Below are 72089 nucleotides of genomic sequence, written 5' to 3'. Positions count from 1 at the left end.
ATTTTAACAAATAATATGGGGGTCATAAAGCTTGACTAAAAAGGCAAATGAAATTTTTAATTTTAATTAAAATAAAACTAAAAGATTCATCACAATCATATTAAATAGATAAAATCTGTTTACATGTCAATGAGTTTAATACATACTGATTTTTGACCAACACATGTTAGTATCCCTTAGAGTAATGACCTGTTGGTAAAAGATGTTGCAAAATAATACATACAAATATCACAGATAAATAGTAGTCATTGAACTATACAACCAGGTTAAAATAGTCAATTTCTTCAAACAACCTTGGTTCGTCCAATGTTCTAGACTGGGACTCGGTTTGTATAGTCAATGATTTCATTGATTTAACATCCAGAATATGGATTTTCACAATACAACAAACACGAAAACAAACAAGCATTAATCAACATAATAATATATTATATAAATTTAATACAAAAATATTCATAACAAGTTTTATCTTTAAAAAAAAGGTATCTGACACATTCAGATGCGAGTTATGAGTTTAAAACAAATCATGACTCTTTATCAGTTTATTTTATTTCATAGTTACCATTTGAATATATGCGCAGTGTATTGGTAGTTCAAAATTGTCATGTAAGCCTTCCCACAACAATATAAGAATAGCTTTATGTCCCATAGTAGAATTAGGGTTTGTTGAGTTATGTGTCCCTGTTATTGTATTGTATGCCCTTAATGCAACATTTATGGCCATCTTATTATTTTGGAGTTTTACTTCTAAATTAAGATGGAAATTTTACAGGTCTGGGATAACATAAACATACAACTTTTACTACAAAAGATGGTAATTTCAACAATAAATGTCTCTTCCTTAATGCTCGAAGTAGAAATATTTAAAAATCACAACCTTATACAAACTTTGAAGAGCTAAAAATGGACCAAATGTAAAAACCTAACCCAAACAAAAAGGAGCTATGCATGAGGGAGATACATTTCTTAACTTAAAATCATCAGATTTATAACAGCAAACTTTAAAAAAAATGGGGGGGGGGGAATGTACACTATCTTACATTTTTCCTTTAAGAACTTATTACAAACTCTTAAGAGTTTAGTACATTTGTTGCTGAAGTGTAATTCATCTTCCACTTCAGATTTACATACATGTAAAGGTAACAATTAGTTTTCAATTTTCTTTTTTAAAAAATATGTGAGACATTCCTGTCTTCTATTATATACTAGTCAATCTAGCAAGTCTATCTTGAAGTATGGTCTCACTAACTATCCACAACTTTTCAGCTAATTGTTCATCCATAGATTCTTTTGATGGCTGGCAGGGACAACAATTATTAAAGTACATTCCACCAATCTCCTCAACATCTGGATGAGTAGCACAGTAAACTGTAGTCGCTGCCCCTTGTTGCTGAAATATAAATGTGTTCTTGTTAAATCACTTGGAAGATAAAAATACCTCTCATGGCAGCATTTTGTTTGCACCTGTCCTAAGTCAGGAACCTGATGTTCAGTGTGTTGATGTGGTTTATAAGTGTTTCTAATTTTATTATATGGATTAGACTGTTGGTTTTCCTGTATTAATGTTTCAGGGCTCTGTGTAAAAAAACTAATTTGACCTACAATGATATGCTTTTACAAATTGTAACTTTGATGGAGAATTGTCTCATTGATACTCATGCTACATCTTCTTAAATTCAGCCCTCATGGAAATGTTTACCTGAAAATTGTCTGTACATAATCTGGAATTTTGCAGTTTTTACTGGTTTTAAGAATTATTTCATCCTGCGAACATAAATGGACCAAGGTATCTACACTAGATAAATTATACAGAACTATATGTTACAGAAACATATGTGTATATAAATATTTAAATATTTGCACATATGTTCATAAATAGTATAATTAGAATGTCATGTCATATCATAAGTTATAAGGTTAAATTTCATCTTATCTAGTATCATTTCACTTGAACTTTTATTTGTTGTTTTTTTTTCTTGAATGAAATACCAATATTTTAGATTAAATTTCCTTTTATGAACTGATTAACACTGATTGTTTTTCTTTGCACCTTTTCTAATTCAACTGGTCAAAATTAAAAAAAACAACAACAGGGGTTGGTTGAGTACACCAAAAAACAGCATCACTGATGATTTTAATTTCTTTGCACCTTTTGATGGTGAGGTGTAGATTGCAGATCTTTGGTAACTTGATTGTATCTGTTTTTTTGGTCTTTTAATAATATAATATCTTCAATTACATTAATGGCACCTATTTCAACGGGCAAACTGCACATTGCGACAATAAAGTGATCCTAGAACCCAAAATATTTGATAATCCAAAATTTTATTAAAGAAAATAAACTAGAGGCTCTAAAAAGCCTGTGTCCCTCACCTTGGTCTATGTGAATATTAAACAAAGGACAAAGATGGATTCATGACAAAATTGTGTTTTGGTGACGGTGATGTGTTTGTACTGAACATTCTTGCTGCTTACAATTATCTCTATCTATAATGAACTTGGCCCAGTAGTTTCAGTGGAAAATGTTAGTAAAAATTTACCAACTTTATGAAAATATTTGAAAATTGACTATAAAGGATAATAACTCCTTAGGGGGTCAGTTGACCATTTTGGTCATGTTGACTTATTTTTAGGTCTTACTTTGCTGTACATTATTGCTGTATACAGTTTATCTCTATCTATAATAATCTCTATCTATAATAATATTCAAGATAATAACAAAAAACAGCAAAATTTCCTTAAAATTACCAATTCAGGGGCAGCAACCTAACAACGGGTTGTCCGATTCATCTGAAAATTTCAGGGCAGATAGATCTTGAATGCTTTGGTTTTTGAGTTATAAGCCAAAAACTGCATTTTACCCCTATGTTCTATTTGTAGCCATGGCGGCCATCTTGGTTGGTTGGCCGGGACACTGGACACATTTTTAAACTAGATACCCTAAAGATGATTGTAGCCAAGTTTGGATTAATTTGGCCCAGTAGTTTCAGAGAAGAAGATTTTTGTAAGATTATTAAGATTTACGAAAAATTGTTAAAAATTGACTATAAAGGGCAATAACTCTTAAAGGGGTCAACTGACCATTTTGGTCATGTTGACTTATTTGTAAATCTTACTTTGCTAAAGATTATTGCTGTTACAGTTTATCTCTATCTATAATAATATTTAAGATAATAACAAAAAAACAGCAAAATTTCCTTAAAATTACCAATTCAGGGGCAGCAACCCAACAACGGGTTGTCCAATTCATCTGAAAAATTCAGGGCAGATAGATCTTGACCTGATAAACAATTTTACGCCTGTCAGATTTGCTCTAAATGCTTTGGTTTCAGAGATATAAGCCAAAATCTACATTTTACCCCTATGTTCTATTTTTAGCCATGGTGGTCATCTTGGTTGTTTGTCCGGGTCACCGGACACATTTTTTAAACTAGTTACCCCAATGATGATTTTGGCCAAGTTTGGTTAAATTTGACCCAATAGTTTCAGAGGAGAAGATTTTTGTAAAAGTTAACAGACAACGCCGGACAACAACGATGGACGATGGACGCAAAGTGATGAGAAAAGTTCACTTGGCCCTTCGGGCCAGGTGAGCTAAAAACTGATAAACCAAAAATCTGGGAAATAATTCTGAGTTAATGACACATCTCTGGTAATGTATGACAGAATTTTGATCTCAAAATGTCTTCATTGTTGTTTTTTCATTCTTATGGTCTTCAGTCTTATTGAAAACCACAAATATTTGCATCTCCTACAACTGAACAAAATGAAGCTTCTATTTCATCTTATTAATGCTATTTACAGGTATTTTAAAATCATCAGACCATCAGATAAAACGTATTGTATTACCCTTTGAAGGAATCATAAAAACATAAAATTGAGAATGGAAATGGGGAATGTGTCAAAGAGACAACAACCCAACCATAGAGCAGACAACAGCAGAAGGTCACCAACAGGTCTTCAATGCAACGAGAAATTCTCGCATCCAGAGGCGTCCTTCAGCTAACATATTTACAAGTTTGAAACATTTTGAAACATTTTAAGTGCAGAAATTATTAGTCAAAATATCCAATTTATATTTTGAAAAAGGAGAAGAGACATGTTGCAGTTTAATTTTTTTCTCATTTAAGGTATCATTCAGTGCAGTAAGTCTTTCTATATGTCACTGCTGGTATATGCAACAGTTTTATTTTATCAGTGAAATCAAGTGAAAACTTTATTTGTTCAAATTTGATTTCAGTAACATCTGCTTCTACTGAAGAAAACAAGATTAAAACAATAAGTAATTTACAATTTGTTCAACAATTAGTATCTTATACATGAATAAACATAGGCTTACATGAAGGAAAGGGAAGCAACTCATCACATATGAAAATTTATCAGAAAAAAAGATCACAGAAAAATGCACAAAATAGCGACAACTGTGTATAATTAGTGCATTGTACCTTACTTTTTATCAGTTCATAAGATAAACATAAAAATAAGCATACAGCCGATCTGTATATAATGGTCAACCATATAACCAGAAAAATCTAACCTAACAGGAGAGGTTACCTTAGATTTTCGATTCAAAATGCATTACCCGCCTTTGGTGGTTCTACAGCATGAAAAAAGGTGAACAGGTTTAACTGTAAAACATTTGTACAGTACATGTAATACCATTCATGTGTCTTGGTTTTGCATGTGTCTTAGAGTATATATTAAGTTTACCTTTGATTTTGTAAATGGTCTGACTATGAAGAATACAACTCGATATAGCCACCAGTTCCTCTGTAAATTAGTACTAATACAACTTCCTGGATGTAAGCTATTACTGGTTACTTTTTTGCCGGCCAAAAGTTTGTTTAGATGTAGAGAGAATAAATTGTTGCACAATTTTGATATATTATAAGCATTCATGTCACTATATTTGTCTTTTGGTAATGATAAGGAATCTTCTGTTACATCCTCAATCATGTGGATTTTTGGAAATCTACAAGTAAAGTAAAACATTTCAAAAATAAAGGTGAGAAAAGAATATGTGTCTGAATGCACCTACCGCTTTTAACTTTTCTAGTTGAGCTTTTTTCAAGTTAAAAAGGGGTATAACTCTACAAAGGTATGACTCTCTGCCAAAACTTGAATTCTGTATGCAAGTTTTGATTCTTAGCATTATGAAGAAGTTTCACAAAATTTGCATGAGGCAAACTTAAGTTAGAGTTTTGAGAGACAAACATAAGGACAATCAATGACAACATTTAATAACCCCATTTACTACAGCGTGGGAATAACAATATATATATGTGGTCCAGTCAGACATACCCATTGACTACGGCGTGGGAATAACAATATATATGTGGTCCAGTCAGACATACCCATTGACTACGGCGTGGGAATAACAATATATATATGTGGTCCAGTCAGACATACCCATTGACTACGGCGTGGGAATAACAATATATATGTGGTCCAGTCAGACATACCCATTGACTACGGCGTGGGAATAACAATATATATGTGGTCCAGTCAGACATACCCATTGACTACGGCGTGGGAATAACAATATATATGTGGTCCAGTCAGACATACCCATTGACTACGGCTTGGGAATAACAATATATATATGTGGTCCAGTCAGACATACCCATTGACTACGGCGTGAGAATAACAATATATATGTGGTCCAGTCAGACATACCCATTGACTACGGCGTGGGAATAACAATATATATGTGGTCCAGTCAGACATACCCATTGACTACGGCGTGGGAATAACAATATATATGTGGTCCAGTCAGACATACCCATTGACTACGGCTTGGGAATAACAATATATATATGTGGTCCAGTCAGACATACCCATTGACTACGGCGTGGGAATAACAATATATATGTGGTCCAGACAGACATACCCATTGACTACGGCGTGGGAATAACAATATATATGTGGTCCAGTCAGACATACCCATTGACTACGGCGTGAGAATAACAATATATATGTGGTCCAGTCAGACATATTTTTTAAATGAGTTTTCATTTTTTAGATGTTATTATCTTTGCACAATGTTACCTCATCTTGAAGTCTTAAAATAAAAATAAATATGTGATGCTTAATTTTCTTAGTCTGTACAATAAGTGTCCTCATTTTTAAAACACAGTAGACTGTAACAAGGAACAAGGAAAATATATCAGATATTATCAGAAAAATAATTCATGGAGCAAAATAACACTTCAGATCAACTACAGCTCGTTATCTCACCAATGTAGAATTAGACCAATCATGTGTTAATTATACAGGATGTTTATAAATTTCTCACTACTACCATTTAGCATTTATACAACTAATGTGTCCATTTATGCAATTAATATTACCATTTCTATAATTCTTACTCTATTTATCCCTTTCCTGACCTGTTGATTATTTTTATTTAATCAACTTGTGGTTTGTTTGATCTCAGTTCTTTATTGGTCAAAATTTGATTATGACGTCAAATTTTTCGCTTTCCACAAAAATTCCTATTGTGACGTCACAAAAAAAGGCCACCATGCCTGATAACGTCCCGTAGAAAGAACACATCTTTTTACAGAGCGATTGAAAAAAGAAGGATTAAAATTGTCTGCAATTCGCCTTAAAATCTTTAGAGAAACAGATTCCACCACCAAATCTCGTGCAACATGATATTTATCCACTTATATTTTAAATATTTAAAACTGCTTGGCAAGCCTTGCGTTATAAATTTGAAACTTTAACTGTCTCGAGTTGAAAAATATTTTATCACACTCGATGCAGTGTTAGAATCTATATTTATACAACTAGCTTTTCCATTTATACACCTAATTTTACCATTAAACACCAAATTTTACTATTTATACAACAAATTTTACCATTTATACCACACATTTTTACCATTTATACAACAAAAATTTTGTAACAGTTCAGCAGAACCCATTGTCTCGGCTACTCTTTCTGTTAATCGCAGGCTCAACAAAAATGAGGAAATAAATCAATAAAATATTCCTGTTGATATTATCTTTAATTTGTAAGAAGGTTCTGTCCAAATTTGGTAAAAATCCAGGATAGTTTATGAATCTAATAAATGTTTAAAAACTAACTGCAGACTAAATGTAATGTTAACTGGACGAAAACTGAATTTCCTTCTAGATGCTAGCTTTTGATCATAAACAAGCTTCTGTCCAAGTTTGTACAAATCAAAAATAGTATAAGAAAGTTAAATTTTGAAACGTTTAACTACAGAGTGAATGTGTTGTTTGAAAATCTAAGTCCATTTAATAGTAAAATAAGAAAAAATATATATTTTTTTTACGAAATTTCCTTCTATATACTAGCTTTTGATCATTAACAAGCTTTTGTCCAAGTTTGGCACAAATCCAAAATAGTATAAGAAAGTTATTAAAATTTTAAAAAGTTTAACCACAAAGTGAATGTGTTGTTTCCTGGCAGAAAATGTGAGTCCATTTAAAAGTAAAATATGGAAAAATGGATTTAATTTTTTTTCAAAATTACTTCTGGATACTATCTTATGATCATAAAAAAGCTTCTGTCCAAGTTTGGTACCAACCCAGGATAGTTTAAGAAAGTTATTAAAATTTTAAAAACTTCAACCACAGAGTGAATGTAATATTTCCTGGCAGAAAAACTAAGTCCATTTAAAAGTAAAATACGGAAAAAGTGGAATTTCATTTTTACAAAATTACTTCTGGATACCATCTTATGATCATAAACAAGCTTCTGTCCAAGTTTGGTAGAAATCCAGGATAGTTTAAGAAAGTTATTAAAATTTTAAAAACTTTAACCACAGAGTGAATATTTGTGAACGCCGCTGACGACGACGATGGAATGTAGGATCGCTTAGTCTCGCTTTTTCGACTCAAGTTGAAGGCTCGACAATAACAATGATAAATCCACCTATTGGACTCACCTATGTGATTCTGATGACAGTACTACCACACGACTAGGAGCTGATGATACTAGAAGATCATACAACAATTTGGTCAGGTAAAAATGAGAGAGGTGATTGACTTGGAATGTCATTTCAAGGTCGTTCTCTGTCACTACATAGGGTAAGCCAAACACTCCAGCATTCAGGATTAACATGTGCAGGGGCCTGAAAGAAAATATATTTTACAATTAAGTTCCCATCTTCAATACATGTCATCAGCTGTTGTTGTAGATTTTTCTACACATATAAAATATCCGTAAATTTCTGAAAATCTGCTTTACTTAATACCGGTACTTGCATTACATTGCAAGGAGCAGGGGCAGATCCAGCCATTCTAAAAGGGGGATTCCCACCAAGGATAAAGGGCGGCTCCAACCATATGATCATCCAAAAAAAAGGGTGGGGTGTTCCAACCCCTGGAACAGCAACTGACAAGGCTGGTAAAACACTAGTTATGAATATACTTTCTTCATGACCTTTTCTATTTTAAACTTAAGACTTTTATTCTTATGCTATTACGTTTTGCATTTCTCAAAAATATCTCAATCTTCAGTTCTAGTGTTCCCCAATATTATATTCAATTATATTCAGATAAATTTGAGTTTCAACATAAAATAAAATGTTGAGAAATCAAATTTGGAGATCTTTCCATAATTTGTCCTAATCTCCAGATTTTTCTACTTCCAACTACACTATATCATTGGCCACTTCAAAGCATTTCATCTCTGTACCTTAGGGCTGCTTAATTATGGCAGCTACATTAGGACAGGTATGAGTAGATTTTATTGTTTTCTGTCATGCAATTTTATTTTTTGGTTAATGATAACAGAAATTCCACTCTCCTGCTAACAATTCCTAAATTAACTATAAAGGTATTTTAAGTGACCACAGATAACCATGCCTGAATTTCATGATTTTGTTAAGTGGTCATAACATGCTACTAAAATAATCTGATCAATTTCTAAAAGGATTTTCCATTTATCCCCTAGAAACCAACAAATTTTGAATTTTCCCACCAGTCAAATACCAATATACCTGGAAATGTAAAAGTGGAAATGGCAAACACTAAATCCAAAATATTCCATTTCAATTTCATTTAATGTCAAAAAGCTCTTTCAATTATCTTGAAATAAAAAAAAATAATATTTCAACAAGTTATTTTGTACAGCCTCCAACAATAAGCACAACCAATTCGGTTCTGTAAAGTAAGCTAAAAAAATCCCTAAGCATAACAAAATGTTAAACAGTTTAAAAGAGAAAACAGCCAGCCCAATTTCTGCTGATAGCAAATCAGGCAAACAGTAGACTATTACAATGTTTTGGTGACTTTACATTGCCTAAGGGGGCTTGCAGGTATAAATATTTTTTTTAAACATAGGATTCAGCTATATTTTTCTATAAATTAACTTTATCATATACTTAATAGAAAAATGAAATAAAAAAATGAGGTCACCATTCATTTAAGCTCACAATCTGCTTCTGAAAGGAGCATACAATTTTTGTTAATGTCCTTTTTTTCTGTTGAACTAATAGGAGAAAAAGAGGTAATATCGAAATAAAATAAGAACTAAATAACAGATATCGCTTAAATATTACAATTATTCAGTTTATGTACAGCTTGTTTGAAAACAATAATAAAAAATATAGGTCACTGATAAGTTAAAAAAACATATTTCTATTTTAATGCCCAAAAATGGCATTTTTGCACCAAAGGGAGATAATTAGGAGCTTTTCAATGATGTAAACATTTTAAAAGTCATCTGTGGCCAACCAGTATCGATTTGTTTGGGTGATTTTTGTACCATATCATAAAGTAATAACTAATAGCTTAATAAATAAAATTTGTCATGAAAAAAACAAATGTTTAATTTTTTGCTAAAATTTTTGTACCCGCTAGCCTCCTTAATATCAAATTATCTGAGAAGACTTTCATGGATTGCATTTGTCTAAACATCCTTTTCCTTTTGATCTTTTTAGAAAATGGTCAGTTTGTTATTGATTGGAAAAGTATGGGGGGAGGTATTCAGAGTGGACAGCCTATTTTACTTTGGCTTGTATTGAAAATTAGCTCCTGTACAGGTGGCATTCCTGTATTAATGTTGGCCTTTTTTGTATAGAAAACAAAACTCATATAGTTGGCAGCCCAATATTATTTTGGCCTTGCTTGTATCTAAGACAAAAATCCTAGAGTGGACAGCCCTGTATTAATTTTGGCCTTGCTTATATTAAAAACTAAACTCCTACTGAGTGGACAGACCTGTTTTATTTTGGCCATGCTTGTATTGAAAACTTAACTCCTAGAGTGGACAGCCCTGTTTTACTTTGGCCTTTGTTGTATTAAAAGCAAAACTCCTTTTGTATCAATTTTTGCCTTGCTTGTATTGAAAAACAAAACACCCAGAGGCCGATTTAGAGGGTTTTTCAGGGGGCCCGAGCCCCCCTTTTGAGAGAAAAATTTGATGGATTATATAGGGAATCACTGAAGCATGACTGGAGCAGGCCCCATCTTAAGCAGTCAGTGGGCCCCCTCTTATGAAAATTTCTGGATCCGCCACTGACTCCTACTGAGTGGACAGCCCTGTATAATTTTTGGACCTGCTAGTATGGAAATAACAAACAAGGAAAACACCACTTAAAATTGTTTCTAGGCTAGTCTACAAACACATTTTACATTAAACGCAAATGATATTTTTGATGTACTCAAAATTATATGACAACCATTCATTTTTTACTGAAATTGTGAATTACATAATTTTATAATTGAATGTAATATTTCCAATTTATACTACAAGTAACAACTAGTATTTCATTCAAAACTAACACAAGTTTTCTAAATAGGTTTGTTATATGAACTGTGAAAAACATCAGAATTATGTAATTCAAGGACAGCATAGGTTTACATTGGTTTACTTTAAATTGATTCAATTCTCCTATATACACATAAAAATGACATATCATATTAGAAACAGATTCTCAGAATGAGAAGTATAGATATTATCACACAGAATTTGTATTTCATACTTGATTTAAGAAAAGCCACAGATTGTCAAACAAAATTATAGTCACCAATTCATTTTGAAAATTTTGCACAGTAGTATGAATAATTTCCCAGATGGCTTCTTCCTGTGAATAAATTATGTATTTTTTAGTCTAGACAAAAACAGAAAAGGGGGTTAATTGTCCACTCTGTCGAATGCAATAAACACTAAGATGACAAGCAGCTGTTGAAGAACTTAAAAATTCAAGATTGTTATTAGTGATTTCTTATGAAAAAATAATGCATTGTTAAGGAGAGTTGATATAGTTTCACATTGAATTGTCTTTTTTTCATTTTGAGATATATTGTAGATCAAGGCTAGAAATTTGAAAACCCATATAAAAGAGGGTAACCTGGTAGTTTTTGAGAAAAAATGGGCTAAAAATTTATCTTTTTAATTTTTATGTAATTTTCTGAAAGCTTTTGTATTTTCAAAATCCATTATATTTGGCAATAACAAATACAATTAGTTTGAACTAAAAGCTCTGATTAATGTGCAGTATGGATTAAATTTTCATATATTGCTAAAAAATGTTCAAATTCGCTAACTTCTATTGAGCAGAGTAATAGGTTTCTTGTCAAGTTTGTTATATTTAATATCAGTTAACTTTCATAGTACATTAAAAAATAAATTTAAAGTCAAAGTCACCATGCAAAGTCAAGAGAAAACTGAAAATTATTCCTTCATATTTCATGGGAAATTCACTATCAAAGGTCAGAAAAGTTTAACAATGTCTTCCATCAATTAAAAAAGGCATCAATTCTGATAAAAAAAAAACAAATATTTGCTTCCTGTTTCATTCAAAAATGACAAAACAATTATTATTTTTAACTCATTAGATTGGTGATTTGTGCATTGTTATAGTGTCAGATTTTAAATCTCGTGATAAGATTCTGTTGTTATGACATCTATAACTAGAGGGTCCAAGGACCCTGTGTCGCTCACCTGATATTTTTATTTACAATTGTTGCATGATAAATGCAACTGTTGTACTGTCGTTTAGTTTCAGAGATATAATACTAAAAAGTGCATTTGAAACCTATGTTTTATTTCAGCCATGTGGGCAGGCAGGGTCATCATACACAGTGGTCCCTGGATATCCTAGTGGTGATTTAAACCAAGTTTGTTTAAATTCAACAGTTGTTTCAGGGGAGAATTTTTGTAAAATTTATCTAACAAGAAATGCAAAGTAATGAGAAAGTTGTGAAGTAGTTTTGTTGTTGTGCAACCCCCCCCCCCCCCCCACTTTGCCAAAAAAAACCAAAAAGGTAATAAAAAATTATCATATAAGGGCAATCTATCCTATTAATGATTTCTGCAAAATTCAGTAGATTGTGCAAGGGTTGTATAGCCAGCTGAGGTCGTTAAAAACTCTCTTTCTTTTGTTGTTGCAGATAGATCTTGACCTGATAAGCAATTTTACCACATGTCAGATTTGCTCTAAATGCTTTGGTTTATGAGTGATAAGCCAAAAACTGCATTTTACCCCTATGTTCTATTTTTAGCCATGGCGGCCATCTTGATTGGTTGGCCGGGTCACCGGACACAATTTTTAAACTACATACCCCAATGATGATTGTGGCCAAGTTTGGTTTAATTTGGTACAGTAGTTTCAGAGGAGAAGATTTTTGTAAAAGATAACTAAGATTTACGAAAAATAGTTAAAAATTGACTATAAAGGGTAATAACTCCTAAAGAGGTCAACAGACCATTTTGGTCATGTTGACTTATTTGTAGATCTTACTTAGCTGAACATTTTTGCTGTTTACAGTTTATCTCTATCTATAATAATATTCAAGATAATAACCAAAAACAGCAAAATTTCCTTAAAATTAACAATTCAGGGGCAGCAACCTATCAACGAGTTGTCCGATTCATCTCAAAATTTCAGGGCAGATAGATCTTGACCTGATAAACAATTTTACTACATGTCAGATTTGCTCTAAATGCTTCGGTTTTTGAGTAATAAGCCAAAAACTGCATTTTACCCCTATGTTCTATTTTTAGCCATGGCGGCCATCTTGGTTGGTTGGCCGGATCACCGGACACAATTTTTAAACTAGATACCCCAATGATGATTGTGGCCAAGTTTGGTTTAATTTGGTCCAGTAGTTTCAGAGGAGAAGATTTTTGTAAAAGATAATTAAGATTTACGAAAAATGGTTAAAAATTGACTATAAAGGGCAATAACTTCTAAAGGGGTCAACAGACCATTTTGGTCATGTTGACTTATTTGTAGATCTTACTTTGTTGAACATTTTTGCTGTTCACAGTTTATCTCTATCTATAATAATATTCAAGATAATAACCAAAAACAGCAAAATTTTCTCAAAATTACCAATTCAGGGGCAGCAACCTATCAACGGGTTGTCCGATTCATCTGAAAATTTCAGGGCAGATAGATCTTGACCTGATAAACAATTTTACCACATGTCAGATTTGCTCTAAATGCTTTGGTTTTTGAGTTATAAGCCAAAAACTGCATTTTACCCCTATGTTCTATTTTTAGCCATGGCGGCCATCTTGGTTGGTGTGGCGGGTCACCGGACACAATTTTTAAACAAGATACCCCAATGATGATTATGGCCAAGTTTGGTTTAATTTGGTCCAGTAGTTTCAGAGGAGAAGATTTTTGTAAAAGTTAACGGCGGACGACGACGACGACGACGACGACGACGGACGACGGACGACGGACGACGGACGCCGGACGCCAAGTGATGAGAAAAGCTCACTTGGCCCTTCGGGCCAGGTGAGCTAATAAAAGTAGTACAATGTTTCTAGGAACAGGACATAATTAATACGTTTTAAAAGTCTCTTGTATCTTTGGATATAGATTCTATCTTCTATCCTGAAAATTTAACCTGACCAATGGACCTGATATTGAGGTCAATGACTTAAGACCAAATAATACAACTATAATGTACTATTAATTCAGAAATTATTGCATGTATTTATTAGTGAGATTTTGTCATTTTAGACTAAAATGCAATTTTAATTTTTGTGAAATGAGAAAAATTCTGTTTAGTTCATATGAAAAATTTCAAAATGTGAGTTTAAATTTAATTATTGCAATTATAACCCAGTCACAATAATAAAAACATCATAATAATTTCTTAATTTACAGTATTGTTAATAAGGACCAAGCCTAGTCAGTGGCGGATTCAGAACTTTTCCTAAGGGGGGCCTGCTGACTGACCTATGGGGGGGCCCACTCCAGTCATGCTTCAATGATTCCTTATATAATCAACCAAATTTCTCCCACCAAAAGGGGCCCAGGGCCCCCCTTGGGCCCCCCACTGGATCCACCTATGCTAGTACTAAGAACTTAACCTGACCTCTGGAGCATGAAATTGAGGTCAATGCTGACTGACATTGACTGACTTACACAAACCACCCCAATAAATATTTAAATTTTTTAAATATAATTGCATTTTTAATAAGGTTTTTATATCATTGGCAAATTGTTATCATAACTGCCAGAAAAATATTTCCCATGTCTGTTCTTCAATGACCATCAGGGAGACAATACAGAGTTTTGTAAGAGCCTGTGTTTTTAATGTTGACAAATGCTTTTGCACAAATTTATATAAAATAAAGTATAATGCTTTTGAAAGACCAAATCAATCCAGAAAACCCTTTAAGAAACAACCTTCACAAAGCATTTAGGCAGCAATAACCTTAAACTTGTCTGACCCTGATGCTCCACATGAACAGCTTATGTCAATTTAAACTATTTCAGTAAAAAAAAATCCAGACAAAAGCCATTTTAAACCTCATTTAGAAAAGAGCCAGGCACAGGTTTGCCTCACACATTTTTGGTCTTGGGATGGAATGCATATGATTCCAAATAATACTGCTAAAAATTAACATTAAAATAAATGTATAGGTCATCTCTTATGCAAATTCATTTAGAAAATAAAAGAGGATTGTGTCTAAGGACATAAATGACCCTGTTCAAGCTTTGCAATTTTTCAAAAAAAAAATGGTCACAACTCTAAAGCGCTAAATGGCTCACTATCCAAATTCAAACTGTGTCTGTATACTAGTATTGTGGTTCTTAGCTTTGACTTTAATAAAATATCAATGAGACAAGTCACATACTTACGTTAGTCTTAGAGCCAAGTTATAAAGGGGAACTTCTCTAAAAATGACACACTGCCCAAATTTCAAACTCTGTTTGTAAGTTTTAGTTCTCAGCGTTGTGTTTGCATTTTATGAAATATGGATGAGTAAAACTTGCAATTTCTAGAATATAAAGGGATATAACTTTAAAACAGTGACTCACTGTCCAGTTTTAACTCTTTTTGCAAGATGTTGGTTCAAGCATTGTGTACGAGTTTCATAAAATTTGGATTAAGAAAATCTAAGTGAAACAAAACTGGGAAAGAAGGATGGAAGGTCAAAGATGCAAACAGCGGGGCATTAAAATGATAGATTATCCCTATTTTTGTGTCTTGGGTCTAGGTTGTAGTATTTGAACAGATAACGTTAAAATCTAGTCCTTCATGAATGTACTCCTTTGCAAAACTCGCAAAACAAGGGAGTATGTTGGATAAATACAATCTTTTGCCTTTACAACTTGACTGCCAAATTCAGAAAAGTGATTCACACTCAAAATCTTTATATTTTTATCTACTGATCTCCTTAAGATTTTGCAACAGTTCTTCAGTGATTAGGAAATATGACAGTTGTTTTCCATTCTTTTGATGTATTGAGCTTTTGATTATGCCGTTTGATGAGGGAATTTACGTTATGAATTTTTCTTGGAGTTCCATATTTTTGTTATTTTACTATTACAGACAATTTTATACATTCCTTACAAAATGGATGCCCTTTTAAAAGGGTCTTCTTGCTTGATAAGTGAGTTCCGGTTAATTCTGGTTATTTCTATATACAAAACAACCTTGGGGTTAAACATAGAGCTGTGGGAAATACAGTCAAACCTGTTTTAAGAGACAACTTAAGGGAGAGCAAAAAAGTGGTCTCTTAAGACAGGTGTTACTTTAATGCAGGTTCAATTTGTATAACATGTACTACAGAGGGATCTAAAATTGGTTGTCTTTAACACAGATTTTTGCTTAATACAGGTGGTCTATTTAACAGGTTTGACAGTGAATATTTATGTACGGTACACAAACATACCAGTATGTACCAATTTTTAAGTTTGAGTGTAAGCAGACACAGAGATGACTTGCTTTGTTTCAGAATACCTTAGTTGTTGCGATAGTTTTTAGGTCATTAGTACTACATGATCACTGTTTAATTATAAGCCTGAAAGTCCATTTTGATAGTAATGTCTATTTTATAATTGTAGTTACCTCCCTTAGTACAGGCAAAAATCATTAAATGAATCTGTAAAAAAATATCTTTCTGGATATTGTTCACACAACATTCTAATTGCTTGTAATCATTGCTTTAAGTAGAATGTAAAGATATCTGTTTACTGCTCTTTGGTCTGGTTTTCGTTTCTTTGACACATTCAATGTTTCCATTCTCAATTTTCTCTGTTTGATTAACATTGATTAACCCTTTCCTCCATAATGACGCCTTTTGACGCCACCCCCTTTACTACATAATGACGCCTTTTGACGCCTTTGTAGTACCTCAAGTGAAACGCTTTGACTACAAAATGTTTGCATCAGACCTAATAAAATTTGTATCCAATATGAAAAGGATATTCATAAGAATATCTGACTTCAATTTATTTGATGAAATATTTGTTTTTTGCAATGCATGAATTCTTTAAACCTGAGGATTTTATTTTATAGAAAAAATCCTATGCCAATCAAGCATGTAAAAAAAATATTCCATGGAGGAAAGGGTTAAAGGATTTAAGTTGTACTGGCCAACTACTGGGTGCTCAAAAGAAATTTGGAGGGATTTTGGCTGCCCATCAGTAGCTGTGAGATAAGACCTATATAACATGTTTCTACTGGAAGGACCTTAACAGTTCTATTTAGGAGAAATGGCAAAGACAAATGGACAAACTTGTCTCTTGTTAACAAACATGTTAAAATCTAGATCATGCAAAATAACACATAATCTTCGCTAGCCAAGGGTTACAATCTGGCCAGCTCCTCTTTGACCTTGGCAGATTTAGACAGTATTTGTGAATAAAGCCTAGTGCTATCTAACGACAGATTGATAGAAATCACATCCACTATGATCAAATCATAATTGACCAATGACAGCACTTGTACTCTTTAGTTCAAAGGTGTACAGTGTTTGCAAATTTCCTAAAGCAGAAACACATATATACGTTGACATTCCAGCATCTGCAAAAGGATAATACACAAGGGGTAAAAAAGTGTTGCACAATCTTCACATTGCAATTGTTTATTTACATTTTCTATATAAGCATGTGACCATCTTAAAGGACTGGTTACAACTTGAAATCTTTTCTTCATAGATCAAAATTCTGACTTAATCTGCCATGAGTGAAAAGTAGCAGGTTGAATCCTATTCTTTGGCTAATAAAGATGGATTACATATATCATCTTGACATGTTGATATCCTAAATGCATGTATGGTTGTAAAACCACCTGCTGGGTGTTTAACATAACTTATTGAACCTTCTATTCAAAAGTGACCATATTTCTTACAGAATTCTTGATTTACCACATTTGTAAGTGATATATGGAATTCTGTTTCAAAAGGATTTAACTTTTTTTATATGGAGAAGAATAACAGTTTATATCCATAAATCACTTCTATATAGATTCTTATTATAATATTGCTTGTGTGTTTTTCTAAGTAATGTGATAGATGCCATGTGATACATCATATATGACTTGTAATAAATATAATTGTGAAAACCAATTTGTCTATAGATACACAGCTACTTTTGCATAGGTACTATTAATGTACCAAAAATATGTAGTACTGGAAATCTACTTTTAATATTCAGTACTATTTTGCTACTTTAAAATTCTTGTAATATTTAGGTAGTATTTGATTTGTACTTAAAATTTAAGTACTACAAGTTTTAGACTGATCGTTACACTTTCTGCATTTTGAAAGTTTGTCTATTTCAAATCTGTAAAAGTTATAATTTCCCAACATGGAATATTGTTGGTATTATTATGCAAAAGTAGCTGTGTAGAAAACAAATCGAAGTAGAAGGTACATTTTAATCCTGTAAATTTATAAAAAGTTATAATAGCACAATGTTTTCTTTGCATAAATAAATTAGAATTTGACTCCTTTGAGCTAAACTTGCTAGTTCAAAAAAAAAATTATAAGTTAAACTGCATTTTTCAATCTAAGTTGACCTAATTTAGGTGCAGCTGTTGTCCCCCTCCCCCCAAGAAAATCAAGCAAGATAAACCATATTAAGATACAACAAATATGCTTTTAGGTAAATAAATGGGAAATATGTTGTTTTTTTTCCACAAAATTCATAAATATTTACAAATGCATATTACCTTACATTTTTTTTTCTGAAGAGGGTGGACTTCCATGATGAGAGATATGTATGAGGCTCCCACAGGGTACCCCCCTCAGGTCGCAAGGTCGCTTTTAAATTCGTCAAGAGGTCGTGTTTAAGGGAAATGTACAGGTCGCAGGTAATTTTTTCCCAACACAGAGAACGGAAGTCGGTCGGAGGTCGTTTTTTCCAAATTTTACAGGTTGCGGGTCGTTTTTAGAAGGCCCTCAGGTCGGAAGTTGCCTCTAAAAAGCCCAGAGGTCGCAGGTTGTTTTTGACCCTGCAGGAGCCTCATGTATCCAATACATGATAATCCACTTATAAATGCAATGAAGGCGGTTCCAGTAAATAATACACTTTGGGGTGAGGATGCATATTTTATACATTTTCCAACAATGTATAATATAAACAAAAGAATGTTAAAATACTCTGCTACTCTTGAAACTTTATCAAAGTCATATATTTCAATTCCCCCCAATTTGTCATTTCTGCAATCTATACTACTAAAGGATGAGACTGATTTCATTGAGCTGCAACTTCTCTGAAATCATACAAAGTCGGAAATATTTGAGATATGATGTATAACTGAAGTGTTTTGAACTTCCTAAAGTTATCTTTGAAAGAATCTTTTTTCCACAGAAAATACCTATTTTTGAGAAAATATCCAAATTTGGAGACTGTTATCAACTGTGCCTTATTCGGTTTCGCACATTATCAGCTGACATACTGCCTGCAAAATTTAAAAAAACACTTTGTTTCAACACTTGCCCAATTGCGCCATGATATCACAGGCATCTTTTAGTAGTCATAAAACTATTAGCTTATAATCTTACCATGCTCTTCTTTTATACTCTTCAGCAAACTGTTTGACACTTCTCAATGATGCAAGATCTAAGTGTAGTATTTCTATGGTAGCTTTAGGTCTGTCTTTCAAAATATTACTCTTACACTTCTCAGCTTTTTCAGTATTTCTACATGCCATTATAATTGTAGCACCATGAAATGCTAATGATTTTGCTGTTTCATAACCTAAAGAAGAAAAGTGGAGAATTTTGAGAAATAGAATCATTGCCAGTGTGTTTACAGATAAATTTGTGTGGAAAATATAGGTAAAGACCACAAATGAAAATAACTTGTTTTCATTGTTAATTCAAAATAACATCATGCCCTGAAGGATAGTATAGAAACTCTGTAACTTTGATGAATGGGGCATAATGGTATATTGGGGCATAATGGTATATAAATATATATAAATACAAACTAAGTAGTTGAATTTTCAGACTTCAGGTGCTGTAAAGATAATTTCTATTTTACTGAGTAGCAAGAATTTTTTTTTACTATTTTGATTGAAATGCCAACTGACGAAAAGAAATTACTAAAAATGCTTACCAATGCCGTCGCTAGCACCTGTTATAATGGCATATTTGCCAGTTAAATCTCTTCCATTCAAAATTTGTAATGCTGAACTATTTCCATCAAATTTCTGTCTAAAATCCTTAGGTGAAGTTTTCAATGGTTCTGCAAAAGCTAGTCTAGGGTCTGTAAAGCAGGTTTTCTTGTTGATATGACTAAAAATCATTACAAATGTTAATACATTATTTACAATTTGAAAAAAAAGAAAAAACTGACTGCCAAATTTGTAGAATCTGTATAATGCATAACAATTATACTTCCAATATATCATTTTGTCATATTAATTAAGTGATATCATAAAATCTTTATGAGACCTAGATGATGCCCTACACCTTATACTGGTGTTAAAACTTAAAACTGTATTTAAAGTTATAAAGATGTTTACAATAATTTTCAATTATTATGTTTGTATATTCTACAAAAAATTAATCATTTATTGGTGATTCTTAAATTCTGCTACATTAATTAACTTATAATAATATTCTAACAATTACTAAACATAATAAAGATAATCATTTAAAAAATTAGTTAGGCAAGGGGAGTAACTCTAAATAATTTACATGTTAGCAAGTGTTTGAAATACACATATGCATTCCCTTGGCTCAGGTGACAGAATTAAGTTTAGATTGTAAGTTCCCAATCTGTCACAGATTTATTGCTAAAATTTTGTCTTTAAAATTGCACTGTCAAGAACATCACATGATATGCATAATGACAGCAAGATAACAATACATGTCAATTTTTTTAGCCGTGGAATTTAGAGCCTACAGTGATCTATAGATATAAGTTAAATTGAACACTTACTCAACATACACAATTGTTCCATCATCCTGTATAACTCTTTCCCATCCATAAGGTAATTCTAAAAGATATCATTTTCTATATAAATATAATTTGAACAAATTGTTATAAAATCACCTTCTCATTATTGATGTCTATAAAAGAATAAAGTTTCTCATTTCGACCAAGGAAATTTGAAATAAATAGGAAGGACTTAAAATTTGTAAATCAAATATCAAATAACATGTATCTCATAACAAGAGACTCTCAAGAGCCTGAATCGCTAACCTGTTATTTTTTTGCTTAAATTTTTCATCAATTATTATTTTTGCATTTCAATATATATTAATATAATATATAAATCCCATTTAAATGTTCATTGTATCTTGCATATTTTCTTCAAAAGCAAATAAATGCATTTTACCCATATGTACCATATTAGTCAACGTATCTATGTTTCTTGACGTACAAGGAAATAAAATACAAAATTTATACCAGAATCATTTGAGAAGATTTTTAAAGTTAAAAAACATAAACAACTTGTGTAAAATTGTCCTGAAAGGGCAATAGCTCTTTAAGGGGTCAATTGACAATTTTGGTCAAACTTTTTTGTAGATCTTACTTTGCTGAACATTTTTGCTGTTTACAGTTTATCTTTATCTTCAATAATTTCAAGATAATTTACCAAAAACTGCAAAATGTCCTTAAAATAACCAATGTTGAGGCAGCAACCCAATAATGAGTTGTTTCTGTTTGTCTGAAAATTAAGGGCTAATAGATTTTGACCTTTTGAACATTTTTACCCCATGTCAGACAATGATGCATGACAAGTGATGGCATAAACTCACATGGGGCCCTTTGGACCATGTGAGCTAAAAAAGGAAAATCTCTTGAATCACAAGCCTCCATAAGGTATTTACACAAATGTATTCATTAATTACTGACAAAACTTTAACATTTTGAAGTCTTTTAATTTTATTTTAATACCAAAGGTCTCATAACCTGGACTTACAATTGTAACGTTGCAAAATATTTGCTTCATAAGATTTAATAATCATTGTAGCGTTTTTTAAGTTAACATTGAAACCAACCTCCTCTGACATATTTTTCCTTTCCAGTCACAGGATGTTTCCATTGGGTGTTTTGTTGATCATGGCTGAAAACAAATAAAGTGATATGCAGCTGCCTCAGATAGAAATTGACCTATAGCAAGCAGGCAAGTAAGTGCACATATAAATGTAAATTTATCATTTTTTTTTTGATTTTGTAACATTCAAATTAATCATGATAATAGAAATAATAGGTGAATGTAGGTCTGTTTTGTAGGGTTCCTATATCAACTGAATTTTCATTTTTAAATACTCATGTATTGTAAAAGGTAAAGTCTTGTCCTAAAATGTTTCAATAACTGTTCAATGTAGAGAATGCAAATCATTGTTTAATCGAATTACAATCGTAAGAAGTTCCCCAATTTTTTACTATCTCAAAATAAGTTGATCTTTTGTCAGTGACTGTAGAAGTCTAACATACCTTGCATAAAATACTCTTCCTTCAAATGTAACTCTTTCTTCCCATCCTGGTGGTATTTCATCCTCACTGTCTGTGTCTATAATGTTGTTAGACATCTGTAAGTCCTGTAAATACCATATACATGTAAATAAACTATAGTTATATCAATAAACATGTTCATAGTGGAAGTTGAGGCATCCATTTTTCAGGTTTGGTCCAACAAAATCATGAAAATTGGATGCCACAAAAAATACTATATACATTTTGTACTTCTACTACTTCTACTTTGAAGGCTATCTCTACATACATGACATGGTAGTAGAAGTTAGTTGAACATTTTAGAAATATTGTTTTCAATTCTTTTTTGTAGCTTCAAATTTTTATGGTTTTGTTAGTCCCAAATTACTTCGGTATATATTTTTATTAATCTAATAGAAAGGGCATGTTGCTTTAATTCATGATACAAAATCTCTTTATCCACTTTCACAATATCAAAGGAAATGAACAACACTTGTATAACACTTTAATATTGCTTTTTGTTCAAGCACACGACCCGAGAATCTGCAACACTTTTAAAAACTATTGTCGTCAAATAACAATCACTTTTCCTTTGTGCATGGCATCAAACATTTCAAAATTCACTGGAATGTTTGTGATGCCTAGCAATCATGACACAAATGGAGAGATTTCATTTAAATGTTACAGTCATTGACAGGAGGCCTCAACAAGCTCACATCTAACTGCAAGTTCAAAACTGGTCCAAACAGCACTTTGAAAGGAATTCCTTGCTTGATATTTCAATACTGCTGCAGCTGTGCAAATAAATAGAGGATTGCAGCTCAATAGCAACAAATAAAATGGCTCCCACCAAAAATTAACAAATAAATTATACATGTCAATGCAAGTCCTTTGTCTTTCCTTGGTCTGTGTTTCAAGGGACCCTGTAGGCTGCACTGCGACAGAGGCTAGCTTTTTTTTCTGTTGTGCTATTGCTGGGTGTTGGTAAGGGTTTGTTGTAGGGTTATGCCTTATTGTTAGTTTACATCTTTCTGGTAATTGTTATCAAACTCTACAGTCAAAGGTATACTGTATAAGAAGATTTACATGGTGTAACTGTTGAGGAATGGTGCAATGATAACAATATGTTCATCAATAAAAATAAAACAAAATATGGATATGATTATTGGAACAAAGCAAAGAGCAATGACACATTACAATGAGAGTTGTTTAACTATTAACAATCAAGTGATACAAATTTCCACATGCGGAAGTCTTTTAGGCATTAAAATTTACCCTTCCCTCACATGGACAAAACAAATTGATGTGATCTGCTCAAAAATTTCAAATCCAGACTATATCTACTAGAACTATTAAAGATAAAGAAATTTCTAAATCTAGACTGCAGAAAATTATTCTATAATGGTTATATCTTGCCACTAATTGATCATTGTTGTATAGTGTGGAGTAGTTGTAGCAGTGAGGGTTTAAATAGGATATTAAAATTACAAAAGAGAGCAGCTAGATTAATACTAGAAACAGACCCTTTCACTCCTTCTGAGCCCTTATTCAAACACTTAAACTGGATGACAGTTGAACAGAGAATAAAATATCACAAGTTTTTGATGGCATTCAATTGCATTAAAAATGATGTGCCATCATATCTTACTAACAAGTTTCATTATGTTTCAGACAGAAATCCATACCCCTTGAAAAATGCTGTTCAACTGGAAACCTCATACTCCCTAAACCAAAAACAGAATTGTTCAAAAAATCTTTTATGTATTCTGGACCATATTTGTGGAATAATTTGCCAATACCGTTAAGAAATATTACAAATGTTTATTCTTTCAAATACAAAATAACAGATCATTTATTGAAATCAACCTTGCAGTATAAATAATATTAAAAACTGATTATGTCATCATGTTTATTTTCTTATCACATTTTATAAAGTTGTATTGAACGTTATTATCATACTTGACTTTTTTACTAATGTATGCAATGTATATGTTTGCATTTTGTTTGATTTTCATATGATGAGGGCCTCAGGGAAGATTAGTTCTATAGGTAACTGTGTAACCCTCTTAAAATAAAGTATTGTTGTTGTTGTCATAGGCAGATCCAAAAGGGGGGGGGGCCTGAGTGGCCCGGGCCCCCTACTTTGTGGGAAAAATTTGGTTGATTATATAGCATGTATAGGGAATCATTGAAGCATGACTGGAGTGGGCCCTCCCCCCTTAGGTCAGTCAGCAGGCCCCCATTAAGAAAAGTCTCTGGAAAAGATCTGGATCCGCCACTGGTTGTTGTTGTTAGTTCCCATAAGGATATGGTTTCTTTTAGGTTGAGGGCTGGTATAGCCAGAGACATTTCATACATTATACATAACAGTATAAGTCTCTGATGTAGTGATCTCAAGAAGTAAAACGTGAATGGAGACCATACCACCGTCATACTTATATAATTAGCTATCTGAAAAATAGGGTTGAAAAACATTTTTCTAATAATTCTTATTGTGTGTGTGTGTGTAAAGCAAAATATTGTCCTATGAAATATTGTACCACAAGACAATATTTCATAACTATGTTTCATGAAATATTGTCCTCGTCTATGGAAAAATGTCCAGAGAAGGACAAATTTGCATAGTGAAATTGTGTCTGTATATAGACAATATTTCACAAATGAATACTATGAAATTTTGTATTGTTAAAGGGAGGTTATATTTTGTGTGAATTAAGACAATATTTCATAGATAAATACTACAAAATTGTGTCCTGTTAAAGGGAGGTTATAAATTTGGTTATATTTCATGAGTATTGAGACAATATTTCATAGACAGATTGTCATTAAATTTTGTCTCATGAAGGGGATGTTATCAACATATATTCATGTTAGAGAAGGTACCATGTTAGAGAAGGTATATAGGATTTTTTTTCTTCAACAAGTACCTGTGTTTATATTTACAAAATAAGCGATTGTCATTACATTACTTATATTTATACAGTATAATGTAATAAAATGAAACCTTTGTTAGATAATTCTTTAATCTATAATTAACCATTTGTAATGTATCTATGTAACTTTGAAACTCACTATTAACAATAATATAAATTCTCTACTATACCAAACAATTTCAGTAATAAATCTATAAATGTGCATGCTGCATGCTTGTGTACTATTTCTAATTGTGAAATAATTTGATTAAAAAATATTTTCAAAGCCAGTATTTCATAGTGAAGTATTGTCATGAACAGAATTTCATAGTGAAATATTGTCCAGAACATGCAGAAGGAGGTGACAACATACCCCAAAGATGATTGTGGCCAAGTTTGGTTTAATTTGGCCCAGTAGTTTCAGAGGAGAAGATTTTTGTAAAAGATTACTAAGATTTACGAAAAATGGTTAAAAATTGACTATGTCCGACATACAATATTTCATGGAGGACAATATTTTATGTTACATGTGTGTGTGTGAAAAGACATGTATTAGCCCTGCATCTTTACCCTATCTTAATACTTTGTCGATATACTGTTAGCGTAAGCAATCAGCGTGCCAGAACATCAGCCGAACAGTTTAAGAAATAAATGTGTAAAACAAAATAGGTGCTAAGAATATTACCGGAAACGAAAATACTATTTTACAAATCTGACTCGGTAAAAGTAAATCTGGATTGGAAATATTCAATATTTTGTGCCACGTTTTCCACATTTTCAGGATCATTAATGAATTTTAAGCAAAATTAATTAAACATAGATCTTTTTTCTTTATATATAACATTTTACTTCAATGCAAAAAATTAGATGACCCTCTACAAATGTATCTTGAGACGGTCCACGATTGAGTTGCGTTCGATTAGTCGGTTACGGGTTCGACGACTTACAGAAAAGAGCGACGATTTACAGAAAAGAACCGAAAGGGACCGAAAGAACCGACAATCGACTTTTTTTTTGTAATCGAAGGAAATTAGCAAATTGCAAATCATTGAAAACCTTATACTGTGACAGGACTAGTTTTAACATACATGTGAAAAATTACAGGTAGGGTCGGATGCCTATCTTATGAGGCTTGTTTGGGGGGGGGGGGGGTATCAATATCCCATATCCCATTAAGTTTTTATCCCAATATCCCGTATCCCTATAATGTTTACCCCTAATATCCCAATAAATATTTTTTACAAATATCCCATATCCCTAAAACTATTTTGAAATATCCCAAAAAATCATTATAAATTCAATCCCAAGCCCATTTTTAGCTCACCTGGGCCGAAGGGCCAAGTGAGCTTTTCTCATCACTTGGCGTCCGTCGTCCGTCGTCGTTAACTTTTACAAAAATCTTCTCCTCTGAAACTACTGGGCCAAATTTAACCAAACTTGGTCACAATCATCATTGGGGTATCTAGTTTAAAAAACCAAGCCAACCAACCAAGATGGCCGCCATGGCTAAAAATAGAACATAGGGGTAAAATGCAGTTTTTGGCTTTTAACTCAAAAACCAAAGCATTAAGAGCAAATCTGACATAGGGGTAAAATTGTTTATCAGGTCAAGATCTATCTGCCCTGAAATTTTCAGATGAATCAGACAACTCGTTGTTGGGTTGCTGCCCCTGAATTGGTAATTTTAAGGAAATTTTGCTGTTTTTGGTTATTATCTTGAATATTATTATAGATAGAGATAAACTATAAACAGCAATAATGTTCAGCAAAGTAAGATTTACAAATAGGTCAACGTGACCGAAATGGTCAGTTGACCCCTTTAGGAGTTATTGCCCTTTATAGTCAATTTTTAACCATTTTTCGTAAATCTTAGTAATCTTTTACAAAAATCTTCTCCTCTGAAACTACTGGGCCAAATTAAACCAAACTTGGCCACAATCATCTTTGGGGTATCTAGTTTAAAAAAGGTGTCCGGTGACCCGGCCATCCAACCAAGATGGCCGCCATGGCTAAAAAAGAACATAGGGGTAAAATGCAGTTTTTGGCTTATAACTCAAAAACCAAAGCATTTAGAGCAAATCTGATAAGATAAAATTGTTTATCAGGTCAAGATCTATCTGCCCTGAAATTTTCAGATGAATCAGACAACCCGTTGTTGGGTTGCTGCCCCTGAATTGTTAATTTTAAGGAAATTTTACTGTTTTTGGTTATTATCTTGAATATTATTATAGATAGAGATAAACTGTTTACAGCAATAATGTTCAGCAAAGTTAGATTTACAAATAAGTCAACATGACCGAAATGGTCAGTTGACCCCTTTAGGAGTTATTGCCCTTTATAGTCAATTTTTAACCATTTTTCGTAAATCTTAGTAATCTTTTACAAAAATCTTCTTCTCTGAAACTGCTGGACCAAATTAATCCAAACTTGGCCACAATCATCTTTGGGTTATCTAGTTTAAAGAATGTGTCCGGTGACCCTGCCATCCAACCAAGATGGCCGCCATGGTTAAAAATAGAACATAGGGGTAAAATGCAGTTTTTTGGCTTACAACTCAAAAACCAAAGCATTTAGAGCAAATCTGACATTGGGTAAAATTGATTATCAGGTCAAAATCTATCTGCCCATAAATTGTGAGATGAATCGGACAACCCGTTGTTGGATTGCTGCCCCTAAATTGGTAATTTTAAGGAAATTTTACTGTTTTGGGTTATTATCTTGAATATTATTATAGATAGAGATAAACTTTAAACAGCAATAATGTACAGCAAAGTAAGATTTACAAATAAGTCAACATGACTGAAATGATCAATTGACCCCCTAAGGAGTTATTGTCCTTTATAGTCAATTTTTAACAATTTTTATAAAATTTGTAAATTTTTACTAACATTTTCCACTGAAACTACTGGGCCAAGTTCATTATAGATAGAGATACATGTAACTGTAAGCAGCAAGAATGTTCAGTAAAGTAAGACGTACAAACACATCACCATCACCAAAACACAATTTTGTCATGAATCCATCTGCTTCCTTTGTTTAATATTCACATAGACCAAGGTGAGCGACACAGGCTCTTTAGAGCCTCTAGTTTTCCTTATCATCACAACGTCGATAATTTTGACTCTGGGAAAACAAACTGTTAAAGAAAATTTAGTGCATATTTCTAGTGTTAAATAAGAATATCCAATGTATGTGTCCAAAAGAAGAAGTGTTCCATCTTAGAGCCTTGTATAACAATCTCTTTTATGTGATGTTAAACGATAAATTTAGTGTAAGGGGTCTAATTTCAGACTTTTTTTTTTAATTGTTCAAACCGTGATGCATATGACTGTAAAATATAATTTTGATAGCATTCTTCTTTCATTGATAACAAACTTCATCCTACACGTTAACCTATTTTGGAAAGAACAGAAGGACGCAACCCTGTCTCTTGTTCAAGATTGCTATGACATCCAACGGCTGTTTTGCCAGACAAGCTCAGACTGTGGGACGTCAGAGCACGTCCATATCAAAAAGTGGATATTGAGCTTGCAAGTTCAATAACTCAAAATTTAACACAAGAAAGCTTTCTGCTAATGTACCTACATTACACTTAACTGTTGCAATATTTTTACAGCAGGCAAAATTTGAACAGCCCTTGTTTTGCAAAGAAATAACACAACATTTGACTCTGTGATCTTGAACTTTATGAATTACATAGATCCCAATATTTTTGTTACTTTTTTTTTAATTTCCTTCCTCACAACACCAGTAATAGAAAGAAAATATATTAATTTACATTGATTATTTAGTAATTATTCGTTATTAACATAGTTTATACAGCGAAATATCTACTTTTTGATATGGGACGTGCTCTGACGTCCCTCGGCCCCAGCTTGTCTGGCAAAACAGCCGTTGCACATCAGAATAATCTGTGAAACGTGGAGACCTCTGACAATCCTCGCCACGCCACGTAAAAAATAAGAGGTAAAACACTATAAAATATCCTGTAATCATATAAAGCATCAAAACAAATGAAAACATTGACAACAATAAGGCTTAACTCATCAGATGGATACATCTAACAAAAATCTAGGATTATTTCAAGAAAATTATCAATGCATATGAGCATATAATATAAAAAAAAGATGTGGTATGATTGCCTATGAGACAACTCTTCACAAGAGACCACGTGACACATAAATTAACAACTATAGGTCACCGTACGACCCTCAACAATGAGCAAAGCTCATACCTCATAGTTAGCTATAAAAAGACCCGAAATGACAAATGTAGAACAATTCAAACGAGAAAACTAACGGCCTAATTTATGTATAAAAAAATGAACAAAAACAAATATGTAACACAGCAACAAACGACAACCACTTAATTAGAGACTCCCGACTTTGGACAGGCACATACATACAGAATGTGGCGAGGCTAAACATGTTAGCGGGATCCCAACCCTCCCCTTATCCTGGGACAGTGGTGTAACAGTACAACATAAGAACGAATTATACAAATCAGTTGAAAAAGGCTTAACTCATCAGATGGATACAACTAGAAATACATCTAACAAAAACAGAGAGTGGACGTGACCGAGTACTTGTACATCCCATCAACAAAAAGACACTATATAAGTACAGATCTGAGAGTACTTGCAGTTACTGACAGCTAGTTCAAAGCCAATTACAACTAATAAAAAGTAATGCATCTGAGACTAAATTATCAATCATTACACATCCAACATCCAATGGCACGGTAGACAACATCTCCGTAAAAATGAGGATGTGCTATCCCGTTTGAAATAAATTTTTTACAGGTAGAACCAAACTTCAAAACCAAATCTAGAATTTAGTAAAGATTTTAAGTGATTTGTGGTAATGAAATCCCTGACTTAATAATTTACCAGTAATACATAAATTTCGTTCATTAAAATCCAAAACGTTACAACAGACAAGGGCATATATAGCGGAGGTGTTGTGATATACAAACACTGTAAGATAGTGCCAAAGGAACATCACCATCCAAAAACGGAAAATTAACAATAAGGAACAAAGTATGGAAAGCAAAACAAATACTTTTAAAATTATCAGTACATATGAGCATATAAATATCGAAAATAGATTAATACTTTTCGCCTGGCTTTGGATGACTTTTAAATAAAACGACCATTAACTCAATTCAAATCAACAAAGCACTAAAATGACCTTTAATATTAAACTTTTTGGGGCAATTTTATCAAGTGAAATGTAAATATTTCTGTACTTAACTTTTAAATTCCACTTATTTTTTTTCATGTTAAAAATTCAATATCCTTATAAATGCATCAATATCCCATACCCCATTTACTTTTAGGACAAATATCCCGTATCCCTAAAATTAAAATGGCAAATATCCCGTATCCCAATATACCCTGTACAAGCCTCTCTTATAGAAAAGAAAAATTTTAATTCACCAAATAAGGGCCCATTGGAGGGCTTATAGCATACTGTTACAAATAATAATACATGTATCATGAACAATAACATATGCGATACATGCACACAGACCGTTTTCATATACTCGTACAGTCCGACCATACGCGTATGTCATTTTGAGAATATTTAAAACTTTGAACAGACGTCAAACGGATTAAATGTCCGTTGAACGTCCGTTTTGTATGGTACTGGTCTGTTTCATTTCCGTTTTATATCCGTTACGTGTCCGTTATACATCCGTTGGAGGTCTGGAAGATAAATTCACCAACGGACTTCTACCGGACGTTTAACGGATGAAACGGATGTTGAACGAATGAGGAACGGACTTCTACCGGACATACAACGGATAAAACGGATGATGAACGGATCTGAAACCGATAAATGCCAATTGAAAATTTTGCGTCAGAAATGCCAATTATTGGTATGTCAGATTTCTCAAGGTTCATGAATTCGTATTATTTATAATCGATCTTAGAGTAAAGACACGTCTTCACAATCAATCAGCTCTTATTCAGGTCAGACACTGCCCTTTGACGGACTTTTGAAGAACAAACCAAAACCAGTTACACAGAAACATTTTGAATATTTATGCGATATACATGTATTAATTTTGTTGCCTTTAATTTTTCTGTATATCTTGTTCATCCGTTTTATCCGGTACGCTTCTGTTAGGTGTTCGTTTTATGCGGTACTTGTCCGTTGGATGTACGTTCGACATCAGTTCTGTCCATTTCTCGAACGTTGCATACCTGGTGTGTGTCCGTTACGCATTCGTTACACGTTCCACGGATAACAATTTTTGTCAACGGACAACTTTTATTTTCATCCGTTAGGCGTTCGTTCAAGCTATCTTGTAAGGTGTGACCGAGGCTTATAGTTTTAATCCAAAATGGTAAAAGTTGAGCATTAAACAAAGAATTTTTTACCAATTTCAGCAGACTTGGAAATAAGGAATGGAAAATACTCCAAAAGCATTATGTTAAAGACAACTTTGAATTTGAAGAATATTTAGACTTATTACCTTATAAAGATAAAATAACGTTATGTAGGTTTAGAATTGGAAATCATCAGTTGCCTATAGAAACCGGCAGATGGTGTAAAATTAATAGACAGGAAAGCTACTGTGTACTTTGTAACTCTCAAGATATAGGTGATGAATTTCACTATATTCTAAACTGTACAACCCTAACAAAAAGAAGAAGAGCTTTTTAGTTAGTTTTAGGGAAACCTGATTAGTCCGCTGCCAAACTTTATGATATTCTTGTTAAGTTTCAATTTCTTATTTCGTATAAAACAAAGGGCTACAAAAGAATAAAAGAAGATTAATTAAAAAAAAATACATCATTATTAGCTGGGAATATGATACTAAATGTGTATGTATATTTCTCATCACTAACTACTTATCTTCTTGTTTTTCTTTTTATAGGTAAAATCTGAGACTACTATAACAGTTTTTAGTTATAGTAGTCTCACGTAAAATACACTGTTAACAGTGGCGGATCCAGAACTTTGCCTAAGGGGGGTGGGGGGCGCTGACTGACCTAAGGGGGGCCCGCTCCAGTCATGCTTCAGTGATTCCCTATATAATCAACCAAATTTTTCCCACGAAAGGGGGGCCGGGCCCCCCAGGCCCCCCCCCCCCCTGGATCCGCCTATGGTTAAACCTGGAGCACATGAGTCAAGTGGGTCTCATTGGGGTCTAAGCGTGACGCGTGAAAGTCGAATTATTGTGTCGTGAAAACGGGAAATGGAGTCTAACGGGAAATTACAAAAAAAAAGAGAACACTGAAAATCTAAATTAGTCACGATGACTATTCAGTTAGTCAAATATCAGCCGAAAGGTAGTCAAACGCATGTATGACTACCCATCAAGTCATTAAGTGCATAGTCAATTGACTATGTTAGTGATCACAGCACCACGTGGTGTAGAGTATCGGTTTTCACGCGCTCTCTTTCGCGTTCCCTTTGTTCCATAGATTGTGTAGATGTAAACAAACCAGAAGGCATGGAAACTGTTATTTTGTCATATAAACCAATTGTTTAAAGTGAGTATGATGTATATTTGTTTTAATTCTAACTTACACAAATTGAATTTAAGAAAAAGGAGTGTATAAATGAAATTAATATCGGCACATGTTGACGTAACGACAATAAAAAAAAGGGGGATATGTATAGGGATATCAATTTTCATACACATACAACGTATTGTCGATTGAAAAGAGTATTTAGCGATATCTTTTTTTCACCTGAGCAAAAACTGTTACAAATAAACACTGCAATCGATATTCACAACAATGAAATAAAAACTCAAGGTTGCTGTCAAGATCCTGGTGCTTACATTTCAATGCTGTGATATAGGATGGGTGGCTGTCAAGATCCTGGTGCTTACATTTCAATGCTGTGATATAGGATGGGTGGCTGTCAAGATCCTGGTGCTTACATTACAATGGTGTGTTATAAGATGGGTGGCTGTCAAGATCCTGGTGCTTATATTACAATGTTGTGTTATAAGATGGGTGGCTGTCAAGATCCAGGTGCTTATATCACAATGTTGTGGTATATGATGGGTGGCTGGCAAGATCCCGGTGCTTACATTACAATGTTGTGGTATAAGATGGGTGGCTGGCAAGATCCCGGTTCTTACATTACAATGTTGTGGTAATGTTGTGGTATAAGATGGGTGGCTGGCAAGATCCTGGTGCTTACATTACAATGTTACAATGTTGTGATATAGGATGGGTGGCTGTCAAGATCCCGGTGCTTACATTACAAATTAATGGTATAAGATGAGTGATTAAATCACTAGATCAAAGATTTTAAAATTTGTTTTTTCTTTAAACTTTTAACATGACTGATAATCTTGTTTATTGTTATATTTTAGCTTCTAAAATAATACAATTATATTTTTCAGCAAATGAAGACATTGCTATTTGTATTAACACAGCTGAGGGATTTTTTACCATAGAGAATACCACACTGACACGTGCAGAGTTGTTACCGACAAAATATCTGAAATAAACACTTCAAATTAACAATTCGTTTATAATAAATTTATCTTCTTTATTTGATTTTTAGACTTTAATATATGTCACTGAGTAATGGTTACACATGGAAACGTAAGATATAGGAAGGTTTTGAACATTGAGCACTTTTGGTCCTATACTATTGTCATTGTTAGTATTGCTGCTGTGGTATTTTTAATGATATTACATTCCAGATGTATTTGTCAATCCCATGGAAGAGAAACAACAAAAAGAAGAATAACAGAAGAAATGAATCATAACAGAACGAAACGGAATGAAACGCACACAAATTAAATGGTAGAACAAAAAAAAACACAACACAAATTAAAATAACAGTCTAACAGTCGTGACTATTCACAGTAATCAGGTGTACTAACCAACATGGTCACTTCCGACTATATCAATCAGTCATATGGACTACATTCAATTGTCAAACTGACAAATGTCCATAGTCAATTGAACAATCCAATTCGTCATAACGAGTATGACATATAGTCATTTTGACTTCCTAACATAGTCATAATGACCACCCTACTCAGTCAAATGTGACTAACCATCTAGTCAAACGACTAAGAGCATAGTCAAAATGATTAAAGTGCATTGTTGTCATCTAGAGGACAGTCAAAATGACTAATTAAATTGGTCAAATTGACTAATTTAGATTTTCAGTGAATTGCTTAAGTACATAGTGTAAGCTGGATACGGGATTCTGTCAAAACAGTAAGCGGGATCCGGGATCAGAACCCCCAAATGAGACCCCCAATCAATGTCAACTTTAATTATAGAATATTGCTATTATTTTGTTGCGCGTTTCCTGTAGTATTTTTTTAATTATTTTTTTTTATAACTCATGTTACATATCTATTGCCTGTGCAGTCGGAAACCCGGTTGAAATAGAACAAAAGAATCGAAGTTCTTTGTTAGAGAAGGCGATAAATGTGTACTGTATTGTTTACTATAGTGACACAAATTTTAAAAGTTAATAGAAACAAACAAAATTACAATTTTCTTCTCAATTACGAGATGTTTTATTTTAAAAACACCATTTGCATAAGTTTCCAATTTATCTAGTACATAGTTAAGCAGAACAATAAGATTTCAAGTCAACGACATGGGTATCTTTCAAGTTGGATGAAGAAAATGCATAACCTCCGATTTTTTTGAAAAAAATACCACGGACGGAAAACATACCAATCAATTAGTTTAAAAATTTTCGTGTCTGCCCTTCCATTATGTGACTCAAGAAAAAATTCTAAAAAATGGGTAACAATTGTATCGAAAAGAGAAAATCGAGTGCACCTTTTTATGTTAGGGCGTGTTTGAGTTGAATATTTTGTCTTGATATCGTACAAAGTAAGATTATTTCATACATCGTCTCGCTTCAGATTCTATTATTTTTATATATCAAAGCTACAGATTGACTTTATAACACAAAAAAATAACAGTACTAAAAGATGAAATATATGGGTCAAATGAAATACCTATCTAATGAGTCACAAAAACAGAGAAGTGGTGTTCGAATAGCTATTTTTTTACTGAAAGTACTTGACGACAGTCTTTCAAGTTGGATGATGAAAATGCATATCTTTGAAAAAAAATTTATTTTTTTTGTGTGTGAAAACTAGGGTTTATAGTCTTTATACACTAAAAAAATCTAGTCTGCCCTTCTACGGAATTTTTAATTAGAATTTTTTTAAATGTTTATGAATTTTCGAAAATTCCACCTGACAACCGATCAGACAATAGTTTTAAGTTGAATCAATGCAGACAAGATCATTAACTGATGCTCATTAGCTAGTTGATACATCTGTCTTTTAAAATACAACTGACATATAAGGATCGTAATGGTGCAATGTGGATAAATTTATCGATTTCCATGAGCAAAATTGGTAGCGCGTCATCTCTACAATGGCTTCCATTTCTACGATTGTGAAAATGAACTGGCGTAATGGGGAGATAATTCTGACGAAGTAGAATCCTGACTGGACCGTACATGTATGGTCCAATTACTCATATGGTCTGGAACTTATATATAAAAGTCTAAATTGCAAACAACATTCAAACCTATGATTGCGTTGGATAAAAACAGAAGTTTTTATACGTGTGCATGTAAAACAAATTTCGTTGTAGAGGGGTCTAAATACAACACAAACAACATTTTTTCCAAAAGACCAAACATTTAGTGAAAAAGTATAATTTAACAAAACGCATTTGACTAAAAGGTTGAACAACTGATGTTCTTAAAGCCTGCTGACTACAATTGACGATTGCCAAATAAATAGATCACAAGATATTTAACAAAACTATTAGATCTTTTTATTAACTTAATACCAAACAGAAAACAATGAACTTGCGGCAAAGATGGTAAACCACAAAAATGAGGTGCTAAAATGTGTACACCATATCTGGATTTCGACAATTAATCAATATTATACAATGTCGAAAATTCCGGAACTGTTCAGTACCCTTAAAAAATGCAATTTTTCTATCAAAAAAGCTGTGGCACCATATGTGTTTTGCAGTTTCAAATACACCCAAAGGTGTTGTTAATTCAGAATTCGACATTTTTTTTCTATGGATCTTTGATAGTGAAAACGCAGGACCAAAAAAGGCTACCATTGTCACCTATGTAAATAATTACTTCCTTGTAACCTAAAGTGTGATTAATTATTTCCAGCTTTAACATGATTTATTATTTCCAGCTTTAACATATAAGGGGAGATAACTCAAATTAACTATTTTATAAAGTACCCAGTAATAAGAACTAATTTATCAATATTGTTTTGTATAGTCGCCGTCAGCTGAAATTCGTAGCGGTTATCGGTAAAAAAATTTAAACTATCAATCGCGTTCACTCGAGATATAGTTTTTCACATTCCATTCATAAATTGCAAAAAGAAAAACCACTACTGGCCTACCTTTTAAGTGATCGCACTGTAATAATAGTGAGAAACCGGTTCCACTTTTTCTAGAAGTACATTTCAAGAACTGATTTATCATATTTTATCATAAAATTCGATCATTTCGGAGTTTTCCGCTGTCAAGGCGATCACTCAAAATTTGACAAGTTAGCACTGTTATAGTAGTCTCAGGTTAGCACAACGCTAAAAAGCTCACTATACAAATCCAAGCTGAACTATATATACTTTTCATTATATATCTTTCAAAAATTAAATATAAACAGCATTTTGGCTAAAAATTCCAAAATTTAGTCGTTTTTTTTTTAAATAATTTTAAACCTTGATCTACCCAATAATTGATCAGGATAAGCGAAGATGGTTTTTCAAGCACACCTAAGTTTTGCGCATGTGAATTAAATTTTATTGCACTTCCGCATTTCCCACAATATCCGGTAAAGACGATGGCGGCTGTCAAGCACGTTTTCAGTTGATTTGCATTTATAACAGCAATAGTTATGGAATTTCTGTCGAATGTAAATACAGGCAATATGTTTTACAATGTAGATACACAATCCAGAGATTGTCACACACCATGTTTGCCCTTAGCTAAATTGCTGCCTAAAACATCAAACGCATGACTGCAAAAATCTTATGAATCATTTACCTGCCACGGTTGTCTGTTAAATGAGCATTCAAAGACTGTGGCAACACGTAGACAGACATATAAGAACTTAAATAAATGAAACTAAATTATTCACAAACCATGCGAAGGTGTCTAAAATGCAAAGAAAAGGGTGCTATGTACGAAGACGCTACTTTCATAATTGCCCGAAAGTTAAGGATATTTTTTTTTACAGTCATAAGAACTTAAAAGAAGGAGACAATCTGTTTCCTTAAAATTTGGTAATTTTTGCCTTTGGGACCGTAACCTTCCAGGAGGTGTACATTGTATATCTCCCTAATTTAAATGCATCTTTTTTTTTTTATATATATATATATAAAAGATACTATATATATTATTTTATATAGATAACTAGTTTCATTTTATGTTGGTGTGCTAAATCTAGCTGAAATATTTTTAATCTTAAAGGATCGTTAAGACAAAATAATGAATGCTCACAAGTCATAATCTCCTCCCTTACACAGATGAAAAGGGAGTGGTCTAAAGACCTTCAAAATTTAATTATGGTAATAAAGAAGGCAGGAATTTATGTTTAATTGTATTGTCTGATCTTCCATGGATTACCTTGATTCAGAATTATGCTGTCAGAAATATGGAAAATTGAGGCTTCCATGAAAGTAATTTAACATCTTGATTTGGAATGTTAAGGAAGCAACACAGTTTATTTCAAAGTTCTCACATAAGACAATATGCCACTTTACAATCATGAGGCCAAACAAAAATATATGTGTGGTTCCAGTAACCCTACCGTCCCTACTTTTTCGGCTTAAAAATAGCCTACCCTAAAGATTTTATTGTCATTTTTCATTAAGCACTGTTAAAGTCAGAATGTTGCTCCCATAGACTCAGTGTAGAAAAAAAACATAAAATAAAAAAAAAATCCTGACCTACCTACCCTAACTTTTTTTAGATGTAACTGGAACCACACATACTTTTTTATTTGGCCTGATAATGTGAAAAAATCTGAGGTTTCGTCATTGAGTAGGAGTAAACAAATCAAGAATGAATGGCAATAAAATTAAGAATGGAAATGGGAAATATGTCAAAGAGACAACAACCCAAAAATGGAGCAGATAACAGCAGAAGGCCACCTATGGGTCTTCAGCTCAGAGACAAAATCCAGCATCCTAAGGTTTTTCCACCTTGTATTTTTCCCCATTTATAGGGGTGCATGCCCATATCTTTTCTTAATCATGTTAATCAGGAATTTCTTTTACACATGTTCCAAATGATAAATGTCATAAATATTTTACAGGAGATAACATTTGGAGACTTTGATAATCTGCAACAGGAAGATGAAGTTGTCTACCAAATATTGTTTGGTTCTCGACGGACAGAAGGTGGTAGAGTAGAGGTAAGCAAGCATGTTACTACTGTTTACATTATATGTACATTGTTAAAAAAAATATTTCTTAATCAAAATTATCACAACTACAAAGTGTGACAAGTGCAGTGAAGGTATGGATATATGTCAGAAATACTCAGAATAGGTGACACATAAAAATTTCTTAGACAAAATTGCCCAAAATTAACCATAATAGATATTGTTTTATATGAACTAATTTGATTCTGAGTTCACACGTAATTCGAATTCGATTCGCATTAACTAATTTGCATTCGAAACATTTTACGTCTTAACGTCAATTCTAATTCGAATTACAATGCACGTCGAATTCGCTTTGCTGTCCTAACGACATTAACTTTTAATTCGTATTAACAAAAACTTATTTCTAATGTGAATTGGATAAATCGAATTAACCAATTCGTATTAATTCGCATTTAAGAAGAAGAGTGTGAACAAGATCAGCGAATTGGATTCGCATTCGATTCTAATTAAATGTACATGTGAACGAGGCATAAGTTTGAGCGAAATAACATTACTTAAATTAGAGTATTTCCCTTGGCCTCCATTAGACGTGGTACATTGTAAATGGTAGTTTTCCTGTTTTGAAACAAGCGGATCAAACAAGTCAGTTTATAAGAGATCCTTACTTAATTGTAGTGTTGAAGTAAGCAAGGCTAAAAACATTGAAATTAATCAGAAAACAACTTTTTTCTTAAGGGTGTTTGCTTGTCATGTTTTGGAATTTTTGTCAAATTTTCAAAATCCTCTGGTTTTATCCATTTGAATGCCTTAAAACTTTTTGCCAATTGGCCACATTTTTCTTTTTATAAATCTTTTCAATGTATAATTATAAGCCATCTGTAAAAGTCTGATAAAATCTTATTTATTTTTTAACAGTTTCTATGAACTTTAATTTGTCAATGATAAAGCTATAAAAAACCAAGAGAGAACATTTTCCCGCCAAAATTTCAATGGCTAATATCTTGAAAACAAGCATATTTACCTCTATATATTTTTAGCTTTTTATGTCCCATTTATGGGCATTATGTTTTCTGGTCTGCCTCTGTTCGTTTGTTCATCTGTCTGTCCCGCTTCAGGTTAGAGTTTTCGGTTGAGGTAGTTTTTAATGAATTTTAAGTCCAATCAACTTGAAACTTAGTACACTGCTACCTATCATATGATCTTTCTAATTGAAATGCCAAATTAGAGATTTTCCCTCATTTTCACAGTCCACTCAGTGTTCTAGGATTTTTTTGGCACCTTGACTTACCACAATAAGATCAATAAAAAAATTACTTACCCACATCTAAAAGTTAAATCCGCCAACCAATGCGGACGGCGCAAAAAAAACGATTTCTTACTAAATTTGACAAATATGTTATAGTTATTACTATGTCATTTATTAAGAGCTATAATAAATGCAACTGTAAGTTTATTTTCCTCCGATGACAAGAAAAAAAATCGTTTATGTCCCGATTTAAGCACCAGTTATCAATTTGGATTTTCCGATTTTACCGACACCGTGACCGACTTTTAGAATGATAGGAGAAGAATGTGGTCTCTTTTGCGCTTGATTACACCTAGTAAACGAGTGCTTGAATAAAAGCGCCGATAGACATCGACAAAATCTTCGATCTTTTATCAAAGTTTTTTCTCGTGATTTAATAAAAATAAAAAGCAGATATGGGAAAATTGAAGAGGACCGGGAAATTTCAAGAGTTTTTCGGCTTCCCCGAACTTGAAAATTGACTTACCACCGGGTGACAAAGGCTAAAAAATGACCTAATCCACTTACCCCGGGTAACGGGTAATGGGAATCCTAGAACACTGCCACTGAACATAGAAAATGATAGTGCAAATGGGGCATTCGTACTGGGGACACATTCTTGTTTGATTCCTTAATTAAAACCTTATCAATATATACTACTTTTATGAAAAGCTATTTATTTTGAAACTGAGTAGCGAAATTCTTAAAGTGTAGCAGTCATTATTCTATACAACAAGTGTTCATATAGACCAACAACATCGTCGACATGGCAATAAAAGGGATAAAAGTTATCTATTGAAAGGACTGCTTTTATTTCTCAGCGAATAACAGCATCGAATAACCAATAGATCGGAAGTGTAAAATGTAAAAAAAAATTCTGCTTAGCAATGAATGTTTTTGAATCATTTTTAAGCCCATTATGGGACTTATAATATTATACATGTACTGTTGTCTGTAATATCTGTCCATTGTCTACATGTGATGTTGGTCGATAACTCAAAAATGCTTTTAGCAATTTGCATGAATCTTTGGTGAATTGTTATATATATCTATTGACGTTAGTTCCCTTTCAATGTTTATAAATTTAAGATTTTATGTTCCAAAGTTATTGGGTTTTATTCTTTAAAAAGGGTGATTTTCCAGTTTGAAAAGCGTTGGATGACATTTTTGTACCATGCATGCACTCATAGTACAGCTCTTTTTTTAAATATGTGGAACATAAATGTTCTAGTCAAGACGGGAGTTAAGGCTACTTATGTGTTTCATTACTCGATTAAAAAAATATATGCATACAAAAATATTGGGACTCAAGTCCTGATAAAAAGTGAAAGATTCAAAAATCTCAAATCACCTTTCATTTTTATTTTCATCAAATAAAAAAGTAAAAATTTTTTTATTGGGTAAAAAAAACATGCATTTAAGTAGTATACATGTACGTAAATTGATTATCTAAGATAAGTGTGGGTTATAATGAAATTGAATTCTTTGCAATCTTATGTATCTGTTTCAGTTTCCATGGGATTCCAAAGAGAATAACAGAGGTGAGTGCAAAGAGTTGAAAAAAATATGTCTTTCAGAGATCCTTGAATGCTGTTAACATCTTATCACCAGCAACATATTTGTTTCATTGGATTTTTTCTGACATGTTTATGAAATAGATTTGTATTAAAATATCTTTTGGTATAAAATTATGTTTAAATATAAATGACAAGGTATCAAATTTAGCTTTTCCAACCGTTTTGCAGTTGGAATTCCTAGTCCAAGAAGAAAAAGAGCTTCATGGATATAAGCAGATTTGGGATGAGTGCCAATGAGATAACTCTTCACCCAAGTCACAATTTGTTAAAGTAAACCATTATAGAACATAATTAATATAGGTCAAAGTTTATGCATTGTTCAGAGCACTGATTTGAATCTGTTTTCCCCATAGTTACAGATGAAGACAAATTGAATCAGCAACACACAGAATATACACATGATCAAAGTCAAATGGACATGGACGGAAACAACAGTTCATCATCATCAAAACCTTATGAGCGAAGAAATAAAAAAAGAAGGCCACCAGGCTATTATGAAAAACTTCAAGAGGAAATTGAAAAAGAGAGAATTAGAAAGCTAGAATCTAATATGCATGCCGAAAATATAACTCATAATGCATTTAACTTTAAAGAAACTTCATATACTAGTCAAAGTGATAGAGACACTGTACAAACACAATATATACAGAAAAATCGCACAGATTATGCTCAAAATTATGCAAGTGCTCCACCCGCTCAGAACAATTTCCAAACAAACATTTCTGAAGGTGTGGAACTAGTGACTGATGACATTTCTTGTGTAACTCTGTCTAAGGATGATAGTCTTGCACATTCACACATGGTCCACACAACACACGAAAATGTTTCACACTCATCAATGTTTCACACTTCACAGACACCCTTATATCCTTTACAAACATCTTGTCCTCCCCCTCAAACATCTGTTTATACACCGCAACCGTGGTTACCAGATTCTTTACAAGACACAAAGACTGTCACTCATAATACTAACCCCACCTCATCAGAACACATAGACTTGTCTTTTACATCAGTCAATAAGCCACCCAAAAGCAGCATTTCTTCAGGATATGAAGATTCGTCACAGGCATCACAGGAAATCGTAACACAGGTTGATTCAATTGTTAATCATACGAATATTTCTAAAGATGTTGAAACTGAAAGTGAAAATTTAGTGGACTTTGCCAGTTATCCCCCTTTGCAACCAGCATCAAACAATATTCCAATAGGTGCTCCAGGAAATAAACAAGAAAATGGTGAAAAAAGTTTTGAAATATTAAATGTGGAGGAAAATTCTCCGGCAAAACAAGAGAATTCCTCAGGAGAACAGTCAGCCTCAGTTTGGGGAGCAAAACCCAAATCCTGGGCGAACTTATTTAAAGGGGATTCCCCTTCAACAGCAGCATCTGTGATATACAATGAAAACTATGTAGATGTTAATTATCCATCACTTGACCAGGAAAAGGATCCCAAAGAAAAACAAATAGTAAATATGTCTCCCGTTCCTGCCATTCATGATTCAGCAGCAGACATACTTGGAGGTAATAATACTATTTTTTTTTAAATGAGGTTTAAAAGACATTTATACAAATTATTTATACATGTATTTACTATTTTATTTTTTTAATTTTAAACATTTTCACAACAAAAACATTTTATTTTTAATTTCTTTTTATAGTTTATTTACATACTTACAATGAACTTTCACTTTCAGTACGTTGCTATTAATAACGTTACTTACCACTGTAACATTATGACGTTTAAATTTTAACAACGCGATTTTTTACTTCAACATGATTTTATGTATTGTTTTTATCCTGATGACGGTGCCCTAGGCTCCGAAACATGTCGATCAATAGATTTTCTGCAGCAGTCCCTAAAGTGTTGTTGTTATAAGACTCTCTACATTTTATGTTTTCATCATAACGACCCTGCATACCCTCGGGTATCCACTTTATGGACTCTACCGTACTACAGACTCGCTAGGCGTTGGTTCACTTTCGTTTGTAATTGATTTTATTTTATTTTTTGTTTACAGCTGATTCTTTTGAAATAGATTTTCTAGTGCCTTATCTTGATTCTTTATATGTTTTTATGAAATATCCCTTCATTATTATATAACTGCTGCTAACAATCTAAATTATGAATACCAGCAATCCGTATGTACAAATGTAATGCAATGATTAATAACATTATTATGATTATACTGCGCTCTGAGGAAGGTTATTTATTACATGTATCTTATATAAGGAATTAAAAAGAAAAAAATCAAGGAAATAGAATATGAATTAGAATTTAAATTAAATCAAGTTTCCTGATTTGCTAGAAGGAGGATCTCTAAAATATTTGGGAAAAAAAATGATGATAATTTTTTGAGGGGGAATTGAAATAAGAATGACAATATGTAATCATGATCTTAAATCAGCACAAGAAGTGTGTCAGGTCATCAATAGACCATCCTTTAATTTATCGCTTAAACGATTTAATGTGATTATGTATGGTAGCAAATAATTGATGTTTTGTGTGAAAGAGAGACAAGGTACCAGCATTTTGACAAGAGGGACATTTAAACTCATAATACATGTACATGTAAGTCCAAATTAACAGAAAATGCCATGGTAAAAAAAGATGAAGACCAACAGGCAAACAAAGTACACAAAACACTACATAGAAGACTAAGCAACAGAAACCCCACCAAAAACTGGTCACATGATCAGATACATCCCACCAAAAACTGGTCACATGAACAGATACATCCCACCAAAAACTGGTCACATGATCAGATACATCCCACCAAAAACTGGTCACATGATCAGATACATCCCACCAAAAACTGGTCACATGAACAGATACATCCCACCAAAAACTGGTCACATGAACATTCAGAAGTTTGTAACATTGTGCAAATAAATTCAACATTTGTACCCCAACCATTTGTCTCACCTGAATTTTCAAATAGCACCATGGAAATTAAACATAGCACTGTTTTCCAAAACAATAAAGCACAATGGCCCCTACATGTACATATTCTATTTTAAATCTTCCAAGATAATACCAGGGCACCACAGTGTGTTAAGGCCATGTGGAGAACACTGCCACCACCCAACACCAAATTTATGCCTCTCCTGTAGGATCATAAGATTGTGTTCGAAATTACATGAAAGAACATGATATTTTTTTTCTGTTTGAAATAAGGATACATGTAGAAGCAAAAACAATTCTGTAACAAATGAAAATATGAATTTTGTGTGGTCATGGTGTTGGGGTATTAAAAGTTGTCCAAACATTAAAAAAATTAATTGAGACAAACCTTTGATTTGTTATGGATAGAAATGTGAAATTATGATGATTACTTGTATTATTCCACAAACAGGAATTGAAAATTATAGAATTGATTCATTTATTGAGAGTGATGATTCACATGTCACAGATCTAGATGCAGCCTTGTCATATGAACACTGCTGCCTGTGTTTTGTCAGGTCATCAGAACACATTTGGTGCAATTGAAATTAATCATAAAAATATGTAAATACAATTGATTGATTTTTCTTACAAAAGTGATATGGAATCTAGTGAATGTTTGCACACGTACAAAACTTATATGGATGGTGATATAAAGTGATAAATTATAAAAGATATTGATAGTTTTAAAATTCATCCATGTTTTCTCATTTTCATCATGTAAATTCAGTACACAGAAACGTATAAATTTAAAAGGGAAAGTAAATGATGTTCTTATTAAACTTCTTTTATTTTGTAGATTTCTTTTGCCAGAATAAAATAATGCACACTCAAGTTGGTCTCCAACCAAGAGGATTGATGAATAGAGGCAATTGGTGCTACATAAATGCTGTATCCTTTTAAATTTTATCATTATAATAATTATGTACATGCATATATGGTCAGGTGTATATTAAAAGGTGATTGACTGTCAGATTCATTCCTAGCAAATAGAAGCAAACACTAATATGATTTATTACGTACAAAAATATTTACCAGATGCAACTGAGCTTTACAATACCATGATAATGTAAGTTTTGTCTTGAACCTATAAATTAATCTTTTGATATGAAATTAGATTTACCCTATTTCTACAGTAATAACATTTTTATGCCCCACCTACGATAGTAGAGGGCATTATGTTTTCTGGTCTGTGCCTGCGTTCGTCCGTCCGTTCGCTTCAGGTTAAAGTTTTTGGTCAAGGTAGTTTTTGAAGAAGTTGAAGTCCAATCAACTTGAAACTTAGTACACATGTTCCCCATGATATTATCTTTCTAATTTTACTGCCAAATTATAGTTTTGACCCCAATTTCATGGTCCACTGAATATAGAAAATGATAGTGCGAAGTTCAGGTTAAAGTTTTTGGTCAAGGTAGTTTTTGATGAAGTTAAAGTTACATCAACTTGAAACTTAGTACACATGTTCCCTATGATATAATCTTTCTAATTTTAATTCCAAATTATAGTTTTGACCCCAATTTCACGGTCCACTGAACATAGAAAATGATAGAGCGGGTGGGGCATTCGTGTACTATGGACACATTCTTGTTTGGCAAATATTCTGATATGCCTGTATACTATTTGAAATATTTTGAGAGAATACTGATATAAAATTATATGTCAATTTGAACATCTCCCATTGGTTTTTACAATTTCCTTAATTGCTAACAGACTTTGCAAGCCTTAATATCTTGCCCACCATTCTACAATCTGATGAAGAAAATCCCTAACTTCCCACCAATTAGGAGAGGACCTACTTCCACCCCTATCCTGGATAGCATGTAAGTATATACTTTTATGACCAGAAAAACACGAAAGAACAGCAAAAAATGTCTTGAGTTTTTATTAAACTGCAGTTAAGGCCAACTAAAATTAATTAGTAGATTTTCATCCAAATTTTTGAAAAAAATGGGGCGGGTGGGAGGATTTTATTTTTTAAATTTTATTTCATATGAAACCTTCTTGTCACGTGTTATTTATATATGTAAGTGTAATAATAAGCTTATATCATGTAAATACATCCATAAGGTATCGTGTATAAGACAATAACAATCAAAACCAAGGAGTAACCAAAGACTCATAAAACAAAAAGACATTTACATCAACAGTTACAAATAATAAGTAGGAAACAACACGAACTCCACTAAAAACCAGGAGTGAAATCAGGTGCTCCGGAAGGGTAAGCATTTCCTGCACCGTATATGGCACCCGTCATGTTATTTCTTTGTTCAGTTCGGCAATGATGGAAGGTTGTTATGATTGAGGAAGAATATCACTAAGATATGATTTCTGACACTCTTTTGTCATAATGGCCAATCAGCTCATGATGGCGACCATAAAATTGCTTGAGTAATGACCTTAATTTGATTGATTCATAGCCCTGTCTTAGCAACTTTTGAGAAAGCAGTATTCCTTGTTCAACAAAATTAAGGTACTTTTATAGCTAGCTCTAGAGTAACGTATCAATTGAGACACATATACTCCATATGCTGATGCCGCTTTTTCAAATTCGTAAATATATATATCTGATTGGCAACCACTGTTCTACATGTAATTGCCACTTTAGAAACCTATTTTATAGTAAACAACAGAAATGTGGAGAAATGCTCTCTTAAGTTGGACTATCTATATCAAATGTATTTTGCTTTCTAAGCAATGTTTTTTTTTTTTCCTAATAAAATGAAACAAAGGCATTGGTATGCAACACGAGCACGATAAGTACGGAATAAAATGAAAACTCAAACAGTGTTTAAATAATAGGGTTGGTCCTTAATATGCAAGATGCAAATATAATTACAATGTAGAACATAAAGTTGTTTAATGACTCTATCGTGGGTATTGGGACAGAGGATGTTTGCTGTTTTTCTACAAAAAACGAAAGGCATGGATAAATCTAAATCTAAGAGCTTGCTATAAATTAATAAATTAAAAATGCGTACAATGTTTGTTGATTTTCTGAACTCAAAATACGGTCACCAATCTATAAAGTTCATGCTTGTGTCAATTTCTGTATTCCAGTCAAACGTGTTCCACGATTCTTACGCTTTTGGGTTTCATTCACAGTCCAAATTTCTTGACACAAAGTCATTGTATAAATAAAAGAAATCCAAGGTGTTTTTCTCACAAACATTGGTGTCATTTGTGTCATACTGCGATTTGCGTTCTTGGACATAGGTCAGACAAACAGTTTCACCACTTGTTTGAATGAGGTTTACTACCATTCTGAATAACATACCATATATTTAGTTACCCTCCCTCCAAGGAGACATTATTCTGACTTTGAGAAAACCCATCTTATATCCTGCTGCATGTTATGTGGAGACGTTAGACGGAACAAGTGTTAACATTAAATTGTATCTTTTGGCCTGTAGAAGACATTTTCTTGAATCAATTTGTTGTGTGTTATAATGATGACCACTTTAGGCTAGAGTTTCAGACAAACAGGTTCACCACTTGTTTGAATGAGGTTTACTACCATTCTGAATAACATACCATATATTTAGTTACCCTCCCTCCAAGGAGACATTATACTGACTCTGAGAAAACCCATCTTATATCTCACTCCTGCTACAAGTTATGTGGAGACATTAGACGGAACAAGTGTTAACATAAAATTGTGTCTTTTGGCCTGTTGAAGACATTTTCTTGAATCAATTTGATGTTTGTTATAATGATGACCACTTTAGGCTAGAGTTTCAGACAAACAGTTTCACCACTTGTTTGAATGAGGTTTACTACCATTCTGAATAACATACCATATATTTAGTTACCCTCCCTCCAAGGAGACATTATTCTGACTTTGAGAAAACCCATCTTATATCTCACTCCTGCAGCAAGTTATGTGGAGACGTTAGACGGAACAAGTGTTAACATAAAATTGTGTCTTTTGGCCTGTTGATGACATTTTCTTGAAACAATTTGATGTGTGTTATAATGATGACCACTTTAGGCTAGAGTTTCAGACAAACAGTTTCACCACTTGTTTGAATGAGGTTTACTACCATTCTGAATAACATACCATATATTTAGTTACCCTCCCTCCAAGGAGACATTATTCTGACTTTGAGAAAACCCATCTTATATCTCACTCCTGCTGCATGTTATGTGGAGACACCTCAGAGGAACAAGTCTTAGCATATAATTGTATCTTTTGGCCTGTTGAAGACATTTTCTTGAATCAATTTGTTGTTTGTTATAATGATGACCACTTTAGGCTAGAGTTTCAGACAAACAGGTTCACCACTTGTTTGAATGAGGTTTACTACCATTCTGAATAACATACCACATATTTATTTACCTTCCCTCCAAGGAGACATTATTCTGACTTTGAGAAAACACATCTTATATCTCATTCCTGCTGCATGTTATGTGGAGACTTTAGACGGAACAAGTGTTAACATTAAATTGTATCTTTTTGCCTGTAGAAGACATTTTCTTGAATCAATTTGTTGTGTGTTATAATGATGACCACTTTAGGCTAGAGTTTCAGACAAACAGGTTCACCACTTGTTTGAATGAGGTTTACTACCATTCTGAATAACATACCATATATTTAGTTACCCTCCCTCCAAGGAGACATTATACTGACTCTGAGAAAACCCATCTTATCTCTCACTCCTGCTGCAAGTTATGTGGAGACGTTAGACGGAACAAGTGTTAACATAAAATTGTGTCTTTTGGCCTGTTGAAGACATTTTCTTGAATCAATTTGATGTGTGTTATAATGATGACCACTTTAGGCTAGAGTTTCAGACAAACAGGTTCACCACTTGTTTGAATGAGGTTTACTACCATTCTGAATAACATACCATATATTTAGTTACCCTCCCTCCAAGGAGACATTATACTGACTCTGAGAAAACCCATCTTATATCTCACTGACTCCTGCTACAAGTTATGTGGAGACGTTAGACGGAACAAGTGTTAACATAAAATTGTGTCTTTTGGCCTGTTGAAGACATTTTCTTGAATCAATTTGATGTGTGTTATAATGATGACCACTTTAGGCTAGAGTTTCAGACAAACAGTTTCACCACTTGTTTGAATGAGGTTTACTACCACTCTGAATAACATACCATATATTTAGTTACCCTCCCTCCAAGGAGACATTATTCTGACTTTGAGAAAACCCATCTTATATCCTGCTGCATGTTATGTGGAGACGTTAGACGGAACAAGTGTTAACATTAAATTGTATCTTTTGGCCTGTAGAAGACATTTTCTTGAATCAATTTGTTGTGTGTTATAATGATGACCACTTTAGGCTAGAGTTTCAGACAAACAGGTTCACCACTTGTTTGAATGAGGTTTACTACCATTCTGAATAACATACCATATATTTAGTTACCCTCCCTCCAAGGAGACATTATACTGACTCTGAGAAAATCCATCTTATATCTCACTCCTGCTGCAAGTTATGTGGAGACGTTAGACGGAACAAGTGTTAACATAAAATTGTGTCTTTTGGCCTGTTGAAGACATTTTCTTGAATCAATTTGATGTGTGTTATAATGATGACCACTTTAGGCTAGAGTTTCAGACAAACAGGTTCACCACTTGTTTGAATGAGGTTTACTACCATTCTGAATAACATACCATATATTTAGTTACCCTCCCTCCAAGGAGACATTATACTGACTCTGAGAAAACCCATCTTATATCTCACTGACTCCTGCTACAAGTTATGTGGAGACGTTAGACGGAACAAGTGTTAACATAAAATTGTGTCTTTTGGCCTGTTGAAGACATTTTCTTGAATCAATTTGATGTGTGTTATAATGATGACCACTTTAGGCTAGAGTTTCAGACAAACAGTTTCACCACTTGTTTGAATGAGGTTTACTACCATTCTGAATAACATACCATATATTTAGTTACCCTCCCTCCAAGGAGACATTATACTGACTCTGAGAAAACCCATCTTATATCTCACTGACTCCTGCTACAAGTTATGTGGAGACGTTAGACGGAACAAGTGTTAACATAAAATTGTGTCTTTTGGCCTGTTGAAGACATTTTCTTGAATCAATTTGATGTGTGTTATAATGATGACCACTTTAGGCTAGAGTTTCAGACAAACAGTTTCACCACTTGTTTGAATGAGGTTTACTACCACTCTGAATAACATACCATATATTTAGTTACCCTCCCTCCAAGGAGACATTATTCTGACTTTGAGAAAACCCATCTTATATCTCACTCCTGCTGCATGTTATGTGGAGACACCTCAGAGGAACAAGTGTTAGCATATAATTGTATCTTTTGGCCTGTTGAAGACATTTTCTTGAATCAATTTGTTGTTTGTTATAATGATGACCACTTTAGGCTAGAGTTTCAGACAAACAGGTTCACCACTTGTTTGAATGAGGTTTACTACCATTCTGAATAACATACCATATATTTAGTTACCCTCCCTCCAAGGAGACATTATTCTGACTTTGAGAAAACCCATCTTATATCCTGCTGCATGTTATGTGGAGACGTTAGACGGAACAAGTGTTAACATTAAATTGTATCTTTTTGCCTGTAGAAGACATTTTCTTGAATCAATTTGTTGTGTGTTATAATGATGACCACTTTAGGCTAGAGTTTCAGACAAACAGGTTCACCACTTGTTTGAATGAGGTTTACTACCATTCTGAATAACATACCATATATTTAGTTACCCTCCCTCCAAGGAGACATTATTCTGACTTTGAGAAAACCCATCTTATATCTCACTCCTGCTGCATGTTATGTGGAGACACCTCAGAGGAACAAGTCTTAGCATATAATTGTATCTTTTGGCCTGTTGAAGACATTTTCTTGAATCAATTTGTTGTTTGTTATAATGATGACCACTTTAGGCTAGAGTTTCAGACAAACAGGTTCACCACTTGTTTGAATGAGGTTTACTACCATTCTGAATAACATACCACATATTTAGTTACCCTCCCTCCAAGGAGACATTATTCTGACTTTGAGAAAACCCATCTTATATCTCATTCCTGCTGCATGTTATGTGGAGACTTTAGACAGAACAAGTGTTAACATTAAATTGTATCTTTTGGCCTGTAGAAGACATTTTCTTGAATCAATTTGTTGTGTGTTATAATGATGACCACTTTAGGCTAGAGTTTCAGACAAACAGGTTCACCACTTGTTTGAATGAGGTTTACTACCATTCTGAATAATATACCATATATTTAGTTACCCTCCCTCCAAGGAGACATTATACTGACTCTGAGAAAACCCATCTTATATCTCACTCCTGCTGCAAGTTATGTGGAGACGTTAGACGGAACAAGTGTTAACATAAAATTGTGTCTTTTGGCCTGTTGAAGACATTTTCTTGAATCAATTTGATGTGTGTTATAATGATGACCACTTTAGGCTAGAGTTTCAGACAAACAGTTTCACCACTTGTTTGAATGAGGTTTACTACCATTCTGAATAACATACCAAATATTTAGTTACCCTCCCTCCAAGGAGACATTATTCTGACTTTGAGAAAACCCATCTTATATCCTGCTGCATGTTATGTGGAGACGTTAGACGGAACAAGTGTTAGCATATAATTGTATCTTTTGGCCTGTTGAAGACATTTTCTTGAATCAATTTGTTGTTTGTTATAATGATGACCAATTTAGGCTAGAGTTTCAAACAGGTTCACCACTTGTTTGAATGAGGTCTAATACCATTCTGAATAACATACCATATATTTTGTTACCCCCCCTCCAAGGAGACGTTATTCTGCCTCCAAGAAAACCCATCTTATATCTCACTTCTGCTGCATGTTATGTGGAAACGCCTCAGAAGGAACAAGTGTTCACATAAAATTGTATCTTTTGGCATGTTGGAAGACATTTTCTTGAATCAATTTGTTGTGTGTTATAATGATGACCACTTTAGGCTAGAGTTTCAGACAAACAGGTTCACCACTTGTTTGAATGAGGTTTACTACCATTTTGAATAACATATCATATATTTAGTTACCCTTCCTCAAAGGAGACATTATTCTGACTCAGAGAAAACCCGTCTTATATATCACTCCTGCTGCATGTCATGTGGAGATGCCTCAGAAGGAACAAGTGTTAAGTAAACATTAAATTGTATGTTTTGGCCTGTTGAAGACATTTTCTTGAATAGCAATGTTATGTGTTATAATGATGACCACTTTAGGCTAGAGTTTCAGACAAACAGGATTACCACTTGTTTGAATGAGGTTTACTACCATTCTGAATAACATACCATATATTTAGTTACCCTCCCTCCAAGGAGACATTATTCTGACCTTGAGAAAACCCATCTTATATCTCACTCCTGCTGCATGTTATGTTGAGACGTTAGAAAGAACAAGTGTTAGCATATAATTGTATCTTTTGGCCTGTTGAAGACATTTTCTTGAATCAATTTGTTGTTTGTTATAATGATGACCACTTTAGGCTAGAGTTTCAGACAAACAGTTTCACCACTTGTTTGAATGAGGTTTACTACCATTCTGAATAACATACCATATATTTAGTTACCCTCCCTCCAAGGAGACATTATTCTGACCTTGAGAAAACACAATTTATATCTCACTCCTGCTGCAAGTTATCCGGAGAAGCCTCAGAAGGAACCAAGCGTAAACATAAAAATTAAATTGTATCTTATGGTCTGTTGAAGACATTTTCTTGAATAGCAATGATATGTGTTATAATGATGACCACTTTAGGCTAGAGTTTCAGACAAACAGGTTCACCACTTGTTTGAATGAGGTTTACTGATATTCTGAATAACATACCATATATTTAGTTACCAACCCTCCAAGGAGACATTATTCTGACTCAGAGAAAACCCATCTTATATCTCACTCCTGCTGCAAGTTATCCGGAAAAGCCTCAAAAGGAACCAAGTGTAAACATAACAATTAAATTGTATCTTTTGGCCTGCTGAAGACATTTTCTTAAATAGCAATGTTATGTGTTATAATGATGACCACTTTAGGCTAGAGTTTCAGACAAACAGGTTCACCACTTGTTTGAATGAGGTTTAATACCATTCCGAATAATACATTATAAATAAGTCTACACAGAAATGTCAATTTCAATAGTGAAACAATACTTCATATCATATTATATTGCTGAAGATGACACTTTTTTTTTGTGCTGCTGTATCGTTAAATCATTATTCCCCCACTGTAGCAGAGGGGACATTAAGTTTTACCTTTGTCTGTCCATCTGTATGTCACAAAATTTCTGTTCTCCTTTAGTATGCCTTTACCAAATGTTATGAAACTTATACACAATGCTAATTACCACAAAACACAGGTCAGATTTGAATTTTGGTGGCATCACTTTTACCATTCTAGAGGTATACCTCTTTACCAAAGGAAACATTGGGGGAAAATTTTTGTTCTGTTATCTTACGTTTGATTGTTGCAAGCAAGTTTTATGAAACTTATAGACAATGCTCATTACCATAGAACATAGATCAAGTAAAAATTTGGATAGTGTCACTTTTACTGTTCTAGAGTTATAAAAATTGACAAATTGCTGAATTTTTCATTTCCGTTCTTACTTTAATTGCCTTGACCAAATGTTGTGAAAATTAGACACCATGCTATTAACCACAAAACACAGATCAAGTTTGAGTTTTGGTGGCGTCATTTTTACCATTCTAGAGAAATGGCCGTTACAATTGAAAAAAATTGCTAGATTTATTATTCGACTAAATGTTTTGAAACATATACACAATGCTTATTACCAAAAAACCCTGATCAAGTACGATTTTGGGTAGCGTCACTTTTACAGTTCTAGAATTAGGTCCCTTAGTAATGTTATATGCTAGTGGGGTATCATCTATGTCATTCCTCATTTATTTCCAAATGCAATATTTCAAAAAAAAATATATAAATACCTTTAAAAACAAGTGATGTTTTGTTTTTTTAGGATACAGTTTGTTGGAGAGTTTACACCTTGTGCAAGAGCAACAACAGACAAATGTAAGATTTTATAATTGCATGCATACACTGTATCGTTATTTATCTGCCATTACTGGACATCTCAAGGGTAACAGAATATGTCAGATGCCACAGAGAAAAAGTTATTGATGTATGAAGTCAATAGTTCAAGTGTCAGACTCTCAGGTCAAGTGTTGCATATTCCTATATAGCAATCATTTTATTCTTTGCTAGTCAAGAATAAATAAGACATATATCTATGCTTTATTGATATGTTCCTTTAGGTTTGTTGATCCTTATATATAAATGAAAAAAAGGAAAAAAAATATATATATTTGAAGAAATTAAACTTATAAATATTTACAGGGATCTCAAATATTTGCAGGTCTTGGATCAAGAGAGACAATCAATTGCATTATATACACATGTTTTACTTTTCAGCAAAATTTAGATAGAAAGATAATTTAAATACAGTTAAATAGAAAAAAGTTTAACAAGTCTGACAAGTGCTTTTATTGATTTACACAATTAGCATCCCCCTTTTCAATTGAGATCAAGGTTTTACTCATAATTGTAACAAAGCTTATTAATAATTATTTATTTGCAGTCAAGGGTAAAAAACAACCACCAGAATTGCCACCAGGACAAATGTTTGAACCCACTAATGTTTACAAAATGCTACAGGTGCTTCAAGATACAGCAACATTTAAGGTTTGTCCAATTATAATTCAACATATGATCATGTGACAAGAAATGCACTCACTGGCACAATGTATTCAAGACATGGCAAAAGTATTTTTCCTTGGTACAAATTTTGCTAAAAAAAATATATGTATAGCAAAACTTTAAATGTAGTTTAGCTTTTAAAATGATTTGTTGGTTAGATTAAGCACAGTTCTGATACCCACACCTGAGGCAATAGGCTGATTTACTCTGTCCTTTTGTCTGTTTATCTGTCCGACATAAACACATTTCTGTAGCATTTTCTCTATAACTACAAATCCGAACTTACTATTACAAGTTTTATATTGATTGTATTATGGGACACATTATAAGATCATGCTTGTTGACTCAAGGTATTATGTGACACATTATAAGATCACACTTGTTGACTCAAGGATTTCACACACCTGCATATTCTACACAACAACCAGATTTCATACAAAGCTCTCAGAATTTTCTAAAAAATAATTTGTAAGGGTTCAAGGAACCTGGTGTCTTGCCTACTTTTGCTGTAAATTGCAGGCTCAACAAAAGTGAGGAAAAAAATCTAATAAAAATATTCCTCTTGATACTATCTTTTGGTTGTAAGAAGCTTCTGTCCAAGTTTGGTAAAAATCCAGGATAGTTTTTGAATCTAATAAATGTTTTAAAAACTTTAACTGCAGACTGTATGTAATGTTAACTGGAAGAAAATCTAAGTCCATTTATAAGTAAAATACGTAAAAAATGGATTTATTTTTATGCCCCACCTACGATAGTAGAGGGGCATTATGTTTTCTGGTCTGTGGCTCTGTTCGTCCGTCTGTGCGTCCGTCCGTTCAGGTTAAAGTTTTTGGTCAAGGTAGTTTTTGATGAAGCTGAAGTCCAATCAACTTGAAACTTACTAGACTTGTTGCTTATGATATGATCTTTCTAATTTTAAAGCCAAATTAGACTTTTGACCCAAATTTCACGGTCCACTGAACATAGAAAATGAAAGTGGGAGTTTCAGGTTTAAGTTTTTGTTCAAGGTAGTTTTTGGTGAAGCTGAAGTCCAATCAACTTGAAACTTAGTAAACTTGTTGCTTATGATATAATCTTTTTAATTTTGAAGCTAAATTAGACTTTTCACCCCAATTTCACGGTCCACTAAACATAGAAAATGAAAGTAGGAGTTTCAGGTTAAAAGTTTTTGGTCAAGGTAGTTTTTGATAAAATTGAAGTCAAATCAACTTGAAACTTAGTACATATGTTCCCTATAGTATAATCTTTCTAATTTTAATACCAAATTAGATTATTACCCAATTTCACAGTCCATGGAACATGGAAAAGGAAAGTGCAAGTGGGGCATCCGTGTACTTTGGACACATTCTTGTTTTACAAAATTTACTTCTGGATACTATCTTATGATCATAAACAAGCTTCTGTCCAAGTTTGGTACAAACCAAGGATTAGTTTAAGAAAGTTATTAAGATTTTAAAAACTTTAACCACAGAGTGAATGTAATGTTTCCCCGCAGAAAAACTAAGTCCATTTAAAAGTAAAATACGGAAAAATGGAATTTTATTTTAACAAAATTTACTTCTGGATACTATCTTATGATCATAAACAAGCTTCTTTCCAAGCTTGGTAGAAATCCAGTATAGTTTAAGAAAGTTATTAAAATTTCAAAATCTTTAACCACAGAGTGAATATTTGTGGATGCCGCCGCCGACGGAATGTGGGATCGCTTAGTCTAGCTTTTTCGACTAAAGTCTAAGGCTCTACAAAAATCATGATCAGGAAAAAAACACATGATAAATGAGATATTTAAATTTCTAAAACATCATTTTCCATTTTTGTAACAGTTAGGTAGACAAGAAGATGCCGAGGAATTCCTGAGCTGTATACTTGATGGGATGCATGAAGAAATGGTGGCATGTATGAGAGTACACAAAGGAGAAACAGGTAAAGGTTATCTCAAGTCAGAATCTGTGCAAAGACTTTTGTTACCTTAAGATTGTTACCTTAAGATTGTTACCTTAAGATAGACTGGTGGTTTTACTGTTCATCTGTGCACAAAGCTTGGAAGACCATTATATAGGCTCTTTGATAAAGCAATGTTTGTTTGTTTTGTAGTTGGTAATTGTTTGTCTGTTGCTTGTTTAATGTCCAATAGCAAAGGTTTCATGCATATTCAGGACTAATGCAAATTAAAGATACACATTAAACAAGTTCTACAATGTTAGTGGACTGTTATGATGGATAAGAACAGAATTGTGTCTTGCAACAGGCCACTCTAAAAGAATTAAAGTTGTTGCAAGGGTTCTGTACCATGTACTTATTACCCTATATTGTTCCCATTTCAACCAGACAAACATACCAAAAATTGTATGCATCCTTCGCAGCCAAACAGACAACCAACTCTACTGATGACCTTTATTTTATTAGCCCAGTCAAGTTTAAAGGTTATTGTAAATTAATCTGCTTTTATAATAATGAATTGACCTTGAATTTGACAGAGTATGAAGCTAATGGTGTAATAGATAACAGTGGTGATGAAGATGTTGATCCTGATTCATGGGAACAGGTCGGACCTAAAAAGAAAAGTGTACTAACAAGAAAGGTAACATTTTAATTGTTTGTTTATACTCCATAGTAAGTGAATCCAGTTGTTTAGTTTGATGTTTTAGTCCCATATCTTTGCAAATTAGGTATATCTTTTAATCTGCATCTCTTGCACTAATGACAGAGCTTCACTGAAATTTGAAGAAAACTTCAATACACCATGTCATGTGATATTTGTCTAATTGGCAATCAAATTACTTCTCTTGATCTTACTAGTTAGTTTTGCATATATTGCTGTTGCAGAATGATTTTGAAGTGAGCCCTCTAGCAGATATCTTTGTTGGATACATTAGATCAGCAGTATTCAAAACAACATCAAAAGATTCAGCAACTGTGGAACCATTCTTCACACTTAAATTGGACATTCAGGTAATTTTGATCCTTAATAAAGCTTATTACTATATATTGGCCATTATTGGACATCCCAGTTATTTAAGATTTTTGACATCACAAGAAAATATCTGCCTCCACAAAGGAAATAACAGTCCAAATGTCACAAATTCTTGAATCTAGTATTGTAGATTCCAAAATAGTGACAAGATCTATTGGTTAGGTTTAAGTTATTTTATCTTTGAAAAATGACTGAATTAGTAAAATACATCAAATAATTTTTACAACAGCCAGTTATTGCATTTTGTGTTTATTTTGACATGTACTCATTTGATAAGATTGAAAAATAATAAGGTTCTTCTAAGCAATGACATCATGGTTGTAATATCAGTCTCTCGAGTTTAGCTGAAATTTCCCTTAAAAAAAGCTCAGTTCTATAAAATTTGGTTCTTATATGTTGTCAAATTTCAAGTAATTATAAAAATAAAACCTTTACAATAAAATCTGTTAGATTCCAGAGGAAACATTTTGTCCATGAGGGATATATGATTGTTATGTTCCAGACCGTATGAGTATTTGGACCGTACGTGTACGGTCTGGACCGTATGCATACTTTTTGGAAATACTCTACGGTCAGACCGTACGGTCTGACTTATATTTAGAAGTTGATCATGTTTATAAGATACAAATGCATTTTACAGATCAACATAACTTAACTCTCAAATTAATATAAAAAAAAGTTCAGTTGTAATTGAAATAAAAACTTTATATTCTAACTATTTAAAAAAATCAAGCTAATCAACTCTGTTAATATCTTGTATTTAGCATGTCGATCAGTTATACATTAATTGAATTATGATCACTGAAATTGAAGATATCTGAAGTAAACATAATATGGGAGGACAGTTGTTTTAGAATGTTTAGCAACTTTACAAAAATGCAAATACAAAGGAACATGCAAAATATTATATTACTTGTTGTAGAAAGTGTCACCTTGGCCTTGGGCGAATGTACCAAAATAGGATTCAGATATGCAATTAAACAAATGTTTAATTTCAATTGTTCAGTTAACCATCTAATTGTAATAATAACAATTTGTAAAACTAAAAATAAAGATTGTGATAAATTGTTAAATATAACCCATATGATCAAATCACATGTATGGTCAGCTCGTACTGGACCATACGCATATACACATACGATCCAGACTGTACACATATGGTCCAAATACTCATATGGTCTGGAACAGTTATATTTATAAGATATAGCAAAAATTTACCTTAGGCCTAAATTAAAATATTGTTTGTTTGCCCTTTTCCGACCCTATGTTTTGAAACAGGGTAGGTAGGTAGGTAAAATATTTTATTTTTTTCCCCAAAAAAATAACTTGGCTCGGTATATTATTTGTCATGGGTAGGCAGGTAGGTAAAATATTTTATTTTATAGATACAAAATCTGCATAATGTCATTTTTTTGTCCGTTTGTTTTTGCAAATAAGTTTTCCGCTGGGACTATTATTTTTGAGAAAAAAAATATATATATAAGAGATAACTTTGTACTGGTAAGATAATGTCCGGGCAGACATAAATTACTAGTAGAAAAAGTCCCTAGAGTGTTACAAATTTCGTGTGTGCCTTTTTTTCCAATAAAAATGCTATAAGACTTAAAACTCAATTGTCACGTATTTTGCATCACATTTATAAATGATCTGTATGGAAAACTTGGCGATTTTACTGCCAGATATTCTCCACTTTACAGGGTTTTGTCACTTTTGGTTCATGTCAGATATAAATAGTTTAGCGGCATCGTTAACATAATCATTCTGATATGTGGATCACAAAAGGCCATCCCTACATAGAATACAACGTCCGTTTACAAATTGGTTTGTACACACGTAAATACTTTTGTATCAAACGAACTTTTTTGTAAATGAACCCTGCTCTTTAAGTTTAAAGGTACAGAGTAACGTACTTCATATCATGATTTCACAAAGCGTTCAACATTGATTTCAAACAAATGCTTTGAAACTTCAAATGCAAGTGTTCATGTCAAACGCTCAGGTGATACCAAACGGACTGGACCTTATACGTAAAGATAAAACCCAAGGATTCCGGTAAAAAAGTTTTGAGCGGGAAATACAAATATAAGATTTTTGGTAGGAACGAAAAAATAAAATAAAATAAAATCTTGCTGGTAAATACAAATAAAAGATTTTCAGGCGGAACGAATTGATAGGGTCGGTCGGTAAAGGGCAAACAAACAATATTTTAATTTAAGCCTTACATTGTGACATTTTTACTTGTGCAACCTGGCTTTAATATTTGAATATATGTGGAATCGTTTTTATTTGTCTTCATTTGTACAACTTTATACCACTTAATGTTTTAAGATTTAAAGTCAAGAATCAATTTCAAAATGAGTATATTTTATAATATTATATTCTCAAAACTTTTACTGTTTATGCACTAATTGGTTTGCTTATCTGTTTTGTAGTCTGAGAAAGTATGCACTGTACGTGAGGCATTAGAGAGGATGGTTAGTAAGGAATCAGTCAGTGGATTCACATGCTCTAAAACAAATGCAGAGGTAAGTTGTTGCAAAAAGGAGTAGAAACATTATATACAAAACCCTGCAAATTAAAATAAATGAAACAAGTAAAATAGCAGAGAAAAGGGACCATCAATAGAGAAAAAAGAATCAAACAATATCAAAGAAATATATAAACTGTACTGTTATGAAATATCAAGGCAATTTTTTTTTACCAAACTGAAAGCTGAAAATGAATCATGCTCAGAAAAGGCAGCTTTAAAGCATAATTTACTGTATGTTTCATTGACTATTTGATCTAGTCATAACCAAGAATTAACTTATAATTAATTATTTTTTATATGGAAACCGTTTCAGTTCTTGGTTCAATTTATTTAAACTTTTTAAATATTTTGAACAACTGATCAAATAAATAGACAAATCAGCCACAATTTTCTTTACAAGGAGTCCATTTATTTAACTGATAGATTTTCAATATGATTCAAGTTTATTTGAAAAAATAAGATCACTCATTTGGATGCATCCTTCTCCTTACTTCCAATAGCATTAACAAATAAAAACAGAAAATATATCTGTTCATATCATCTAATCTTAATTGGTATATGTTTATTTCAGATGGAAATAACAAAAAAACTTACAATAGAACAGTTACCTCCTGTTCTGATCTTACATTTGAAATGTTTTGTTTATGACAAAGACGGTGGAAGTCAGAAACTTCTTAAAGATGTTAACTTTACTATTGATCTGGAAATCACAAAAGGTTTGTTTTATTTAGAGGGGACATTTAAACCATATAGTAATTTAATATTTTTAGTACATTATTATGCCTCTCCTGTAGCGGAGGGGGATTAAGATTTACCCTTGTCTGTACGTACAAATGTTCCAAAATTGGTTTCCGTTCTTTAACTTGAGTTTGCCTCAAATGTTATGAAACTTATACACAGTGCTTATTACCACAAAACACAGATAAAGTTTGATTTTTTATAGTGTCACTCTAACCGTTGTAGAGTTATGCCCCTTTAAAACTGGAAAAATTGCAAAAAGTTATAGTTTCCATTCTCTAACATAAGTTTGCCCCAACTTAAGATACACATTATTTATTACCACAAAACTCAGAACAAGTACACATTTTGGTAGCGTCACTTTTATCGTTCTTGAGTTATTTTATTTTAAATATGATGTTTAATGCAAACAGGGGGAGAGCATCATCTGTGTCCCCATACATTCTCCATTTATTTTTTCTCTGCAGTGGATATTTATCGTCCCAATTAAAAAAAGTGGAAAGGGGGTATTAACAAATGTACTCAACTTTATGATTATCACAAATATTAGTGTCCACACTCACTTATATTTCAGTAACATATCCTTAATGATCTTCTTAGTCCTATCTTGGTAACTTGTAACTGAACATATCACAAAATGTCCCAATTTTATAGTATTTTTGGTTTCATACATGCAGAACTTTAACAAATGGGTATTACACTCACACACACTAGCTTAAACAAGTTACATTGCAATAACTTGCATTTTTGTGTTCCATTCCTAAAACAATACAAAATTCATTTCAAGTAATCGTGTAAAAACAGCATTAATTAGAGCGACCAGTGGGTAATAAAAATCTTCTAAGGCTTGTATTATTATTGAAAACAGCTTGCCCCTTAATTCCATGGACAAATGTTTGCTAAATTTATACTTTGAATTAAATTTAGTTTCAATATAATGTAAAATTTTCATATATGGATCTCCAATGTCCCATACAATAAATATTTTATAATTGCTGTAGAGAAATTGACATAAACTTTATCTAAAATAATTTGGCATACTTGTATACATATGTATTTATATATTTTTTTACAGATTTACTTTCTCCCAGTGTGAAAAACAAGTACCCTAACTATTACAGACAATATAAATTATTTGCAGGTAATTAAAACAACAATCTTAAGAACTTTTCAGAGTATGAATTCACATAAGAATAAGACAAAAAATAAAAAATATTACTATTTTGATTTCAACCATTTACATAGTGGAATATCAAAATAATGATTTGATATTAGAAACCATTTTGATTCAATTTTGTAGAAAAAGATCAAAAATGTTTAAATAAATATTGTCTTGCAAGACACATTACCAGTCATATGATCGCACACATTCTAGTAATTTTCAATCAATATAAAAAAGATGTGGTATAAGACAACTCCCCACCAGAAACCAAATAACCTAGAAGTTTACATCTAATAGGTCACAGTGTGACCTTCAACGATGAGCAAAACCTTTACAGCATAGTCAGCTATAAAATGCTGCAAAATAACATACATAAAACAATTCAAATGAGAACACTATTGGCCTGATTTATGTAAAAAAAACAATGAACAAAATTCAAATATGTTATACAGCAACAAACAACAACCACTGACTTGTTTATACAATAATAATAGATGTACATGTATAAACATTAATGTCACTTAATTTGAGCGTCACTGGTGAGTCTTAAAGACTTATTTAGACGAAACAAGCATCTGGCATATACTGGGGATTCATTTATTTTCATGGGTACCAATTTTTATACGACCGCAAAATTTGAAAAATTTTTCGTCGTATATTGCTATCACGTTGGCGTCGTCGTCGTCGTCGTCCGAATACTTTTAGTTTTCGCACTCTAACTTTAGTAAAAGTGAATAGAAATCTATGAAATTTTAACACAAGGTTTATGACCACAAAAGGAAGGTTGGGATTGATTTTGGGAGTTTTAGTCCCAACATTTTAGGAATTAGGGGCCAAAAAGGGCCCAAATAAGCATTTTCTTGGTTTTCGCACTATAACTTTAGTTTAAGTAAATAGAAATCTATGAAATTTTGACATAAGGTTTATGACCACAAAAGAAAGGTTGGGATTGATTTTGGGAGTTTTGGTTCCAACAGTTTAGGAATTAGGGGCCAAAAAAGGGCCCAAATAAGCATTATTCTTGGTTTTCGCACAATAACTTTAGTTGAAGTAAATAGAAATCAATGAAATTTAAACACAATGTTTATGACCACAAAAGGAAGGTTGGTATTGATTTTGGGAGTTTAGGTCCCAACAGTTTAGGAATTAGGGGCCAAAAAGGGACTCAAATAAGCATTTTTTTTGGTTTTCGCACCATAACTTTAGTATAAGTAAATAGAAATCTATGAAATTTAAACACAAGGTTTATGACCATAAAAGGAAGGTTGGTATTGATTTTGGGAGTTTTGGTCCCAACAGTTTAGGAATAAAGGGCCCAAAGGGTCCAGATTTAAACTTTGTTTGATTTTATCAAAAATTGAATAATTGGGGTTCTTTGATATGCCGAATCTAACTGTGTATGTAGATTCTTAATTTTTGGTCCCGTTTTCAAATTGGTCTACATTAAGGTCCAAAGGGTCCAAAATTAAACTTAGTTTGATTTTAACAAAAATTGAATCCTTGGGGTTCTTTGATATGCTGAATCTAAAAATGTACTTAGATTTTTTATTATTGGTCCAAATCGGGGTCCAAAATTAAACTGTTTGATTTCATCAAAAATTGAATAATTGGGGTTCTTTGATATGCCAAATCTAACTGTGTATGTAGATTCTTAATTTTTGGTCCCGTTTTCAAATTGGTTTACATTAACGTCCAAAGGGTCCAAAATTAAACTAAGTTTGATTTTAACAAAAATTAAATTCTTGGGCTTATTTGATATGCTTTATCTAAATATGTACTTTGATTTTTGATTATGGGCCCAGTTTTCAAGTTGGTCCAAATCAGGATTCCATATCAAGTATTGTGCAATAGCAAGAAATTTTCAATTGCACAGTATTGCACAATAGCAAGAAATATCTAATTGCACAATATTGTGCAATAGCAATTAATTTTCAATTGGAGTTATCTTTCTTTGTATAGAATAGTAGTTGATAATATATGTTGGAAATTTACCAGACATGACTATGATGTCATTTTCTATTTTTATTTGCCAATAACTTTATGTAAATAACTTCATTGGAAATTTGCCAATATAAAATGTTGCTGATGAAGCTTTTTTTCCTTATCTTATCTAAAATGTTTTTAGATAATGTATGTTGGACATTTGCCAGACATGACTATGATGTCATTTTCTATTTTTATTTGCCAATAACTTTATGTAAATAACTTCATTGGAAATTTGCCAATATAAAATGTTGCTGATGAAGTTTTTTTTATTGTTTAATACAATAAACAATGTATATTCACTTTTACTACCAACCAATCTTTACCATTCAGTGATAACAAGCACTTTATTTTACATTTTAATATCTTATGATGTATTTAAAAGAGTAGTTATTGTTGCAAACTCCATTAGAAATTTGAATTGATATCAGTTTTGGAAAAAGGGAAACAGGGATGTGAAAAAGGGGGGGGTTTAAATTTTTCTCATTTCAGATTTCATAAATAAAAAGAAAATTTCTTCAAACATTTTTTTGAGAGGATTAATATTCAACAGCATAGTGAATTGCTCAAAGGCAAAAAAAAAACTTTTAAGTTCATTAGACCACATTCATTCTGTGTCAGAAACCTATGCTGTGTCAACTATTTAATTTTAGATTTAAAAAGTTTGAAGAAATCTTTAATTGATTTGTAAAATCTTGACATTTGTTTTGTGTAAAAAAAAAACATATAATGTCAAAAATTTGATCACAATCCAAATTCAGAGCTGTAACACGCTTGAATGTTTTGTCCATACTTGCCCCAACTGTTCAGGGTTCGACCTGTGCGGTCGTATAAAGCTGCGCCCTGCGGAGCACCTGGTTGTGGATTGATGAAAACTTGCATGTTTGTGGATATTTAATTTCTGGGTTTTGCCTAAACCTGCATACAAGCCTATAGAAAATTTGTTATTTGTTGATTTATTTTCGTGGTTCACCTCCACCCACAAAATCCACAAAAATTGGTATCCAACAAATAATAATGAATCCACAGTATACAAAATTTCAATCCTGGTATCTGCGATGAGTTAATTTAGTACAGTAGAACAATGTTTAAGTACCTGACAATTTATTTGTTTTTTCCAGTTGTATATCACCATGGTAAGAAGGCTACTGGAGGACATTATACCACAGCAGTGTTCCATCCTGCTATCAATAGATGGGTGATCTTTGATGATAGCAATGTTAAAATTGTTCCAGTAACAACAGTCTTACAGTTCACTGCCCCTCGTGTTCCATACCTCTTATACTACAGACGACTTGATTCACATTAAAATTACCTCCATCGTAAAGAACAGACTAATGTTATCTTCAATATAAGAGTTTGTCTGCATTTGTAGACCTTCAATTTTGTGAAGTTGCAAAGATATATTTTTCTTAAATGGAAAAATTGTTTCAAATTATGCAGTCATAACAATTTTAGCCTATGGCTATACTAATATACATAAGTCAATTTAAAATGAAAATATGTAAAATTTTGATCACAAATTTGTCTAATTGTATAGAATTGACTTTAAAATGTTGATTTGTGTTGAAGTCTTTGTTGAGTTATTTAATTGTTGCTGTTTGTATTGTATATATGATATATATATAGTGTTGATTATATTTTTGTATGATAATTGTGTTAAAAAAAGATCTTCATTATTTTTTGTAAGCATTTAATTTCCTTAAAAAGGTTGTACAGAAAAATAGTTTTATTTTACACTCCATGTAATTCTTTAAAATAATCCTGTTTTTCAAATTCACATACTGATAAAATATTAATTGGAATGAATTGGTTAAAGTAAGTTTGAAGAAATGCCAAATTAGAGTTTTTAACCCAATTTCATGGTCCGCTGAACATAGAAGATGATAGTACGAATGGGGCATTCGTGTACTATGGACACATTCTGATTTTGATTGTACAGTGATTAAGAAGCGTGATATATTTGAAAGTTTCATTGAAATGATATTATAAATAATGAACATGCACAACTATCTAAAGGTGAGAAAAGGTTGATTACTAAAAAAAAACATCATATTTGTCCCTAGATTTTATTTTTTTTTACTGGTCCTGAAAGCTTGTATTGGTCATGCAGATAAGATGAAATACCCTTTTGACATCTTAGAGCTTTTTTCTTGGTTATTCACTAAGTAGTAATTAGGATACTGTAAGAATCACATATTTGTGTGTTATTGTTTGGATTTTGTAATGTATAATAGTTTGTGGTTGGCATGTGATAGTCCTACAGATGCATTTTCATATTTTGAGATGGTGTTTAATTGTTAATAGTTGACTGATTCTTTGAATTGTGTACTTCAACGTAATTATCTATTAAATCATATATGTTTTAGATCCACATTTTAGAAAGAAATTAGCAAATTTCAAGTAGATAGTAGTCTGTCCATTAAAAGGGATGACAGTTCTATGGAATCCATTCTGATAAGCAGATGAAGATAGGAGTTTAAATTTTGCTTATTGTAGTTAATATATTTCTTTTTTTTCCTTATCTCTTTTATTTATGTTTTGTACATTAAGTGCTATTTATGTGTGTTATGAAGAATTTCAACGGTTTCATTATTTTTGTATAATCTTTAAAAGAAAGCAAATTCTTTTTGAAATATTTCTTGAAATTAATATTTGGATGTTTATCAATTTCAATAAAAAAATATGCTTGCTTTGCATAAAAACATGCTAGCCATTGGTACATGTGCTTTCCTGAAAAGCCTGTAGAATTTGTTTGAATCATGAATGTATATTAAATGCATAAAATGAATGAAGTCATACAGTTTTGTAAGATAATCATTTCATAATCAACCACATGGTCACTAAAGTGCTATGAGGATCCAAGTAGTAGCTTCACAGCTTCTGAAACCGGTTTGATGTGTCAAATTGATTAAATATTTTTCACTATCATGCTATTTGATATGACAAAAAGGTTACATGTTACAATGAATGTGCAGTTTAAAAGTGTTTTATGTACCTGAGCTAATTTGTCTATTGAACGATGGCCTACTTTTGTGATTTACAAGCTATAGATTTACTTTTACACTTGATTCCTAACGAAAGATAGGGAAAATAAACATTTGTAAATATTCCATTTTCAAAATAAATCTAGGGTTTTATAATTGCAATAAGCAGATACTGAATTTTGTTGTGTATTATATGTGACAGGATGTTGTGAGAATGTCTGTGAAAGCAGAGCTTGTTATGGTTGGTCTTGGTCTTTATAATTCTTTTCTGGTCAAATACAGGAACAATAACTCTGCTCTCTTCTTGTACTTTATAAACAAATTCTGTGTTTTAGTCGTATTAATTTGTGAAAATTAATTTAGTCCTTTAGGGATATAAATAGTTTTACTGGATCAGGACTTAAACAATGTTTTATTCAAATTAAAGTTCCTTTATTATGATTGGTACAAAATGAAATATATATACAACTTTTGAATATATATACAATATGAATTTTCCCCAAAAGATAGTTAGGTATATATGTGTAAAAATGTTAATTAGGGTCTCCATAATATCATTTTCAAGTAATGATGTGTTTCAAACCATATTATATTAGGAGAATATTCTTTTGTTTACAAATGATAGGACTATACAATCTCCAAAATATCACCTACTGTGAAAGTACTTTAATTCGTGGGTATCAATTTTCGTGGTTTGAGCAACATTTACATGTTCGTGGGTTTTTTAATTTGTGGATTTTAGTTTTCTAAAAAAAAAAAAAAAAAAAATTGAAGTCATTAGAAACGAAGGTTACAAATTGTCTGGATTGAAGGAAATTGCAAAGTAAACATTGCCAGTGAGTGATCACACTAATTAACACGAGATAGAGTGTGATCATCAAATTAAAGACCATCAAAGGTGTTGACTAGGCCATAAACATGTCGCCTAAAGAAAAAAGTTACCTAAACAAATCCTGTAAGCTTATCTTTTAAAATTGTAAAATAAATCTTATCAAAAGCATCCCCATCATAAAATTATTATTTCCAATCCGTACCAGAATTATGAGGAAATAAAATGAACACTTTATCATAGCATATCCATACCGGAAATCTGACTTTCATCAATCAAAATATATGTTTATAAGAATTAAAAGATCAAGAGTTGTACAGTTAAGGTTTTTGCAGATTAAATGAGTATAATCCTGCCTACAGTTTTAATTCATAGTGCTTTTCCCCTGTGACTACTATTATAGTATTCGCAGATTTGGTGATATTCAATATATTCTCTAGATCATATCAGTAGTCAAATTACATGGGGATCTTTCATGTCTTGATTTGGACAACGGTAGTTTTATTTCGTTGGACACTTTAAATTCGTGGATAAGGTCATCCACAAAAACCACGAAAATTGGTTCCCCACGAATAAAAGTACTTTCACAGTATTACTAGTATTACTTGTTTTGTTTCATCTGTTATGGTATGAGAAACAGATAAGAATTATGAAGCTGGACAGTACCAGTGTGATGTGCATATATCTTATAATTATTAATAATAAAATGCATTGAATTCATCTTGTTTTTATGAATCTTACTTATGTGCAAATTTTTCTTAGTTACTAGTCCAGTACGGACAAAGTTACAGTTTAGTTTGATTTTGTGTGGAGTTAATATCCTTGGACTTAGAAAATTAACTCAAATAATCAGTTTTCCACATTTTTTCATCAAAATTGAAATTATTGACTTGATATTTGTCATATAGATTCCACCATTACAAGTTATAGATCAAGTTAACATTTTGTATCAAAAGTTTTTAACCGGTCATCCAATACACATAGAATGCTTGTTTTTTTATACAACCGCAATAAAATTTGCATTATACAGGGTATTATTTAAACTTGAAATTATTTTCAATTATAGAATTTGCATAATTTCTTGTGCTTGAAATTTTTGATAAGTTCCGTGTTTATTCTGTATTATTAGGGCCCCGCCTTTAGGCTGGTCGCCCTATAGTGATCAGTCTGTCCGTCCGTAACACTTTAACTTTGTGTCCGCTCCATATCTAGAGAACCATTATGATTTCATACTTTATACTTTACATGTTTATTAACCACCACCAGAGGGCGTGTCATGATGTATGTACAACTTCCTAGGTCAAAGGTCAAGGTCAAAAAACTTTGGTTTCAGTTGACAACCCTGTGTCCTGTGGTGAAGATCGTGTCCGCTCTATATCTTGAGAACCGTTATGATTTCAAAGTTTATACTTGACATGTATATGAACCAACACCAGAGGGTGTGTCATAATTTATGAACGACTGCCTAGGGCAAAGTTCAAGGTCAAAAACTTTGGTTTCAGTTGACAACCCCATGTCCTATGGTAAAGATTGTGTCCGCTCTATATCTTGAGAACCGTTATCATTTTAAAGTTTATACCTGAAATGTATATAAACTAATATCAGAGGGTATGTCATAATTTATGTACAACTTCCTAGGTCAAAGGTCAAGGTCAAAAACTTTGGTTTCAGTTGACAACCCCATGTCCTATGGTAAAGATCGTGTCCGCTCTATATCTTGAGAACCGTTATCATTTCAAAGTTTATACTTGACATGTATATAAACCAACACCAAAGGGTGTGTCATAATTTATGTGCAACTTCCTAGGTCAAAGGTCAAGGTCAAAAACTGGTTTCCGTTGACAACCCCATGTCCTATGGTAAAGATCGTGTCCGCTCTATATCTTGAGAACCGTTATCATTTCAAAGTTTATACTTGACATGTTTATAAACCAACACTAAAGGGTGTGTCATAATTTATTTACAACTTCCTAGGTCAAAGGTCAAGGTCAAAAACTTTGATTTCAGTTGACAAACCCATGTCCTATGGTAAAGATACAATTTTTTAATGCACATTATTCACAGCGGGGCCCACAGAGATGGCTCCCATCTCAATGATATCTAGTATAGTTTTGAGTGAAGCAGAACACATTCCATACAATGTATTTTTGGGATACGATTGCTTTTAAGCAATCTGTAAACATTTACCATTGACTCAGGGCCTTGCCCTCACGTCAACTGTTTCATTCTAAACATCAAGGAACATCTCAGATTCTTGAGATTGTCTAGCTTTGAATGGTATAAAAAACAAAAGGATTGAATTTAAACAACTGTCCTATAATGTTCTTCTCATAATCTTCATGTTTCGATATTTCCCTTGACTTGTATGCTTGTTTATAAAAACACGGAAAATGGGAATTAAGCAGTATTTATATTTAGTGTTTTAATACGACCGCAAAAATTGAAAATTTTTTGGTCGTATATTGCTATCACGTTGGCGTCGTCGTCGTCCGAATACTTTTAGTTTTCGCACTCTAACTTTAGTAACAGTGAATAGAAATCTATGAAATTTTAACACAAGGTTTATGACCACAAAAGGAAGGTTGGGATTGATTTTGGGAGTTTTGGTCCCAATATTTTAGGAATTAGGGGCCAAAAAGGGCCCAAATAAGCATTTTTTTGGTTTTCGCACTATAACTTTAGTTTAAGTAAATAGAAATCTATGAAATTTTAACACAAGGTTTATGACCACAAAAGGAAGGTTGGGATTGATTTTGGGATGTTTGGTTTCAACAGTTTAGGAATTAGGGGCCAAAAAAGGGCCCAAATAAGCATTATTCTTGGTTTTCGCACAATAACTTTAGTATAAGTAAATAGAAATCAATGATTCAGTAAAACCATAAAATCAACTCAAATATGATATTTTTTTTGAGAGGATTAATATTCAACAACATAGTGAATTGCTCAAAGGCAAAAAAAAAAATTTTAAGTTCATTAGACCACATTCATTCTGTGTCAGAAACCTATGCTGTGTCAACTATTTAATTTTAGATTTAAATAAGTTTGAAGAAGAAATCTTTAATTGATTTTTAAAATCTGGACATTTGTTTTGTGTAAAAATCCCATATAATGTCAAAAATTTGATCACAATCCAAATTCAGAGCTGTATCACGCTTGAATGTTTTGTCCATACTTGCCCCAACTGTTCAGGGTTCGACCTCTGCGGTCGTATAAAGCTGTGCCCTGCGGAGCACCTGGTTATAAATTAAGAAACATGTCAGAGGAAATTCCCCAGTTTTAATAACATGCGAGAGTTCTCTGAATTCCGATTGATAAATCTATTTCTGTCATATAAGAACTGAAGTGGGGTTTTCTGTCATATATGTCACTGTTATGAAACTGATATTTGATATTGTACCTCCATAAAGAAATGAGATCATTTAATTAACATTTAATATACGTCCTTGCTACAAATCACAAGTCTAGGGTTTGTTTAGGTAATTATGCACATGCATATAGTTTTCTTTACTTGAAGGGGTATCAGATTGAATGGTTGCTCTGGATTCCCCATTTCATTGATTAATTTGAAACTCACGAGATCCTTTCTATGTCTGTCTGCTATTGAGGGTTATTGTTCTTGCATAATTTTCATATGCATCATTTAAGTTAAAACAAGAGTGCACACGCTGAATTGTCTCGCCTTCTATACTAATCATTGATATTATGTTGATAGTCCTAAGTATAAAGCTAAGCTTTATTACAACTGTCACATAAACTTAACATTAACCAAGATAACTAAACAAAGACCAATGAACCTTGAAAAAGAGGTCCAGGTCAGATGAACCATGCCAGGCAGACAGGTACAGCTAACAATGCTTCTATACAACATATATAGTTGACCCATTACTTATAGTTTAAGAAAAATAGACCAAAACACAAAAACTTAACACTGTGCAATGAACCGTGAAAATGAGGTCACGGTTAAATAAAAC

The 72089-nt window shown here is 32.7% G+C and overlaps 2 protein-coding genes across 3 annotated transcripts; one reads left to right on the top strand and one right to left on the bottom strand.

The window, feature by feature from the left end:
* Nucleotides 1–48: 48 nt before the first annotated feature.
* LOC143080319 (WW domain-containing oxidoreductase-like) lies at nucleotides 49–25734 on the bottom strand. 2 transcript variants are annotated; one of them, XM_076256104.1, is made up of 9 exons: nucleotides 25606–25734; nucleotides 22127–22230; nucleotides 21688–21752; nucleotides 20621–20678; nucleotides 19793–19971; nucleotides 19237–19432; nucleotides 7919–8104; nucleotides 4711–4972; nucleotides 49–1390 (listed from the first exon to the last, which is right to left on the bottom strand). In XM_076256104.1, the coding sequence occupies exons 2-9, from the start codon at nucleotides 22219–22221 to the stop codon at nucleotides 1199–1201; spliced, it is 1233 nt and encodes a 410-aa protein (XP_076112219.1). In that variant the 5' UTR covers nucleotides 22222–22230; nucleotides 25606–25734; the 3' UTR covers nucleotides 49–1198. The 2 variants fall into 2 exon arrangements, with proteins under 2 accessions (XP_076112219.1, XP_076112220.1); XM_076256105.1 differs by lacking the exon at nucleotides 49–1390 and adding an exon at nucleotides 1471–1764.
* An 11110-nt stretch (nucleotides 25735–36844) lies between these two features.
* On the top strand, nucleotides 36845–68838 carry LOC143080317 (ubiquitin carboxyl-terminal hydrolase 10-like). The gene is made up of 15 exons (XM_076256099.1): nucleotides 36845–36950; nucleotides 38355–38453; nucleotides 41222–41252; nucleotides 41642–42808; nucleotides 45028–45119; nucleotides 45939–46048; nucleotides 54179–54231; nucleotides 54797–54900; nucleotides 56739–56838; nucleotides 57393–57496; nucleotides 57742–57867; nucleotides 60322–60414; nucleotides 60991–61135; nucleotides 62233–62298; nucleotides 65424–68838. Exons 1-15 carry the CDS (start codon nucleotides 36933–36935, stop codon nucleotides 65609–65611), a joined length of 2496 nt encoding a protein of 831 aa, XP_076112214.1. The 5' UTR covers nucleotides 36845–36932; the 3' UTR covers nucleotides 65612–68838.
* Nucleotides 68839–72089: the final 3251 nt, after the last annotated feature.

The sequence above is a fragment of the Mytilus galloprovincialis genome, chromosome 6 (assembly GCF_965363235.1).
Source record: "Mytilus galloprovincialis chromosome 6, xbMytGall1.hap1.1, whole genome shotgun sequence".
Taxonomy (NCBI): Eukaryota; Metazoa; Mollusca; class Bivalvia; order Mytilida; family Mytilidae; genus Mytilus; species Mytilus galloprovincialis.
This window is presented reverse-complemented; position numbering and strand designations above follow the sequence as displayed.

Bases quoted from the DNA above. Each gene is read 5' to 3' on its own strand.
- LOC143080319 (XM_076256104.1), bottom strand. From the start codon at position 22,221: ATGTCTAACAACATTATAGACACAGACAGTGAGGATGAAATACCACCA. The intron at 20,679-21,687 runs GTTGGTTTCAAT...GATATCTTTTAG, and splicing joins GGAAAAATATGTCAGAGGAG to AATTACCTTATGGATGGGAA. The intron at 1,391-4,710 runs GTAAACTTAATA...TTTATATTTCAG, and splicing joins GACCATTTACAAAATCAAAG to CAACAAGGGGCAGCGACTAC.
- LOC143080317 (XM_076256099.1), top strand. The intron at 54,232-54,796 runs GTAAGATTTTAT...ATTTATTTGCAG, and splicing joins AAGAGCAACAACAGACAAAT to TCAAGGGTAAAAAACAACCA. The intron at 62,299-65,423 runs GTAATTAAAACA...TGTTTTTTCCAG, and splicing joins ACAATATAAATTATTTGCAG to TTGTATATCACCATGGTAAG.